At 44.0% G+C, this 72,089-nt stretch overlaps 1 pseudogene across 1 annotated transcript; it reads left to right on the top strand.

The window, feature by feature from the left end:
- Positions 1-39,304: 39,304 nt before the first annotated feature.
- Positions 39,305-69,740, top strand: LOC148147042 (NACHT, LRR and PYD domains-containing protein 3-like; annotated as a pseudogene). Its single transcript, XR_015760085.1, has 11 exons — positions 39,305-39,554; positions 39,876-39,960; positions 41,069-41,237; positions 46,593-46,764; positions 46,864-46,929; positions 50,167-51,907; positions 57,119-57,205; positions 66,829-66,931; positions 68,130-68,294; positions 69,056-69,149; positions 69,643-69,740. The product of XR_015760085.1 is annotated as an NACHT, LRR and PYD domains-containing protein 3-like (transcript).
- Positions 69,741-72,089: the final 2,349 nt, after the last annotated feature.

Raw genomic sequence — 72,089 nt, 5'->3', positions numbered from 1 at the left:
TCATGTTGCTGCTCCTCCTTCTCCTTTCGATCCATTCCTCACGTGGACTCCTCGTTCCGATCTCTGCTGAACCTAATGTTGGCTCTTGGATTGATTCACCAATTGAATTATTGTTCTAACTGGATATGTCATGGCGTACTTTAACTGGTCTCTGAAATGTTTCTGTGTCACCACATAAATAAGGGCATTTGTGCAGCAACTGAAGTTCCTCAGCATATATCCAATCTGAGCAAAGAGACTCAAAGAAACATAATCCAAGGAATAACCGGCATTAAAGAAATATAAAATATGCAACAACCAGAGAAGTATGAAGCTGGCAGATATGGCAAAGAGTAAAATCACAGAATTCTTCCTGCTCTCTACCTCTGGATCATTCTATATTTTTCTCTGACCTCTCAGTTCCTTCCACACCTTAATGGCCTTGAAGATATGTCTGGCAGTCAGAATGTTGATGAAGAGAATAAAAGTTAATGGGAACATTGATGTTAGAAAAGTCTCAAAATATCAAAAACCTATCCACTGCAGGTCATCATAATAACCAGGCCTGATATAACAGTACCATGGAACATTGTTGATCATCTTTCCAGGTTTATATACAAAGGAATTGGGAATGTTCTTTAACCAAAAGAAGATGCAGATTGTTGCTAGAACCCTGGTTGCAGTGTTCTCTGTGCAATACTTAGTTTTCATCTCATGTAAACAAATGGCAACAAATCGATCAAAGGAAAAATCAATGGTGAACCACGCAGAACAATCAATGCTCAAGCAGCTGACAACAAAGATAACAGTACAAACAGGAGTGATGTGCAGGAGACACAGTGGATAACGATAACGTTGAAATCGGTCAAGAATGATATAAAAAACAATGAACAGTAGATCTGACACTGTCATGGCCACCAGATAGCGAGTGTTGCATATAGAAAGGCCACATTTTCCCCGAGCGAGGATTACAATTACCACAAGACTAACTGTAAGAGAACGGAAAAAGAGACTTGAGGTCATTGATCAAACGTTCTCTGTGCCTGAACCCAGACTGTAAGTAATGACACAAAGATAATTGTTGTTCCATGTTATATAAAGTTTAAAGAATCTTAACCACAGCAGCAAACTCTCTCTAAGACAAACATTTGCATTTTTAACATGGGCAGCAGATTACTCACAGAAACACGGACATATACTCAAGGGGTTTTTTGGTTCAGCAGCAGTCGATTTCATCTGTTTTCCAGGTTACTCTGACTGGCTGGCATTTCCTATAAGCCCACAGCATTCAGACAAAGACACCTGGGATCAGTGAAACAAAGAATAGGAGACAGCGAACATGGACATTGATCGCAAAATTACTGTATTTGGTTTAAAAGTGTCCACAGTTCAGTTTGCCAGCAGAATTCTATATCCCCACTGTAAGATCTATAGGATAGGGCATTGAATCACCCCACAGTGTCCCAGAATGGATGGCCTTCACAGTGTTAGGATGAGCAAATGATAGGGCATTGAGTCCCTCCCTCATGCACAGGATTGAACATCCTGATGATCTGAACCATGAAGGTATTCAGCAGTGAATCCAATCACATTGTGGTGAGTATCCAACCTGGTACAATCAGAAAAACTTCAACATTTGTCCTAACTCCCCCTCCCCCCCCCCCCAACCTGTCCACGATGGTACAGCACAGCCTTCAGCAAATAAAACCTGAATCCATGCAACATTGGTCACTGTAATTGTTCTGAAGAAGAGTCCTGCTAATAACCTTGACTCTCTTCCTCCTGAGATGCTACCTGACCTGCTGTGCCTTTTGCAGCACCACGTTCTATCTGCAGCCCCCATTGTCTCCACATTCCTAATGACCTGCTGAACCCACCCATTGCCCTGTTGTATCTGGGCTCTCATTTGGAGCGAACTGCCTGAGCAAGATCCACCAACACAATCCCTTTCCATCAAGGAATGGGAAACACCAGGTGTCACTGCGAGGTGGGTTGTTACAAAACCCATCTGACCGATAGCAGGCTGTGAACTACCACAGAGAGAGGGTGGTCTTCCGAAACACTTTCTAGACCAGCCAGGGCCAGTGCTCAGCCAACCTCCATCAATGTGGCCTCAGTGTAAACCCATTCTGCACAGTATAGGGAAACACACAATGCTGCACATTACTGAGGAGCCTCCGAACTAAGGATCTATTTATTGTAAACTCAGGCAGTGAGGACACTCTTGTCTGACATCGGGATTTGCCTTGCTAAATGGAAATATATTGTTATCAGTTGTTGATAGAAATAAGGATGATTCAATGCAGAGGTTTATGTAAGTTAAGTTGTTACAAGATTTACCAGGAACACCAACGACAGCGAGGATGGTCTCGTACACTCTCTCGATCCTTTCCCTGAGAAGATGCATTTCGCTGTTTGTGACACAACCTTTCCCTTCCTGCTGCTGGCAATCTGTCGGAATCGGAGAATTCTCCATGAGATTGAGCTGACACAGTTTCAGAGACGTTTTTTTATATTGTGTGGTATCCCCACTGGGAAACCGTGATCATATCTTTTTATATCATTTTGAACAAACAATTAATGACAACAGGTTTATTTTAATGAAGTTGTAGCATTGAGATTTAAGTCTGTATTTGAATACCCCAAAGACTGGATTAATCTGATCCTGTTCGGTCTCAAATGTAATTTCCAGTTTGTCTTCAACAATAATACTTGCAATATTTCACTCACTATCAGTCCCATCAGCATCTAAATATGTTTCAGTATTCTTTTCAGTGATGACCTTCATTCTGCTGAGGTTATTCAGACATTCAATATCTCATGTTGTCGAGCTCCTTGAGAGCTATACCACTGCACACTGTTATCCCACTGCTTTCCTTGTTAATTCAGTTACACGACTGATTTGGGAAATTCTCTCTGTGAATGAGCACTCTAACACTGAACCTGAAGTTGATACACCTACAGCTGGAACTTCCACTCGGTCACATTTTCTCAAAACAAAGACATAAATAATCAGAACTTTCAGTCCAAAATCAGAGAATGATGACATCATACAGGATAGAGATGGCCCTTCACTTCATCGAGTTTTTATCCTTAAACTCACACTCAAAGCTACTCAGGGCTGGACAATGGGAAGCCTTCAAACATGAGATAATGAGAGGCCAGAGAGAATGTATTCCTGTTAGGGTGAAAGGCAAGGCTGGTAGGTGCAGGGAATGCTGGATGACGGGAGAAATTGAGGTTTTATTTGAGAAAAAGAAGGAAGCATATGTCAGGTATTGGCAGCAGAGAACAAGTGAATCCTAAGAAGAGTATAAATGCAGTAGAAATATACTTAAGAGGAGAATCAGGAAGGCAAAAACGGAACATGAGATAGCACTTGCAAATCAGGGTAAGGAGAATCCAAACAGATTCAATAAATACATTCAGGATAAAAGATTAACTGGGGAGAGAATAGTGCCCCTCAAAGATCAGCAAGGCAGCCAGTGTGTGGGACCACAGGAGATGGGGAGATACTAAACAAATATTTTGCATCAGTGTTTATTATGGAGAAAGTCATGTAAGATATAGAATGTGGGGAAAGAGATGGCGACATCTTAAAAAATGTTCATGTTACAGCGGATATCTCAAAATGCATAAGGATGGATAAATCCCAGGACCTGATCAGGTGTAACCTAGAAATCAGTGAGAAGCAAGTAAAGTGATTGCTGAGCCTCTTGCTGAGATATTTGTATCATCGATAGTCACAGGTGAGGCGCTGGAAGGCTGAATGTTGGCTAACAGAGTGCCACTATTTAAGAAAGGTGGTAAGGAAAAGCTAGGGATTTATAGACCAGTGAGCCTGATTGATGGTGGAAAAGTCGATGGAGGTAATCCTAAGGGATAGGGTTTACATATATTTAGAAAGGCAAGGACTGTTTAGGGATAGTCGGCATGACTCTGTGCGTGTGAAGAGGATTGATGAGGGCAGAGCAGTGGCTGTGATCTACATGAACTTCAGTAAGGCATTCAACAAGGGTCTTCACAGTGGACTGGTTAGCAAGATTAGAGATGATGGAATGCAGGGAGAACTAGCTATTTGGATGCAGAACTTGCTCAAAGGTAGCAGACAGAGGTTGTTGATGGAGGGTTGCTTTTCAGACTGGAGGCCTGTGATCCATGGTGTGCCACAAGGATCAGTGCTGGGTCCATTGCTTTTCATCATGTTACAGTGGACATCTCAAAATGCATAAAGATAGATAAATCCCAGGACCTGATCAGGTGTACCTTAGAAATCAGTGAGAAGCAAGTAAAGTGAGAAGCAAGTTGGGGTGCCACGGTGGCACAGTGGTTAGCACTGCTGCCTCACAGCACCAGAGACCCGGGTTCAATTCCTTCCTCAGGCAACTGTCTGTGTGGAGTTTGCACATTCTCCCCGTGTCTACGTGGGTTTCCTCCGGGTGCTCCGGTTTCCTCCCACAGTCCAAAGATGTCCAGGTTAGGTGAATTGGCCACGCTAAAATGCCCGTAGTGTTCGGTGAAGGGGTAAATGTCGGGGAATGCGTCTGGGTGGGTTGCTCTTTGGAGGGTCGGTGTGGACTTGTTGGGCTGAAGGGCCTGTTTCCACACTGTAAGGAATCTAATCTAATCATGAATCTAATCATTTCCATAAAAGATTTGGATGTGAAAATAGCAGATACAGTTCGTAAGTTTGCAGATGACACCAAAATTGGAGGTTACCTCAAATACACATGATCTTGATCAGATTAGTCAATAGGCCAAGGAGTGGCAGATGGAGTTTAATTTAGATAAATGTGAGGTGGTATATTTTGAAAAGACAAATCAGAGCAGGAGTTATACACTAATGAGTTTGTTGCTGAACCTCCTTCCAAGGTCCTAAAGGTGCCTTCCACATCCATCAAAGTTTTACCTGCACATCCACCAATATCATTTATTATATCCGTTGCTCCCGATGCGGTCTCCTCTACATTGGGGAGACTGGACACCTCCTAGCAGAGCGCTTTAGGGAACATCTCCGGGATACGCACACCAATCAACCACACCGCCCCGTGGCCCAACATTTCAACTCCCCCTCCCACTCTGCCAAGGACATGGAGGTCCTGGGCCTCCATCACCACCGCTCCCTCACCACCAGACGCCTGGAGGAAGAACGCCTCATCTTCCGCCTCGGAACACTTCAACCACACGGCATCAATTTGGACTTCAACAGTTTCCTCATTTCCCCTTCCCCCACCTCACCCCAGTTCCGAACTTCCAGCTCAGCACTGTCCCCATGACCTGTCCTACCTGCCTATCTTCTTTTCCACCTATCCACTCCACCCTCCCCCCGCCCCGACCTATCACCTTCATCCCCTCCCCCACTCACTTATTGTACTCTATGCTACTTTCTCCCCACCCCTAACCTCCTCTCACTTATCTCTCCACAAAACCCTTGTCAATTGTTGTTAAAACCCATCTGGTTTTCTAATGGCCTTTAGGGATTCTGGCTGTCCTTGTCTTGTCTGGGCTACATGTGATTCCAGACCCACAGCAATTGGTGCAGTTGGTGGAGTTCAGCCATCTAAGCTCCAGGTCCTCACAGCAGGAGGTCCTCAAGATTGTGTCCCAGCCCTAACTATCTTTAGCGACTGTATAACTGACCTTCCCTCAGGCAGATTGTCATGAGTCCGAGGGGTCGCTAATACTCACACAATGTTCAGCAGCATTTTTCCCTGAAGCCCTCCGTGAGGCTCTGCAGCTAGATCCTGGCAACTTCAGCTCCTCAGAAACGGCGTTAGGGACCTGGGGCCAGAGCTGGATGAACTTCGGATAATTCGGGAGGCTGAGGGAGTAATTGAGAGGAGTTACAGGGAGGTCGAGGGAAAAGGTAGATTACAGTCAGGAGACAGAAAGGAACAGGCAGACAGTGCAGGGACTCCCTGTGGCCGTTCCCCTCAATAACAAGCATATTGTTTTGGTTACTGCTGGAGAGGGACAACTTACCAGGGGTAAGCAATGGGGCACAGGTCTCTGGCACAGAATCTGTCCATGTTGCTCAGAAAGGAAGGATTAGAGAAAAGAAGATTGAGGGGGGACCTGATTGAGGGTATGAAGGGTATAGACAGGGTAGATAGAGATAAGCTTTTTCCCAGGGTGAAGGATTCAGTAATGAGAGGTCACGCTTTCAAGGTGAAAGGTGAAAAGTTTAAGGGGGATACACACGGCAAGTACTTTACACGGAAGATGGTAGGTGTCTGGAATGCATTGCCAGCAGAGGTAGTAGAGGCAGGTATGTTAGATTCATTTAAGATGCGACTGGACAGATGCAAGAGTAGGTGGGGAACAGAGGGATACAGATGCTTAGGAATTGGGCGACAGGTTTAGACAGTCGGTTTGAGTTGGCTCAGGCTTGGAGGGCCGAAGGCCCTGTTCTTGGGCTGTAAATTTTCTTGGCTCTTTGTTGTTTGAAGTGAAAGAGGAGCAGAGCATTAGTCATTGGGGACTTCACAGTGAGGGGACAGATAGGAGACTCTGTAGGAGCGAGAGAGAATCAGGGTTGATGTGCTGCCTCCCAGGTGCATGGGTTCATGATGTCTCAGATCGTGTTTTCGGGATCCTTGAGGTGCAGGGGGAACAGCTCGAACTCATGGTCCACATAGGCACCAATGACAGGGGTAGGAAAAAGAATGGGGCTTTAAAGCAGATATTCAGGGAGTTAGGGTGGAAGTTTAGAGCTGAAACAAACAGAGATGTCAACTCTGGTTTATTACCTATGCCACATGCTAGTAAGGAATAGGGAGAGGAAAAAGTTGAACATGTGGCTACATGGATGATGCAGGAGGGAGGGATTTAGATACCTGGATAATTGGGGCTTATTTTGGGGTAGGTGGGTCTTCTACAAACAGAATGGTCTACACCTGAACCAGAGAGGTACACTAACCTGGGGCAGGTTCGGTAATGCTCATTGGGAGGGTTTAAACTAATTCAGCAGGAGATGGGAACCTGAATTGTAGCATCAGTGCACAGGAGGTTGAGAGCAATGAGGTCCTGAATAGGGTTTCAAGGTTGCAGGAATGCAGCGGCAGGCAGCAAGTTGGTTTCAAGTGTGTCTACTTCAACGCCAGGAGCATCCAGAATAAGGTGGGTGACCTTGCAGCATGGGTTGGGACTTCGATGTTGTGGCCATTTCAGAGACCTGGATCGAGCAGGGACAGGAATGGTTATTACAAGTTCCGGGGTTTAGATATTTCAGTAAGAACAGAGAAGGTGGTAAAAGAGGGGGAGGTGGGGCTATGTTAGTCAAGGACAGTATTATGGTGGCAGAAAGGACATTTGATGAGGACTGGTCCACTGAGGTAGAATGGGCTGAGTTTAGAAACAGGAAAGCAGAGGTCACCCTGTTGGGAGTTTTCTGTAGCCTTCCAGAGATATAGAGGAAAGGATTGCAAAGATGATTCTTGATAGGAGAGAAAGTAACAGGGTCGTTGTTCTGGGGACTTTTAACTTTCCAAATATTGACTGGAAACACTGTAGTTCGAGTACTTTAGATGGGTCAGTTTTTGTCCAATGTGTGCAGGAGCATTTCCTGACACAGTATATAGACAGGCCAACAAGGGGCGAGGCCACATTGGATTTGGTACTGGGCCATGAACCCAGGCAGGTGTTTGATTTGGAGGTAGGTGAGCACTTTGGTGATAGTGACCACAATTAGGTTACATTTACTTTAGTGATGGAAAGGGACAGGAATATATCGCAGGTCAAGTGATATAGTTGGGGGACAGGCAATTATGCTGTGATTTGGCAAGATTTAGGATGCATAGGATGGGAAGGAAACTGCAGAGGATGGACATAATTGAAATGTGGAGTTTTTCAAGCATCAGCTACTGCATGTCCTTGATAAGTATGTACCTGTCAGGCAGCGAGGAGGTGGTGGAACAAGGGAACCATGATTTAGTAATGAAGTTGTATCTGTTGTTAAGAGGAAGAAGGAGGCTTATGTAAAGATGAGACATGAAGGTTCAGTTCGGTGCTTGAGAGTTATAAATTAGCCAGGAAGGACCAAAATAGAAAGCAAAGAAAGGCCAGGAGGGGCAGAGGATTTGAGTTCAGAAGTAGGAATGTTTTTACTGCAGTTATTCAAGGCATTGTATCTGCAAATGGCTTTGGTCTCCCTATCGAAGAAAAAATATAGTTGCCATAGAGTGAATGTAGCACAGGGCCACTAGGTTGATCTTGATGATAGTAGAACCATCCCATGAGGAGAGACTGAGCCTGTATTCAATGGAGTTGAAAAGGATGAGAGGGGATCAGATTGAAATGTATCAAATTCTATCAAATCAAATGTATCAAATTGGGTGGCACGGTGGCTCAGTGGTTAGCACTGCTGCCTCACAGCTCCGGTTTCCTCCCACAGTCCAAAGATGCACAGGTTAGGTGAATTGGCCATGCTAAATTGCCCGTAGTGTTAGGTGCATTAGTCAGGGGTAAATGTAGCAGAATGGGTCTGGATGGCTTGCTCTTTAGAGGGTCGGTGTGAACTTGCTGGACCGAAGGGCCTGTTTCCACACTGTAGGGAATCTCATCTCATCTCATCAAGTCTTTGGCAGGTCACACCAAGGAAAACCTTAAAGCTTTCTATCAGTATATCAGGAATAAAAAAATGACTAAAATAAGATTAGGACCAGTCAAGGACAACAATGGGAAGTTGTGTGTGAAGTCTGAGGAGATAGGAGAGGCGCTAAATGAATATTTCTCATTCGTATTCACACTGGAAAAAGACATTGTTGTCGAGGAGAATACTGACATCCAGATTATTAGACAAGACGGGATTGAGGTTCATAAGAGGAAGTGTTAGCAATTCTGGAAAGTGTGAAAATAGATAAGTCCCCTGGGCCGGATGGGATTTATCCTAGGATTCTCTGGGAAGCCAGGGAGGAGATTGCAGAGACTTTGGTTTTGATCTTTATATCGTCATTGTCTATAGGAATAGTGCCAGAAGACTGGAGGACAGTAAATGTTGTCCCCTTGTTCAAGGAGAGTAGAGACAACCCTGGTAATTATAGACCAGTGAGCCTTACTTTGATTGTGGATAAAGTGTTGGAGAAAGTTATAAGAGTTTAGATTTATAATCATCCTTCAATCATCCAGAAAGGATGAAGTTGATTAGGGCTAGTCAACATGGTTTTGTGAAGGGTAGATCGTGCCTCACAAACTTTATTCAGTTCTTTGAGAAGATGACCAAGCAGCAGATTAGGTGGTCAATGTGGTGTATATTGGTTTCAGTCAGGCTTTTGATAAGGGTCTCCATGATAGGCTGTTGCACAAAATACAGAGGCACAGAAACATGGGATTGAGGGTGATTTAGCTTTTTGCTTCAGAAATTGGTGAGCTGTAAGGGTGGTGGTTGATGGGAAATGTTTATCCTGGAGTTCAGTTACTAGTGGTGTACCGCAAGGATCTGTTTTTCGTTCACTGGTGTTTGTCATTTTTATAAATGACTTGGATGAGGATGTAGAAGGATGGGTTCATTAAATTTGCAGATGACACCAGGTCAGTGGAGTTGTGGACAATGCAGAAAGATGCTGCAGGTTACAAAGGGACAAAGATAAGCTGCAGAGCTAGGCTGAGAAGTGGCAAATGGAGTTTAATGCAGAAAAGTGTGAGGTGATTCACTTTGGGAGGAGGAACAGGAATACGGAATACTGGGTTAAAGGCAAGATTCTTGGTGTTGTGGTGAGCATAGAGATCTCGGTGTCCATCGACATAGATCCCTCAAAGTTGCCACCCAGGTTGATAGGGTTGTTGAGAAAGCGCATAGTGTATTAGCTTTTATTAATAGAGGGATTGAGTTCAGAGCCATGAGGTCATGTTGCAGCTGTACAAAACTCTGGTGCGGCTGCACTTGTCGTATTGTGTACAGTTCTGGTCACTGTATTAAAAGTAGGATGTGGAAACATTGGAAAGGATGCAGAGAAGATTTATCAGGATGTTGCCTGGTATGGAGAGATGGTCTTATGAGGGAAGGCTCAGGGACTTGAGGCTGTTTTTGTTAGAGGGAAGAAGGTTGAGAAGTGACTTCAAAGAGACATACAAGATGATCAGAGGATTAGATAGAGTGGACAGTGAGAGCCTTTTTCCTTGGATGGAGATGGCTGGTACGAAGGGACAGAGCTTTACTGTCAGAGGTAGTTTCCTTACTCAGAGAGTAGTCGGGGCATGGAACACACGGCCTGCAACTGTAGCAGACTTGCCAACTTTAAGAATATTTAAATGGTCATTGGATAAACATATGGATGATAATGGAATGGTGCAGGTTAGATGGGTTTGAGATTGGTTTCGCAGGTCGGCACAACATCGAGGGCTGAAGGGCCTGTACTGTGCTGTAATGTTCAATGTTCTATGTTCCAGGCCTGGACTGACAAATGGCAATTAACATGCGTGCCACACAAATACAAAACAATTATCACCTCCAAGAAGAGATCATATCGATAACGCCGTGTGACATTAAAGGCTTTGCTGTTGCTGAATCCGCCACAATCAACAAGCTGGGAGTTCCCATTGAGCTGAAAATGAAATGGGTTTACAATGTAAGTACTGTGGCTACAAGAGCAGCTCAGGGGGCAGGAACACTGCAGTGAGGGATGTACCTCATGGCTCCAAAAGCCTCTCCACCATCTCCAAGGCACAGGTCAGGAGTGTGATGGAATACTCCCCACTTGCCTGGATGGAAATATCTCCAAGATCCCTCAAGAATTGGAATTAGCATGACCAAGCAGCCATATAAAAGCACAATGTTGCAGACACCCAAAATCCGAAATGAAATCAGAAAGTGCTGGAGAAATTCAGCAAATCTGGCAACACCTTTGGAGAGATACATAAAGTTAAACTTTTGAGTCCAATATCACCCTCCTTTACAACAGTGCTGACAGGGTGTCATGTCGGACTAGAAACATTCATTCTCTTTCTCTCTTCATAGTTACACTAGGCCTGCTGAGTTTCTCCAACACTTTCTCTTTTATGATGAAGTAACCAGTTTGATCGGCACCACATCTACAAACCTTCAGTCTGTCCACCACCAGTGTTCAGTAGCAGCACTGAGTATCATTGACAACACACACTGCAGAGACTCACCAATGCTCCGTAGACATCTCCTTCAACATCTATGACCACTACCTTCCTAAAGACAAAGGCAGTAGATGTATGAGAACACCATGACCTGCATGTTCCCTTCCAAGCCACTCACCATTCTGACTTGGGTATATATTCCTTCAGTAAAGTCCCTGAAGTCCCAGTGGACCAGAGGGCTGCTCTCTCATTAGTGAGAAACAGCTGGCCGTGAGTTTATCCTGAGGGTCACCGTGCCTCAGGGGAACGGTGAGGTTGGGAAGGTAGGACCTTCATGATGATCTCAGCCAGTGTGGGGATTGAACCTGTGCTGTTAACATAGAACATACTATAATACAGCATAGTACAGGCCCTTCAGCCCTCGGTGTTGTGCCGACCATTTATCTGACTCTATTGTTCTCTCCTCTATGTGCCTATCCGAGAGTCGCTTAAATTGCACAAAATACGGAGGCATGGGATTGAGGGTGTTTCAGCAGTTTGGATCAGAAGGTGGCTAGTTGAAAGAAGACAGAGGGTGGTGGCTGTTGGGAAATATTCACCCTGGAGTTTGTTACTAGTGGTGTATCACAAGGATTTGTTTTGGGTCCACTGCTGTTTGTCATTTTTATAAATGACCTAGATGAGGGTGTAGAAGGATGAGTTAGTACATTTGTGGATAACAATAAGGTTGGTGGAGTTGTGGATAGTGTTGTAGGATGTTGCAGTCTACAGAGGGACATAGATAAGCTGCAGAGCTGGGCTGAGAGGTGGCAAATGGAACTTAATGTGGAAAAGTGTGAGGTGATTCACTTTGGAAGGAGGAACAAGAATACAGAGTACTGGGCTAATGGTAAGATTCTTGGTAGTGTAGATAAGCAGAGAGATCTCAGCATCCAGGTCCATAGATCCCTGAAAGTTGCCACCCAGTTTGATAAGGTTGAGGCTCTTTTCATTCGAGAGAAGAAGATGACATAATTGTGAGATACAGATAATCACTGAGTTGGATGGGGTGGACAGTGAGAGCTTTTTCCTCAGATGGTGATGGCTAGCATGAGGGGACATAGCTTTAATTTGAGGGATGATAGATATAGGACAGATGTCAGAGGTAGTTTCTTTACACAGAGTGTAGTCGGGGCATGGAACGCACTGCCTGCAACTGTAGTAGACACCGACTTTCAGGGCATTTAAATGGTCATTGGATAATCATATGGATAAAAATGGAATAGTGTAGGATAAATGGGCTTCAGATTAATTACACAGGTCGGCACAACAATAAGGGCCGAAGGCAGTACTGCGCTGTCATGTTTATGTTCTATGTTCTAATTGTTCCTAATCTATCTGACTTTGCTACCACTGCTGGTAGTGAATTCCACACACCCACCACTGTCTGTGTTAAGAACCTACATCTGACATCTCCCCTAAAAGTTCCTCTAATCACTTTAAAATGATACCCCCCCCCCCCATGATGACCATTTCCGCCCAGGGAAAAAGTCTCTGTCTATTCCATCTGTCTGTGTCTCTCATCACCTTGTACAACTCCATCATGTCAGCTCTCATCCTTCTTCACTCCAGTGAGAAATACCCTCGTTCCCTCAACCTTTCTTCATAAGACATGCTCTCCAGTCCAGACAGCACCCTCTCTAAAGCTCCCACATCCTTTCTATAATGAGGCAACTAGAACTGAACACAATATTCCAAGTGTGGTCTAAGCAGGGCTCTACAGAGCTGCAGCATAACCTCGCGGCTCTGAGACTCCATCCCTCTGCTAATGAAAGCAAACACGCTATACATTGCCTCAACAAATTTGGGGGGCGCTGGGTGACTTTGAGGGATCAATAGGCATGGACCCCAAGATCCCTCTGTTCCTCCACAAAGCCAAGAATGCTGCCTTCAACCCTGCATTCTGCATTTCAGTTTGACCTTCCAAAATGAATCACTTCATGCTTTTCGAGGTTGAACTCCATCTGACAATTATCAGCCCAGTTCTGCATCCTGACAATGTTCCGTTACAACCTAGAGCAGTCCTCCACACTATCCACCACTCCACCAACCTTGATGTCATTGGCAAACTTACTAACCCAACCTTTCACTTCCTCATGCAGGTCATTTATAAAAATACACAGAGAGCAGAGGTCCCAGAACCGATCCCTGCAGAACATCACTGGTCAGCAAGCTCCAGGCTGATTACTTCCCATCTACTACCAGCCTCTGTCTTCTATGGATGAGCCTACTCTGTGTCCAGACAGCCAAATTTCCAAGTATCCCATGCCTCCTTACTTTCTGAATGAGCATCCCATGGGGAACCTTATCAAATGCCTTGCTAAAATCCATGTGCACCACATCCACCTGCTCTACCTTCCTCAGTGCATTTTGTCACATCTTCAAAGGATTCAATAAGGTTTGTGAGGCATGACCTGTCCCTCACAAAGCCATGCTGACTAACTCTAACCAAGCTATGGTTTTCCAATTAATCATAAATCCTGTGTCTCAGAATCCTCTCCAATAATTTGCCCAACACAGAAATAAAACTGACTGGTCTGTAATTCCTAAGATGACCCTATTCCCTATCGTGAATAAGGGAATAATATTTGCCACCCTCCAATTATTTGGCACTACTCCAGTGGACAATGAGGACACAAAGATCATCATCAAAGGCTCAGCAATCTCTTCCCTCGCTTCCTGGAGTAACTTTGCGTATATTCCTTCCTGCTGGGGGGAGTTAGCTATCCTTAAAACTTTCAGCGCACCCTCCTTTTTAACACCAACCTGTTTGAGCATGTCAGCCTGTGTCATTCTGTCTTCACAAACATCAAGTTCCCTCTCAGTAGTGAATAATGAAGCAAAGTATTCATTGAGGACCAACACTACCTCCTCCTCCGACTCCAGGCACAAGTTCCCTCCACTGTCCCTGATTGGCCCTACCCTCACTCTGACCATCCTCTTGTTCCTCACATCAGTGTAGAACGCCTTAGGGTTTTCCTTCATCCTGCCTCTTAAAGCCTTTACATGCACCCTCCTAGATCTCCTGAGTCTATTCTTCAGTTCCTTCCTGGCTACCTTGTAACCCTCTAGAGCCCTATCTGATGCTTGCCTCCTCAACCTTAAGTAAGCTTCCTTCTTCTTCTTGACTAGATGTTCCACATCCCTTGTCACCCAAGGTTCTTTCAACCTCCCATCCCTTCCTTACCTCAGTGGGACAAACCTGTCCAGGACTATCAGCAAGTGCTTCCTAAACAAACTCCACATTTCTTTTCAGCATTTCCTTGAGAACATCTGTTCCCAATTTAGATGCCCCAGTTCCTGCCTGATAGCATTGTAATTCCCCCTCCCCAAATTAAATACTTTCCCAGGCCATCTGCTCCTATCCCTCTCCATGAGTACAGTGAAGGTCATGGAGTTATGATCATTATCACCAAAATGCTTTCCCACTGAGAGATCTGACACCTGGCCAGGTTCGTTGCCAAGCACCAAATCCAATATTGGATGTTGGTGTCACTCCAAATCACAAACCAGCCGTCCAGCCCTCACTGCTGCAGGGGCTCAGTTAGCACAGTTGGCTGGATGGCTGGTGTGAGATATAGAGAGGTGAGGTGGTACTTTGGTTAAACTCACCATCAGTTGTCTCTCTCCCTCTCTCCAAGACAGAACAGCCTTTTGAATTTTGCAATTACTTCGGTATCCCTCTGTCACAATCCTAGAGAGAAGGCTGAGAGGTGACTTAATTGAGACATACAAGATAATCAGGGGGTTCAATAGGGTGGACAGTGGGAGCCTTTTTCCTCGGATGGTGATGACATAGCTTTAAATTGAGGGGTGATAGATACAGGACAGATGTCAGAGTAGTTAGGGTATGGAACACCCTGCCTACAACAGTTAAAGACTAGTCAACTTTAAGGGCATTTGAATGGTGATTGGATAAACATATGGATGAAAATGGAATAGTGTCGGATCCATGGGCTTCAGATTGTTCCACAGGTCGGTGCAACATCAAGGGCCGAAGGGCCTGTACTGTGCTGTAATGTGCTATGTTCTATTTTAGTGACCAGTTGATCACTAAAAGGCTGAAGGGTGAGAGCAAAGGAGAGACCCGCAGAGACCCAGAGATGGAGAGCAGAAGGAAGGCTGTGATTCTGCTCTTCACCATCTCTGGGAGCTTCACCCTCCCATGGTTCATCAATGTTGTAGATTTCTGAGATTATGTCATTCGAGACATCAATCCTGATGATTACCCACCGTTTCTGTTAGTGTTCAGTGTTGTTGGTTATATGCTGCAGAGGTTACGTTGTTGTACAAACAGATTTATTTATGCAGCAACATTGTCTACCTTCAGAGGGAAGATCAGTAACACAGTAAAACCTCTGGCTACACAAATTCATTACCTTCTGAATAAATAAATCTCTTCATTGAAGCCAAAGGGATGGTCCCATTGTTCTCAAACTGTGGAATGATATTTTTCATTGACTCGTGGGATATGGGCAGCACTGGCTGGGCCAGTGTTATTTGCCCATCGCTAGTTGCCCCTTGAGAAGGTGATGGTGAGCTGTCTTCTTGAACTCACTGCATGTGATGTAGGTAGACCCACAATGTGCCCCTTAGGGAGGGAGTTCCAGGACTTTGACCCAATGACACCGAAGGAACAGCGATATGTTTCCAAGTCAGGATTGTGAGTGGTTTGGAGGGGAACTTGCAGGGGGTGGTGTTCCCATGTATCTGCTGCCCTTGTCCTTCTAGATGGAAGTGATCCAGTGGAGAGCAGACTGACCCCACTGTATCTGGGTCACTGATGTAGGGGGAGCAGACTAACCCCAGTGTGTCTGTGTCACTGACGTAGGGGAAAGCGGACTGACCCCAGTGTGTCTGTGTCACGGACCCAGGGGAGTGCAGACTGACCCCACTGTCTCTGTCACTGACATAGGGGGGAGCAGACTGACCCCAGTGTATCTGTGTCACTGACCCAGGGGGGAGCAGACTGACCCCAGTGTGTCTGTGTCACTGACCCAGGGGTGTGCAGACTGACCCCACTGTGTCTGTGTCACTGACCCAGGGGAGAGCAGACTGATCCCACTGTGTCTCTGTCACTGACCCAGGGGGGAGCAGACTGACCCCCATTGTATCTGTGTCACTGACCCAGAGGAGAGCAGACTGACCCCATTTTATTTGTGTCACTGATCCAGGGGGGAGCAGACTGACCCCAGTGCGTCTGTATCACTGACCCAGGGGGAGCAGACTGACCCCAATGTGTCTGTGTCACTGACCCAGAGGAGAGCAGACTGACCCCAGTGTGTCTGTGTCACTGAACCAGGGGGAGAGCAGACTGACTCCATTGTATCTGTGTCACTGATCCAGGGGGCAGCAGACTGACCCCAGTGTGTCTGTGTCACTGACCCAGGGGAGAAGAGACTGACCCCATTGTATCTGTGTCACTGATCCAGGGGAGAGCAGACTGACCCCACTGTGTCTGTGTCACTGACCCAGGGGAGAGCAGACTGACCCCACTGTGTCTCTGTCACTGACCCCACTGTGTCTCTGTCACTGACCCCAGAATGGGAAGGCTGACCCCACTGTGTCGGTATCACTGAACCCAGAGAGGGAAGGCTGACCCCACTGTGTCTGTATCACTGACCCCAGGGAGGGAAGGCTGACCCCACTGTGTCTGTATCACTGACCCCAGGGAGGGAAGGCTGACCCCACTGTGTCTGTATCACTGACCCCAGAGAGGGAAGACTGACCCCACTGTGTCTGTGTCACTGAACCCAGGGAGGGAAGGCTGACCCCACTGTGTCTGTGTCACTGACTCCAGGGAGGGAAGGCTGACCACACTGTGTCTGTGTCACTGACCCCAGGGAAGGAAGGCTGACCCCCACTGTGTCGGTATCACTGACCCCAGGGAGGGAAGGCTGACCCCACTGTGTCACTGACCCCAGGGAGGGAAGGCTGACCCCACTGTGTCGGTATCACTGACTCCAAGGAGAGCAGACTGATATGTTGTCCCTTTAAGCACTATGTGTTCTGTTTCTCTTGATGAGGGATGTTATCAACCTGGTGCCAAGGTCTATGTTCCATGGAAAGTAGAGTAAATAACTTTGGGTTTTCTTAAATTACGACCAAAGCAGCATGAGGAAGTGGAGTCCGGCTCTCACCAATCCAGGGGCTCAGTGCTGCTTTCAGTTACTGAAGTTGCGTTATTTGGTGTTGAAGCTGTTAGTCACAGCTGTCACCTCTCTCTGCTGTAGGAAAAAAGCTTGAACTCTCTCTCTGCTGTGAGATTGTTTGTTTTGGTGTTCCCATCTTCTGGATTGGAGGAGATAGTAAGTGAGGGAAATCTGTTTTGCTGAATTTGCCTTTACTAAGGGTCTGTTTATAGGGTGTGGCAGAATTGGAACAGTTGATGGGTAGAATTAAATAATATTATTTTGTTCTGTATTCCGACAGGTTCAAGTTGTGTTTTTTTTTCATTGTTTGCATTTTAATTGTGGTGTAAGAATTAAGTGTGTTTTGTGTAAAGCTCAACATTCTGACCAATCGAGTTCCATCCAGAACAGAACACTCTAGAACTGTCCATGATGCTACCAGCGATGTCTAAGGTTCGACATGACCGTTCTCAAACTCACTTGAAATATTGGCCAACAGAGTTCTGCACAATGTAGAAGGGATGTGAGTGCATTGGAGAGGGAGCAGAGGAGATTGACCAGGACATTCCCTGGGCTGGAGAGTTTTAGTTCTGAAGAGAGTTTGGACAGACTGGGATTGTTTTCATTAAAGCAGAGGTGATGGAGAGGAGACATGACTGAGATGTATAAAACTATGATGGGCATAGGGTATACAGGAAGAGAACATTTCCCATGGATGGGGGGATTAAGGAACGGGACATAGATTTAAGTGAAGGAAATTGAACCCTTTAGTTAAGGGAGGAGTAATGTGTCAACAACTAAATGGCTGGAGGATAAGAGAAAGAGCTGGAAAGCGCAGCCTAAATGAGTGGTAGAGGTGTGAACTCTGAAGACAATTCGGAATTATATGGATGATATTTTGAAATGCCACAGTGGACAAGGCTGCAGACTGATGTAGACAGTGAAGCAAGAGGATATGACAGACAAGGAGAGAAACCCACATCTCTCTGTATAGTGGGCCCAGACCCATACCCTCCCTGGCCTCACCCCTCCATCCCCCTTCAAACTGCTCCATCATCAGTCAGCTGTTTTGGGTTTCTACACTGAGCATGCCCAGTACACTGCAGGGAACAAAATGATTCATCCCCATTTGCTGCCGTACAGATCGTGTGTGTCTCAGAGTCAGCTCTGAGACATCTCCTGGGCAGTCTCAATCTGTATCAGTGTGTCTCTGACTCCGTGTCATTGAGCATCACCCGTCCACCCTAATGTCTATGTCTAGAACTGCTTTGTATATTCTGGAATATGAACACATTGTAACCTGAGAAAGGTGAGGGTTTCGGTCCTCCCCGGCTTACTCCCTGTTTGATCGCAGTGAGGCCACTTGAACTGGACAGGTCAAAGTGTGACCTCACAGAACAAGTGTGACCTCACTGTGTACATCACAGAGAGAGTTCTGACATCACAACTGGTTTGTGAACAGGCTTCAACTGAGACACGAGGCTGTGTCAGGAAACACAGGGAAGGCTAGGTCACTGCACTGACCGTGTCTCTGGCTGATCTGTCTGGGAGTGAATGTGATCAGAGAGATCATCAAAACAGCTGGACTTTACAAAGAGAAAACAAAGCTTTGAAACACCATCAGCAATCTGATCAGGCAGAAGATGGGGAAGTTTGAAAGTTTTTTTTAAGATATTAGATTAGATTCCCTACGGTGTGGAAACAGGCCCTTCGGCCCAATAAGTCCACACCAACCCTCCGGAGAGTAACCCACCCAGTCTCATTTCCCTCTGACTAATGCACCTAACACTACAGGCAATTTAGCGTGGCCAATTCACCTGACCCGCACATCTTTGGACTGTGGGAGGAAACCGCAGCACCTGAAGGAAACCCACACAGACACTGGGAGAATGTGCAAACTCCACACAGACAGTCACCCGAGGCTGGAATCGAACCTGGGACCTGGTGCTGTGAGGCAGCAGTGCTGACCACTGAGTCACCGTGCTGCCCTAAAAAAGGTTAGTGTAAAATTCTTCCTCTTGCACTGACTGACGATTTGGGGGTAACTGGGGAGTAATGCTCTAGAGATTTATTCTGAGAAAGTTTCGGCCTTCTTGAAACCGGTGAGATACACAGAACTGATTCTTAATGAGGGACAGAAACTGTCCCAAATGCCACCCTTCTCCTCGGACCTAGGCCAATCCCTCTGTTCATCGTTTAGAAAAGCATTAAGGGTGGTATAAATTGTTCAGTAGAGAACTGATGTGCCAACAGTTTGAGGAGAGCCCTCAATGCATGTGACTGGGAGGAAGACGGGTCAGAAATTGAGTTGGAGAGAGATTGATTGAAGTGGAGCTCCCTGTGAGAGAGTAGGGTAGTAGAGTCTGATGGTGAGGATTAGAGGGGAAGGCATTGTGGAGAGATGATGCCCTGCTTCACATCATCATTACCCTCAATTCCACCAACATTGCCAAGGGTGCCAATCTCAAGAGCTTGCAGAGATGCGAACAATTCTCAGCATGTGGCCATGGTGCCCAATACTCCTCATTAGCTTTAAAAAAGATGTTTGATCTAATCTTGAGATTTGTGATTTAGTTGGATGGAAGTCGCTGTGGATTTGAAAATCTGCACTCTCTCTTGAATCTCATCCTGCAGACATGATTTGGAGGTGCCAGTGTTGGACTGGGGTGGGTGGACAAAATTAAAAATCGCATAACACCAGTTTATAGTCCAATAGGTTTATTTGGAAGCACGAGCTTTCGAAGCACTGTTCCTGATCAGGTGGTTGTGATAAAGGAGCAGCACTTCAAAAGCTAGTGCTTCCAAACAATTCGGTTGGACTATAACCTGGTGTAGTGTGATCTTTAACTTCTTGCAGACACATTTCAAAGTCAAAGAACAAAGAAAATTTACAGCCCAGGACCAGGCCCTTCAGCCCTCCAAGCCTGAGCTGATACAAATCCACTATCTAAACCTGTCGCCCAATTGATAAGCATCTGTATCCCTCTGCTCCCCACCTACTCATGCATCTGTCCAGATGCATCTTAAATGAATCTATCGTGCCTGTCTCTACCACCTCTGCTGGCAACACATTCCAGACACCCACCACCCTCTGTGCGAAGTACTTGCTGTGTGTATCCCCATTAAACTTTTCACCTCTCACCTTCAAAGCGCGACCTCTTATTATTGAATCCGTCACCCTGGGAAGAAGCTTGTCTCTATCCACCCTGTCTGTACCCTTCATGATTTTGTAAACGTCAATGAGGTCCCCCCCCCCATCTCCTTTTTTCTAATGAAAATAAACCTAACCTACTGAACCTCTCTTCATAGCTCGCACCTTCCATATTAGGCAACATCCTCGTAAACCTTCTCTGCAACCTCTCCAAAGCGTCCACATCCTTTTGGTAATGTGGCGCCCAGAACTGTACACAGTATTCTAAATGTGGCCGAACCAATGTCTTGTACAATTTTAACATGACTTGCCAGTTCTTATACTCAATACCCCGTCTGATGAAGGCAAACATACCATATGCCTTCTTGACCACTCTATCCACCTGTGCAGCAACCTTCAGGGCACAATGGACCTGCACTCCCAGATCTCTCTGCTCATCAACGTTTCCTAAGGCTCTTCCATTCATTGTATAATTCACTCTAGAATTAGACTTGCCTAAATGCATCAACTCACATTTGTCTGGATTGAACTCCATCTGCCACATTTCCGCCCAACTCTCCAGTCTATCCATATTCTCCTGTATTCTTTGACAGTCCCTTATGCTTTCTGCTACTCCACCAATCTTCGTGTCATCTGCAAACTTGCTGATCATACCAACAGTGCCCTCTTCCAGATCATTTATGTATATTACAAACAACAGTGGCCCCAACACTGACCCCTGTGGACCACCACTGGTCACCTTTCTCCATTTCGGGAAACTCCCTTCAACTTCTACTCTCTGTCTCCTGTTGTTCAACCAGTTCTTTATCCACCGAGCTAGAACACCCTGCACACCATGTGACTTCACTTTCTCTATTGGTTTACCATGGGAAATCTTATCAAATGCCTTATTAAACTCCATGTATATGATATCAACAGCCCTTCCTTCATCTAATGATATCCCCTGCAAAAAACCATGTTGCCTATCACTGATAAGCCTATTTTTTTCTAAATATAAATAGATCCTATCCCTCAGCACCTTCTCCAGCAACGTTCCCACCACTGATGTCAGGCTCACTGGTCTGTAGATACCTGGAATATCCCTTCTATCTTTCTTGTACAGGAGGACAACTTGAGCAACCTTCCAGTCCTCTGGCACCTCATCTGTGTTTAAGGATGCTACAAAGATATCTGTCAGGCCCCAGCTATTTCCTGTCTCACCTCCCTCAGCAACGTGGGATAACGTGGTCCTGGGGATTTGTCCACCTTACTAACCTCTAGCCTATCCAGCATATCTTCCCTACTTATGTCAACGTGATCCAGACTAATCAAACTTCTATCTCTAATCTCAACATTCATCATGTCCCTCTCCTCAGTGAACACTGATGTAAAGTAATCATTCAGAATCTCACCCATTCTCTCAGGTTCGACACACAGCCTTCCTTCATTATCTTTTAGTGGATCAATCCTTTCTCCAGTTACCCACTTGCTTTTCATATAAGAATAAAATGCTTTGGGATTCTCTTTAATTCTGCTCGCTAAAGCTCTTTCATGACCCCTTTTAGCCAGCTTGATTCCTCGTTTAAGACTGGTCTTACTCTTCCGATATTCTTCCAGGGCCCGTTCTGTTCTTAGCTGCCTAGACCTTCTGTACACTTCCCTTTTCCTCTTGGCTAGTTGTACAATTTCTCCTGTCATCCATGGTTCACCAATCTTGCCCTTCCTATCCTTTGCCTTCAATAGGACGTGACTACCCTGCACCATCTTTAACCTCTCTTTGAAAGCTTCCCACACCTCAAATGTGGATTTCTCTTCAAATAGCTGTGTCCAATCCACATTTCCCAGCTCCTGTCTAATTTTGATCTACTTGGCCTTGGCCCAGTTTAGTACTCATTCCTTAGGACCACTCTCATCTTTATCTACAAGTATTCTAAAACTTACAGAATTGTGGTCACTGTTCCCAAAGAAATCCCCCACTGCAACTTCTACCATCTGTCCTGGCTTGTTGCCCAGTACCAGGTCCACAATGGCCCCTTCCATCGTCAGACTATTGACAAACTGCTCTAGAAAACTCTCCTGGACGCTTTGTACAAAATTCTACTCCGTCTAGACCTCTGACGCTAAGTGTATCCCAGTCAATGTTGGGGAAATTAAAATCTCCCATCACCACTACCCTATTGCCTCTACATCTTTCTATAATCTGTTTACTTATTTGTTTTCTACCTCACGCTCACTGTTGGGAGGCCTGTAATACAGCCCCAACAATGTAACTGCACCCTTCTTATTTCTCAGCTCCACCCATCTTGCCTCACGACCCAAGCCCTCCATAGTGTCCTCCTTTAGCACAGCCGTGGTATCATCCCTGACCAACAATGCAACTCCACCCCACCCCCACTTTGACTTCCCTTGCTGTCTTGTCTGAAGCATCTATATCCTGGAACATGCCAATCATGCCCTTTCTTCAACCAAGTCTCTGTGATCACAATAATGTCATACTCCCAGGCTCCAATCCAAGCCCTTAAGTTCATCTGCCTTATACACGATACTCCTTGCATTAAAGTAGATGCATTTCAGGCCACCAGTTCTTTTGTATTCATCTGGTCTCTGCCTACTCTTCCCTTTATTAATGTTATCTTCGTTATTCTTACCGTCTCCAGTCTCCACCTCACTGCCTCCTTGTTTTCTCTTCTGGTTCCCAGTCCCCTGCCACATTAGTTTAAAACCTCCCCAACAGCAGTAGCAAAACCTCCCCGAAGGACATTGGTTCCAGTCTGGTTCAGATGTAGACCGTCCATTTTGTAATAGTCCTACCTTCCCCAGAACCGGTCCCAATGTCCAACAAATCTGAACCCCTCCCTCCTACACCATCCCTCTAGCCACGTGTTCATCCTGCCTATTTTTTCATTTCTACGCTGGCAAGCACGTGGCACTGGTAGTAATCCCGAGATCACTACCTTTGAGGTCCTCCTCTTTAACTTCTCTCCTAGCTCCCTGAATTCTGCTTTCAGGACGTCATCTTGTTTTTTACTTATATCATTGGTGCTTGTATGCACCAAGACCACTGGCTGTTCACCCTCCCCTTTTAGAATGCTCTGCAGCCGATCGGTAACTTTCCTGACCCAAGCACCTGGGAGGCAACATACCATCCAGAAGTCCCGTTTCGTCCACAGAACTGCAGATCTACTCCCCTCACAATAGAATCCCCAATGACTATGGCCCTATGAGTCTTTTTCCTCCCATTCTGAACAGCAGTGCCCACCACAGTGCCGTGATCCTGGCAACTGCTGCCTTACCCTGGTCGGCCATCTCCCCCAACAGTATCCAAAATGATATACCTATTTTGGAGGGAGATGCGCTCAGGGGACACCTGCACTGCCTTCCTACTCTTTCTCTGCCTTTTGGTCTCCCTCAGCAATCCTAACCTGCATGTGACCAGTTCACTAAACGTGCTATCCACGACCTCTCCAGCACCGCGGATGCTCCACAGTGAGTCTATCTGCAGCTCCAGAGCCGTTGTACGGTCAAACAAGAGCTGCAGCTGGACATACTTCTTGTAAGTGTAAGGGTCAGGAACGTCAGACACATCCCTGAGCTCCCTCATCAAGCAACAGGCACAGGGCATGGGTCTGAGGTCCCCTGCCACTGTAGGCTTAGCTTTATATCAACTAACTAAATCCAAACAATGCCCTTAAATATATGAAAAAGAAAGATAAAGGAAAAATAAAAGCTTTATCTTACAGAATCTTTTTCATCCAGTTCGAGGTGGGGGGGGGGGGGGTGTGCAGGAGGGAGATACCACACGTGTAGTATCTCGGGTTGAGCCACTGCCCAAATATAAATTAAGCCCTTACTTTCCCGGCAGCCCTCGCTTCACTCCACCTTCTCTCCTCGCTGCTCTGTCAAAATGGAGGCACAGCCAACCCCATTTTCATCTGTCGCCCCATGGTCCTTTCTCCCTGCCTCACAATTATTGGTCCCCTTTATCTGTCTGACTGCTCTTCTGTCTCTTTCTGGGCTCCATCTCCACCTATTGCAGCAGTGAGATGCCTCACCCCCCAACCCCACCATCTGCACCTTTTCCTAGCTCCTATCAGTTACCATGAAGGATTACTGGATCTGAAACGTTAACTCTGCATTAACTCAACAGAATCTGCCAAACCTGCTGAGTTTCTCAAGCGATTTCTCTTTTCATTCACATTCACATCCAGACGACATTCCCAAGGTGGGACCGCACTTCCTATTGGCTATAAGCTCGAGATGGACAGACTTTCTAACCAATCAGAGCGGGATGGAGAACCAAGGCCCGCCCTGAGGACTCTCACGGTGTCAAGATTAGAGTGGTGCTGGAAAAGCACAGCAGGTCAGGCAGCATCCGAGGAGCAGGAAAATCGACCTTTCGCGCAGGAGCCCTTCGTCAGGAATGAGGCTGGGAGCCTTGGGAGTGGAGAGATAAATGGAAGAGGGGTGGGTAGCTGAGAGTGTAATCGGTGGATGGAGGTGAGGATAAAGGTGATAGGTCAGAGAGAAGGGTGGAGCAGGTAGGTGGGAAGGAAGATTGACAGGTGGGAAGGAAGATTGACAGGTGAGACAGATCATGGGGACAGTGCTGACTGAAAGGTTGGAACTGGGGTAAAGTTTGGGGAGGGGAAATAGAAACCAGTTCCACCAGAGAAGACACCAGATGGCCTCCTTCTTTAAAGACTGTAATGTCCCCTCCCGCGTGGTTGAAAATGCCCTCCAATGTTTTTCAGCCATGTCCTGCACCTCTGCCCTCAACATTAGACATCCATGGCTGATGAAGGAACTCAGAAAAAGAGAGAGCCTATAAAGTGGCCGAGAGCACGGGGAAATCAGAAGATTGGGCAGACTACAAAAACAAACAGTATAACAAAGAGAAAAATAAAGAAGGAGAGGATCAAATATGAAGGTAAGCTAGCCAGTAATATTAGAAATGTGAATGAAAGTTTCTTTCAATACATAAGAAACAAATGAGAGGCAAAATTAGAGATCGGGCTGCTCCAAATTGATGCAGGAAGGCGAGTGCTGGGAGATAAGGAAATAGCTGAACAACCTAATAAATACTTTGTGTCAGTCTTCACAGTGGAAGACATGAGTAATATCCCAACAATAGTCAAGGGGCAGAGTTGAGTATTGTAGCCATTACTAAAGAGAAAATACTTGAAAAGCTAAAAGGTCTAAAAACTGATAAATCTCCTGGCCAGGATGGGCTACATCCTAGAGTTCTGAGGGAGGTGGCTGAAGAAATAGTGGAGGCATTGGTTATAATCTTTCAAAAATCACTGGAGTCAGAGAAAGTCCCAGGTGAATGGAAAATCGCTGTTGTAACCCCCTTGTTCAAGAAAGGATCAAGACAAAAGATGGAAAATTATAAATGATTAGCCGAACCATGGTTGTAGGTAAAATTCTAGAATCCATCGTTAAGGATGAGATTTCTAAATTCTTGGAAGTGTAGTATTGATTAGAACAAGTCAGCATGGATTTAGTAAGGGGAGGTCATGCCTGACAAACCTGTTAGAATTCTTTGAAGAGGTAACAAGCAGGTTAGACCAGGGAAACCCAGTGGATGTTATCTGCCTAGACTTCCAAAAGACCTTTAATAAGGTACCTTACAGGATGCTGCTGAGTAAGGTGAGGGCCCATGGTGTTCAAGATGAGCTACTGGCATGGATTGAGGATTGACTGTCTGATAGAAGGCAGAGAGTTGGGATAAAAGGTTCTTTTCCAGAATGGCAATTGGTGACAAGTGGTATCCCGTAGGGTTCAGTGTTGGGGCTGTAGCTGTTCACTTCCTACACAAATGATCCGGACAAAGAGATTGGGGGCATTCTGGTGAAGTTTGCCGATGATATGAAGTTAGGTGGACAGGCAGGTAGTTCTGAGGAGGTGGGGAGGCTACAGAAAGATTTAGACAGTTTAGGTGAATGGTCCAAGAAATGGCTGATGAAATTCAATCTGAGCAAATGTGAGGTCTTGCACTTTGGGAAAAAGAACACAGGCATGGACTATTTTCTAAACAGTGAGAAAATTCATAAAGCCAAAGTACAAAGGGATCTGAGAGTGCTAGTTTAGGATTCCCTAAAGGTTGACTTGCAGGTTGAGTCCGTGGCTAAGAAAGTATGTAATGTTGTCATTTATCTCAAGAGGGTTGGAATGTAAAAGCAGTGATGTGCTACTGAGACTTTATAAAGCTCTGGTTAGGCCTGATTTAGAATACTGTGTCCAGGTTTGGGCCCCACACCTCAGGAAGGACATACTGACACTGCAGCGTGTCCAGTGGGGATTCACACAGATAATCCCTGGAATAGTAGGCCTAATGTACGATGAATGGGTGAGGATTCTGGTATTGTATTCATTAGCATTTAGAAGGTTGAAGGGAGATCTAATGGAAACGTACAAAATAATGCATGGCTTAGAAAGGGTAGATGCTGGGAAATTGTTTCTGTCAGGCAGGGATACTAGGACTCATGGGCACCACCTTAAAATTAGAGGGGGTCAATTTAGAACGGAAATGAGGAGACATTTCTTCAGCCAGAAGAATTCATTGCCACAGAGCACAGTGGAGGCCGGGACATTAAATGTCTTCAAGACAGAGACTGATAAATTGTTAATTTTGCAGGGAATTAGGGATACAGGGACTGTGCGGGTAAGTGGCGTTGAAATGCCCATCAGCCATGATTGAATGGTGGAGTGGCCTCGATGAGCCGAATGGCCTTACTTCCACTCCTACTTCTTATGGTTAGATTAGATTACTGACAGTGTGGAAACAGGCCCTTCGGCCCAACAAGTCCACACTGACCCGCCGAAGCGCAATCCACCCAGACCCATTCCCCTATATTTACCCCTGCCCCTAACACTACAGGCAATTTAGCATGGCCAATTCACCTAACCTGCACATTTTTGGACTGTGGGAGGAAACCGGAGCACCCGGAGGAAACCCACGCAGACACGGGAAGAATGTGAAAACTTCACACATTCAGTCACCTGAGTCGGGAATTGAACCCGGGTCTCTGGCGCTGTGAGGCAGCAGTGCTAACCACTGTGCCACCGTGCTGCCCATAAACATTATAACATTACAGTCTCCCCTGGACTGGGAGGAAGTGTCAGGAGACTGGAGGGTTGCCAGCATTACAGCTTTGTTTTAAAAAGGGTTGAAAACCTAAGGCTAATCCTGGCGATTACAACCTTGTCAGTTTAACTATGGGGAACAATTATTTGGGATAAAGTCATATGGAAAAAATATGGGATAGTTAGGAAAAGTCATGAGGAAATTGTGCACATCTGCCATTCCTAGTTACTGAGTTTTAGATTTTTTAGATTAGATTAGATTACAGTGTGTAAACAGGCCCTTCGGCCCAACAAGTCCACACCGACCCGCCGAAGCAAAACCCACCCATACCCCTACATTTACCCCTTACCTAACACTACGGGCAATTTAGTATGACCAATTCACCTGACCCTGCACATCTTTGGACTGTGGGAGGAAACCGGAGCACCCGGAGGAAACCCACGCAGACACGGGGAGAATGTGCAAACTCCACACAGTCAGTCGCCTGAGGCGGGACTTGAACCCGGGTCTCTGGCGCTGTGAGGCAGCAGTGCTAACCACTGTGCCACCGTGCCGCCCACAGCATAGAAACAGGCCGTTTAGTCCATATCCCTCCAAAGCTATCCCATTCACGTACCTGCCCAAATGTTTCTCAAATAATGAAATTGCCCTCACTTCCACCACGACCTCTGACAGCTCCTTCCTGACACCATCCTCGGTGTGAAAAGAAATTGCCCCGCTGGATCCTTTAGTATCTCTCCCCCTCTCACCTTATACTTATGCTGTCTAGTTTTAGACTCCCCAACCATGAGGAAAAGCAGTTGGCTATCTACCTTATCTGTGCCTCTCATTTTATAGACCTCTATAAGGGGACCCCTCCTTCTCCGACGCCCCAAGGAAAAGTTCGAGCTTATCCAGTCTTTCTGGATAACTCAAACTTTCCAGTCCAGGTCGCATCCTGGTTAATCTTTTCTGCACTCTTTCTAGTTTAATAATATCCTTTCTATTGCAGGGTGACCAGAACTGCATGGAGTACTCCAAATGTGGCCTCACCAATGTCTTGTACAGCTGCAACAAAACGCCCCAATCCCTGTATTCAGTGTTCTGACCAATGAAAGCTAGCATGTCGAAAGCCTTCTTTATCACCCTGTCTACCTGTGACTCCACTTTCAAGGAACTATGAACCTGTATCCCCAGATCTCGTTGTTGTATAATGCTCCCCAGAGGCCCCTGACTGTAACTCCTGCCCCGGTTCGATGTAGTGCACAAAATCCCATGCAAGGACTGCACAAAATACTATATAGGACAAACAGGAAGACAGCTAACGATCTGCATCCATGAACACCAACTAGCCACGAAATGACACAACCAGCTATCCTTAGTAGCCACACACGCAGATGACAAGCAACATGAGTTCGACTGGGACAACACTACTATTATAGGACAAGCCAAACAGAGAACAGCCAGGGAATTCCTAGAGGCATGGCACTCATCCACAGATTCAATCAATAAGCACATCGACCGAACCCAATATACCGACCACTGCAGTGGACAGCTGGAACTGACAACCGGAAGCGGCAGATTCAAACCACTACAAATGCCGGAGGAAAGATCACAGAAGCGCTTCACAGGAGGCTCCCAAGCACTGAGGATGTCACCTAGACATGGGACGAAACGTCTGCAACACAAATTCCCAGCTCGACGAACAGGACCACAACAACGAGCACCTGAGCTACAAATCTTCAGACTTTGAAATCCTTTCACATTATTGTAACGAATAGAAGTAAAGAACATTTATTTTGCACAGAGGCAGTATTGTTGTATTGTAGTTCTTGAACTAATAGGATGAAAGCTCCAGACAGTGTACCAATTCTGCTGTGTTGGCTGATTCAATTTGAAATCTATGAAATCACGTGGAATATAGTGGCAGTGAATGTAACAGCTATTTTCATCAAAGCTGATTATTTTTTCAGCAACTTACATTTGGGAAGAAAATCTGCCATCCCTTTGTTTTTTCGCAGACCCAGGGTGTGATTGACTGGTAAATACTCTCTGCCATGCTTCGCAAGCCTGCTGAGGTCAAGAGGTGGGCAAATTGACAACAGTTTCACTGACAACCTAATAAACACTAAAGTGAAAGGAAACATAGGAACAGGAATAGGCCGATCAACCCCTCAAGACTCTTCTGCCATTCAATGCGATCCTGGCTGATCTGTGGCCTAACCCCATTTACTTGCTTTTGACGCAGATCCCTTAATATCTCTGCTTAACAAAAAGTTATCAACCTCAGATTTTAAATTAGAACTGATACAGCATCCATAGCTATTTGTGGAAGAGGATGTTAAATATATACCTGCCTTATGCATAGATGTGCTTCCTAACACCTTTTGTCCTATACACAGACTATATCACCTAGTTCTCGAATCAGTGAAAAGAGTTGATCCCTACCTACCCTGCCTTTTCCTGTTAATATCCCAAAGAGTTTGATCAGATTAGCACTTAAACTTCTAAATTTATAAAGAGACATCACACGAAATGTCTGTGACCTCTGGGTTGTTAGTTGAGGAACAGAACTCAGCTCAAAATTCTTCTAATCTTGCAGTCATAGAATTATACAGCACAGAAACAGACCTTTGGGTTCAACTTGTCCATGCCGCCCAGCTTTCCCAAACTGAACTAGCAGTGGTGTGATGTTTTCTGGCTCCTGTAATGGAGTTTTAAATTTCCACCAGAGAATGTCGCAGATGATGAGTGACTTTCCATTATTATTATGCAACAAGCATCCACCTGGAGCAGGTCTTGGGATCAGGATCCCATATGTTTCTGCCTTGGAGGCAAAAGCACCATCCTAAAAATGGGCATTTCAAATTCTGAGCAACAGGGCACCAATAAATGATGGTTGAAAACTAACCATTCTGTTCATTTTACTTTCCGCAAAGCAACTTTTCAGAAATATTATTGCGTACCTCTGGAGCAGGCAAGACTCGGACTCTGGCCACCTGACTCAGAGATGGGGACATTACCACTGCACAATATGCCTCTGAAGGCACATTACGCTTAGTAACATTGCACCTCACTCTTTAAGTACTTGTGAAAAATTTAGATTGCTACTCCCAATATTCAACACGGGAGCAAAATTGGGCTCTTGCGATACTTCTACCTCTGGCCCAGGAGCCCTGGGTTTAAGACTCAGCTTCTCTAATGTCGGGTCTGTACAGATTGATTGAAATATTTAGAGACTCTTTTGGCTGGGTTTTTGTATTCATTCACAGGAGAAAGGCTTTGCTGGCTCAGGAAGCATTTAATTCACATCCCTAATTGCCCAGAGGCCAGTTGTGATTGAGTCACATTAGCTAGGTGGTCTGGAGTCACATGTAGGTAAGGATGGCAGTTTCCTTCCCTAAAGAACATCAGTGAACCAGGAGGGCTTTTCCCAAAAGTCAACAATAGATTCACTGTCATTGTGAGACTCTTCATTCCTGATTTTGTACAGAATGCAAACTCCACCAGCTGCCACATTGGAATTTGAACTTGGCGATCAGGCTCATTACCAGCATCCCTGGTTAACAGTTTAGTGACAATACCACTAGGCCATTGCTTCCCCTAGCCCAGAGGCCTCTGTTTAAAACCCATCTACTTCAGAGCTGTGCCACAACGCATCTGAATGCGAGTTTAAGAAGCATCAATAAGTACAAAATTAATTTATCCAACAAGTTAATTTTGGGTGAGTGTTGTGAAGATGTGGGGTGTACTATACCTTTAAGAGAGTTAAAAGCTACAGAACTACCTGACAGAAAAAAGAAAAGATAATGTAACGTGCCCCAGCTACTGGTGTAGCTAGGGTAGCTGGTTGCCAGGAAACGACAAAACAGAATCGAATTAGGCCAATCAGTTTAAATTATACCCCAAAAAATACCAAACTCCAATCCAGTTTGAATTTGGTATATTGACAATCTTAAAATGATACAATCCAGTGCTTTAGGGGTATAAGACCAGGGAAATTTGAACAGTTGGGAGGAGCATCTTCTCAACTGCAACAGCATCTGCACACTGCCCAGCAAAATAGCTCTCTTCAAAGGTCCCTTTATCGATCAGTAACCTGTGACGCAATATCCCCAAGGAGACTGAAAGAAGACTGAAATACAGAGAAGAACAAAAGCTGTCTGATTTTGAGATAAGAAGTTTTTTTTTTTTTTTGTAAATCTTAATCAGGGGTGTTTTAATCGGACTAGTATTGTATGTGCAAGGTTTGTGAAGGTTTGTAGCTCAGGTTGAGGTTTAGGGTGTAAGTTTGCTCCTGAGCTGTAGGGTTGATATCCAGACGTTGCATTACCTGGCTCGGTAATGTGACCTCCAAGTGAAGCGAAGCTGTTGTCTCCTGCTTTCTATTTATATGTTTGTCCTGGATGGGGTTCCTGACATTTGTGGTGATGTCATTTCCTGTTCTTTTTCTGAGGGGTTGATAGATGGGATCTAGATCTATGTGTTTGTTTATGACGTTGTGGTTGGAGTGCCAGGCTTCTAGGAATTCTCTGGCATGTCTTTGCTTAGCCTGTCCCAGGATAGATGTGTTGTCCCAGTCGAATTGGTGGTTTTTTTCATCCGTGTGTAGGGCTACGAGGGAGAGAGGGTCGTGTCTTTTTGTGACTAGCTGGTGTTTGTGTATCCTGGTGGCTAACTTTCTTCCTGTTTGTCCTACGTAGTGTTTGTGGCAGTCCTTGCATGGAATTTTGTAGATGACGTCCATGGGTTGTACTGGGTCTTTTAAGTTTGTTAGCTTTTGTTTGAGAGTGTTGGTGGGTTTATGTGCTACTAGGATTCCGAAGGGTCTTAGTAGTCTGGCTGTCATTTCTGAAACTTCTTTGATGTATGGCAAGGTGGTTAGGGTTTCTGGCTGTGTTTGGTCTGCTTGTCGTGGTTTGTTCTTGAGGAATCTGCGGACTGTACTTTTTGAGTATCTGTTCTTCTTGAATACGTTATATAGGTGGCTCTCCTCTGTTTTCCGAAGTTCGTCTGTGCTGCAGTGTGTGGCGGCTCGTTGGAATAGTGTTCTGATGCAGTTTCGTTTGTGTGTGTTGGGATGGTTGCTGGTGTAGTTAAGTATTTGGTCAGTGTTTGTCGGTTTTCTGTATACGCAGGTTTGTAGTTCTCTGTTGTCCTTTCTTTCGACTGTGACGTCTAGGAATGCAAGTTTGTTGTTGGTTTCTTCCTCCTTGGTGAACTTTATTCCTGTGAGGGTGTTGTTGATGATGTTAAATGTCTCTTCTATCTTGTTTCGTTTTGTGATGACAAAGGTGTCATCTGTGTAGCGGACCCAGATTTTTGGTTTGATGGTTGGTAGGGCTGTTTGTTGTAGTCTTTGCATTACCGCTTCCGCTATGAATCCTGATAGCAGAGATCCCATGGGTGTGCCGTTGGTTTGTTTGTAGATTTTGTTGTTGAAGGTGAAGTGGGTGGTGAGGCACACGTCCACTAGCTTCATGATGTTTTCGTTGGTAATGTGATTGGATGGTGGTTGGGGTGTGTGAGATGGTCTCTTCTAAAATTGTGGTAAGTGTTTCCTTTGCCAGGTCGATGTTGATGGAGGTGAACAGTATTGTATATTGTATTGTCTGTATCCTTTTATTTCCTGCCAATCATGTCTGTCAAAATGCCAATAGACATTGCTATAATGTCTGCTTCGACCACTTCCTCTGAAAGCACATTCCAGGCACATTGAGTCAGTCATATTGTCATACAGCACAGAAACAGACCCTTCAGTCCAAGCCGTCCATGCCGAGCATAATCCCAAACTAAACTAGTCCCACCTGCCTGCTCCTGGCCTACAATTCTCCAAACCTTTCCTATTCATGCACTTCTCTCATCTCTTTCTAAACATTGTAATTATACCCACATCCACCACTTCCTCAGGAAGTTCCCTCTGTGGAAAAAGAAATTGCCCCTCCCACCTCCTTTAATCATTCCCCCTTTACCCTTAAATCTATGTCCCCTAGTAATTGAGATTTCTATCCTGGGGAAAAAAAACTGCATTCTATCCATGCCTTTCATAATTTTGTAAATCTCTATCAGGCCGCCTTTCAGCCTCTGGTGTTCAAGTAAAAACCAATCTTGTCCAATCTTCTTCACAGATAATACCTCCCAAACCAGACAAAATCCTGGAGAACATTTTCTGTACCCTCTCCAATGCTCTCACATGATGCAATGACCAGAACTGTACACAATATTCCAAATGCGACCTTGCTAACGCTCTGCAACATGGCTTGCCAATTTTTATACTCTGTGTCCTAAACAATGAAGGCAAGCATGCCATATGCCTTCTAGACTACCTCATCCACTGACATTGTCCCTTTCTGGGAAGTGTGGACCTGTATGCTTCAAGCCCCTGTACTTTAATGCTTCTAAGGGTTCTGCCAATTACTGTGTAACTTCCCTTATGCATTGGACCTTCCAAATGTATCAGCTCATATTTTTCCAGATTAAAGTTCATCTGCCATTTCTTCACCCAAATCTCCAGATAATCTATAATCCTGCTGTATCCTCTGGCAATCCTCCACATTATCCATAGCTCCCTCAATGTTTGTGTTATCGGCAAACTTACTGATCAGACGATGGACATTCTCCTCCAAATTATTTATAAACAAATGAGGGGTCTCAACACTGATCCCTGTGCAACAATATTGGTCATATGGCCATATGATTTCACCCCCAGTATCTGCTTACCATGACAGACCTTGACAAAGGCCTTGCTAAAATCCAGTGAGACAATATTTGCCACTCTGCTCTCTTCAGGGATCTTTGCCACTTCCTCAAAAATCTCAATCAAGTTTGTGAGCCTTGCTGCCTGTCACTAACTAGTCCTTTTTTTTCCAAATGTGAGTAAATCCTGGCCCTAAGAATCTTCTCCAAGACCTCTTGGCTTGGCGGTATAAAATCATGGAGTTGTACAGCAAGGAAACAGGCCCTTCAGTCCAACCCATCCATACTGACCAGGTATGTTAAATTACCACTGACATAAGGTTCACTGCATTTCCCCTATTATCTGTGTTGCCCTTCTGAAACAAGGGAAACAAGGCTATTCTCCAGTCCTCTTGGATCTCTCCTGTAATTAAAGAGGATTTAAAGATTTTGTACAAGGACCCAGAAATTTCCTCCCTAGTATAGCCACCATCAGCTCCTGGGAACTTGTAACCTCATGGATTTTTGAAAAGCCCAACACTTCCTTCTTTTTTTTATATAGACATGCCCTAGAATTATCAACATACCCTTGTCTAGATTCACCATGTCCATTTCTTTTGAATACACATGCAAATTATTCACTAAGGTCCTCACCCACATCCTCTGGCTTCATGCAGAAATTTCCTTCTTTGTCCTCAACTGGACCTGCATTTCCCTCACCCGCACCAACCAACCAACCCAACCGCCCCGTGGCTGAACACCTTAACTCCCTCTCCCACTCCGCCAAGGACATGCAGGTCCTTGGCCTCCTCCATCGCCAGACCACGGCAACACGATGCCTGGAGGAAGAGCACCTCATCTTTCGCTTAGGAACCCTCCAAGCAGAAGGGATGAATGCAGATTTCGCCAGCTTTCTCATTTCCTCTCCCCCACCTTATCTCAGTCCCAACCCTCGGACTCAGCACCGCCTTCTTGACCTGCAATCGTCTTCCCGACCTCTCCGCCCCCACCCCCTCTCCGGCCTATCACCCTCACCTTAACCTCCTTCCACCTATCGCATTCCCTCCTCCCTCCCCCAAGTCCCTCCTCCCTACCTTTTATCTTAGCCTGCTTGGCACACCCTCCTCATTCCTGAAGAAGGGCTTATGCCTGAAACGTCGATTCTCCTGCTCCTTGGATGCTGCCTGACTTGCTGCACTTTTCCAGCAACACATTTTTCAGCTTTGGGCAATATCTCTCTAAACCCTTCCTATACACGTACCTATCCAGATGCCTTTTAAATGTTGTAATTGTCCCAGCTTCCATCCCTTCCAATGGCAGTTCATTCCAGACATGCACCACCCTCTGTGTGAAAGCGTTGCTCCTTAGGTCCCTTTTATACCTTTCCTCTCTCATCTTAAACCTATGCCTTCTGACATTGGACTCTCATACCCTGGGAAAAAGACATTGACTATACATGTACCTTATGATTTCATAAAACTCTATAAAGTCACCCTTCAGCCTCCAGTGCTAGAGGGAAAATAGCTTCCGTTTATTCAGCTTCTCCCTGTAGCTCAAAGCCTCCAACCCTAACAACATCCTTGTAAATCTTTACTGCACCCTTTGAAGTTTCACAACATATTGAGAGAGACCAGAATTGCACACAGTATTCCAAAAGTAGCTTAACCAATTGTCATCCAAAGCACTTGAATCTAGCCATCATTATCCTTCACTTTCACACGAAACGCTGGTCTGGAATTCACTAGCCTTTAAAAGAGTCTCATATTATCCGCAAACAACTCCTCCCATCTATATGCTCCAGTTTGTGACTAATATCGCCATCACTAGCTTCTCCCAATTTTGCCAGGAACCACTTTCATCCTCATCATAAGTAATGTATAACTTGCAGAATTATGGTCAGTGTTCCCAAAATGTTCGTCCACTGAAACTTTGATCACGTGACTGGGCTCATTCCTTAATACCGGATCAAGTATTTCCCTTCCAAAATTGGACTAGAGACATATTGCTTCAAGAAATCCTCTTGGACTCAACTGACACATTCTACCCCCACCCACACAAAAGCCCCTTTCCTTAAGAGAGTCCTTGTCAATTTCTAGAATGTTAAAATCACACATCACCACAAACCTGGTGTTTTCACATTTTCCCATTGACTCTCCATGGATATGTTCCTCTGTCTCCCACTGGCTGTTGGGAAGCCTGTAATACAAACCCATTGAAAGGTTTGCAGCCCTCTTATTCCTGAGCTCTACCCATATGACCTCACTGGATAAGCCCTCCAAGATGTCCTCCCTCAGTAAACCTGTGATATTCTCCCTAATCAATAATCCTCAACATCTTTTACATCCCTCTCTATTTTGCATGATAAAATATAGAACATTAAGCTACCATTCTTTTCCTTCTTTGAACCAAGTAATAGCTACAATGTCATAGTTATATGCATGAATCCAAGCCCTAAGTTCATCTGTTTAATGTGTCATAATCCTTGCATTAGAACAAATTCACTTCAGATCGCCAGTCCTGCAGTGTTCAGTAACCTCTTCCTGTTTGTTCTTCTACTTCATTGAGAGTGCGCTGCTGGAAAAGAACAGCAGGTCAGGCAGCATCCGAAGAGCAGGAGACTCGATGTTTCAGGCAAAAGCCCTCCATCAAGAATCAGGCTTGTAGTTCAGGGGGGCTGAGAGATAAATGGGAGAGGTGTGGGGCTGGGGGGAGTGGGGGAATATGATAAGTAGGTGAACGTGGGGGGGGTGGGGGAAGGTGATAGTCGGAGAGGAGGAGGTGAAAAGGAAGATGGACAGATCAGGAGGGTGGTACCGAGTTGGAGGGTTGAGACTGTGATAATGTGCAGGGGAGGGGAAATGAGGAAACTGGTGAAGTCCACATTGATCCCATGTACACCTCCCCCCCACCTCTATCCTAGGCCCCAAAGGATCCTTCCACATCTGACAGAGATTTACCTGTACTTCCACACACGTTATCGACTGTATCCGTTGCACCCGATGTAGTCTCCTTGACATTGGGGAGACAGGACGCCAACTTGCTGATTGTTTCAGAGAATATCTCTGGGACACCAGCGCCAACCAACCCCATCCCCCCGAACACTTTAACTCCCCCTCTCACTCCACCAAGGACAAGCAGGTCCTGGGCCTCCTCCATCACCAAACCCAAACCACCCGACACCTGGAGAAAGAACACCTCATCTTCCACTTTGGGACCCTGCAACCACACAGGAGCAATATGGATTTCACCAGTTTCCTCATTTCCTCTCCCTCCACCTTATCCCAGTCCCATGCCTCCAACTCAGCACCACCCTCTTGACCTGTCCATTTTCCTTCCCACCTATCCACTCCACCCTATCACCTTTCCCTGCCACTTTCACCCACCTAACACATTTCCAGTTACATTTTCCCCCAGCCCCAGCCTTCTCCCATTGATCTCTCAGACCCCTGACCCACAAGCCCCATTCCTGATAAAGAGCTTATGACTGAAACGTTGACTCTCTTACTCCTCAGATGCTACCTGACCTGCTGTGCTTTTCCAGCCCCACAGTCGACTCTGATCTCCAGCATCTGCAGTCCTCCCTTTCTCCCACCTGCTTTAAACACCTACCGAGTGACACCAGCAAACCTCCCTGCCAGGATATTGGTGCTTCTCCAATTTGCGTTAAATCCTTCCTTCTTGTTGAGGTCCCAATCGCCCTGGAGGACATTCCAATGATCCACATATTGGAAGCCATCCATCCGACAGCCTTTTAGCAATGTTTTTCACTGCACTGTCTTCCTATTCCTCGCCTCACTGGCACGTGGAGTAATCCCGAGATGTGAACCCCAGAGGGGTTGCCTATGTTATTCATACCAACCTGTACCACACTCTTTGGCTACTCAGAGTCATAGAGATGTACAGCATGGAAACAGATCCTTTGGTCCAACTCATCTATGCCAACCAGATATCCTAACCTAATCTAGTCCCACTTGCCAGCACCTTGGTCCATATCCCTCTGAACCCTTCTTATTCATGTACCCATTCGAGGTGCATTTTAAATGCTGTAGTTGTACCAGTCTCCACCACTTCCTCTGGTAGCTCATTCCATACAAGCACCACCCTCTGTGTGAAAACGCTGCCCCTTAGGTCCCTTTTTTTATCTTTCCCCTCTCACCTAAACCTATGCCCTCTAATTCCAGACTCCCCCACCCCAGGGAAAATACTTTTTCGATTGATCCCATCCATGCCCCTTCATGATTTTATAAACTTTCTGAAATGTTTCAAGTTTCACAAATCCTTCCTACAGGTGGGAGACCAGAATTACACACAATATTCCAAAAGTGGCCTAACCAATGTCCTGTACAGCTTCAACTCATTGTTTCTTTTGACAATGTTCTAAGCCCACTCACAGACATCCTTGACCCTGGATCAAGGGAGGCCATGCATCATCCTGGTCCCTTTTGCAGCCACAGAAATGCCTATGGAGACCGCTATTAGTACTGGTTTTCTGCACTTTGATCCTGCCTGTTGAACAACAGTGCCAGCTGTGGTAGCACTGTTCTGGCAGCTACTGTTGTTATCCCCTGATCGGGCCCTACCCACCACTCCACTCCTCTCCTCTCAAAATCCAAAACGGTATACTTGTTGGAGATGGTTTATCCAGTCTCCAACTGCCTGTCCCTTCCAGCTACCTGCCTGAACCTTGGTAGTGTCCACGACTCTAAAAATCCTGCCTATGGCGCTTTCCACCCACTTTCCTGAATGCCCCAAAGTGTGTCCCCACTCTGACCCATGTAATCTGACAGAAGCTACAATTGGACAGGTCCCACAGGTTTGGTTGGCATGACTGTTCGAATTGTCTCTTATTTCCCACATTCGATATGATAAGCAAACTACCCAGTGTACTGCCATTTTAATCTTCTCACAACTACTTCATTGAAAATTAATGTCTACTAAAATTAACTTACAGCAAACTAGATGGCCCTAGAGTTAGAATCTCATTAAAGAACATTAAATATGCAATTAATTCTATAAATAGCAGTCTAGATCCCACTCTAAATCCCAGGACTGTACTGCTCCCCCACCAGCCTGACTCCCATTGCCCTTAAACCTGATGGGGAGGGAAAGGTGAATGGAGGTTTCAGGTCAGAACAGAGTGAGTCATCTGACCGTTACTGACCAATCAGCAGCCCTTCTGTCCAAAACGTTACTCTGGCATTGTGACGTCACTCCCCTCCAGGTCTGGCCCCGGAAGCTCCTTCCGCTGCCTCAGCCCCTCAAGGTGTGTCCTCAAACCCGAGTCCGCTCCTTCGGGATTGATGTGGAAGCTCCCACTGAGTGAGACCGTTTCATGCCGGGTCACAGGAAGCCTTGACTGTGCTGGGTGTTGATAGTGTCGGTTAAATATTAACCTGCTCAACCTGTCACTGAGAGAGGTGTGAAAAAGGGGATAAATCAGAATCACCTTCTTCTGTGCTGTCGATCTCTACGACAATCATATAACCAGAAGGTAACACACTGAGATCTTAATCAAGGTGCGGGAACAAATGACTGCAGATGCTGGAATCGGAACTGAAAAGAACAAATGCTGGAGATCACAGCCGGTCAGATAGCATTCACAGAGGGAGAACAAGCTAACGTTTCGAGTCTAAATGACTCTTCATCTTAATCAATAAAGTTAAATATTTTTAGTGTCATTGCAGTTTGATATCAACACGATCATTTTGCTGTTATTAGAATGTAGTTTGCTTACATTTGTTGAATAGCAGCAGCAACAAAATTCCGCCAGCATTTTGATCAGTCTAACAATGGTACATATTCTTTTGTTTAGCTTGTGAACAAATGCAAAATTATGACGGACGGAGTAAATGCGGGACAAATACAATGTACTTCAATGAAAGGAAGAAATGGAAAAGGTAAAGTTCAAAGATCAGCTGTGTTACTGGCAATATTCCCTGATGAGTATCAGACACTCCAGGATAGAATGTTACAATTTCAGGAAAGGCTGAGAAGTAACTGTGGCTATCAGAATGGTAAACAGCATGGCAGGCATCTCAGGAGACTGCATAGCCTGAGCACAACTTGCAGATGAATGGTATTTGGTGCTTGGCCACTGGGCAGACCACCTATGAACAAAAACAGTTGTTTTATCCCCTCATACTTGATCTGTGGCAGCAGGAGAGATCATCTCGGCTCACGATCCTGCTACATGGAAACACAAAATTCAGTTTACTGAACCAGCTCGTAACATCAATTGGATGGTCACGCTGATTGAAAACAGGTCCTGGCAGTGTGGCTGTGGAGGGAGGTAACTATCTGTCCTTCTGTGGTTCCATTCAAGCCCAGGTGTCCTTGGGGATGGGGCGCAGAATGTCCATCTCAATGCCTTTAGAGGGATGGAACACCACAGAGGCATACAGTGCTTTATTTCCCGTCCAACTCCATTTCAATTTTATCCCTTCCCTCTCTTCCCACTACGTCCCCTGCCATGTTTATATTTGGTATTGCATTGCCCAAAAAAGGCTGCGCTTGTAAATCATCAATTGGATACACATGAGTTTTTACTGGTGGTGGCTGCTCGTTATACAAAAAAAACAACAAAAGAAGTTGCAGTGGGAAAGAACTCATTTTTATGTGATAACACTTTTGGGTAGAAACATATACTAATAAAACACAGCAATGAAGGGCTCCTATGGTGCAGGGTTAGAATTCTTAAGTGTGTTCAAGTTCAGCCTGCTACCCTAAATGTGTAATATCTATGGACAGAGTGATTAGAAATAACTAATGAGAACTGAAACAATTTAGGTTTATGACTCTGTCATGTAGGAGGAGAAAGAGACCATTAATCCTTGTGAAATTGCTACACAGAGACAGGAAGAGTCTGCGAGTAAAATCGCACAATTATTTATTGCAAATTAATATTTTGTATCAATGGTTGAAAATAGAAGGTTTTTGGTGTGATATTTCTTTAACTTTTTACATTAGATTTTTTAATTGCATGTTTTGTTCACTTTCTTCGGACAGACGATGATGGAAAAGGAATTAGTCAATTGCTGAATAGTGACAGCGACAGGGAGTTAAACCTGATTACCCGATTCTACTGTGAGAGATTGGAGGATGCAATATAGACTTGGTGGAGAGCATTGCCCTGACATTAACAGCAACTGATTCATTGAGCAATGGAAATTACGCTGTAAGTTATATGATAGAATTTTTCCATTATTCTATTATTAATCAGTAAAATGATTGAAGTGGGCATGTAATTGAAGGAACCTTTGGAAATTTAAGAAAAAGTAACAAGGTTGTGCATCTCATTAATGATATGAAAAACAATAAAAGTAAGGGTCAGGGGTACGAAAATAAAAATGCACCAGAAAATAGAAAATACTGAAACAATATTTTTTTCAAAGAAAAAACAATAATGAAAAGTTGTTTACTTGAAGGACCGATAACGAACTGAGAGCAAAATAGAAATTAGTGAGGTGGGACCCCATGGCTTAGTGGTTAGTGGATGAACTCATGTGATGATGAAAACCACATATCAGAGAATGTCAGGATACCCCAGATCAGTTTTAGCGAGATGGAAGAAATGCCATGATGAATATTTCACTGGGAAGAATAGCTTGTGTGTGCTCTGCAAGCAACAAGATCCTAGCAGAGAGCACAAATAAAAATACCATGGTGGGGAGGGATTGGTGTCAGCAGTTTTAAGGGAGACGCTGGAATACCCAGTGAGTTCCAAATCAATTATGATGGAATTCTTCAGTTTATGTTGTATGCAGCTTTTGGTTTAAGCCCTAACACTATGGTCATTGTGTAATTCAGAACTGAAAGAGCTAAGTTTGGCTCGACCTAGAAATAAGTGAAACATTGTCACGGGATGGCACGATGGTTCAGTGGTTAGCATTGCTGCCTCACAGCACCAAGATCCCAGGTTCGATTCCAGCCTCCGGCAACTGTCTGTGTGGAGTTTGCACATTTCTCCCCGTGTCTGCGTTGGTTTCCTCCGGGTGCTCCGGTTTCCTCCCACAGTCCAAAGATGTGCAGGTCAGGTGAGTTGGCCATGTTAAATTGCCCATAGGTTAGGTGCGTTAGTCAGAGGGACATGGGTCAGGGTAGGTTACTCTTCGAAGGGCCTGTTTCCACACTGTAGGGAATCTAAAAAAAATAAGAAATATGTTGTCAAGTTTTAAACAGGTCACCTTATGAAGTTCAAGTTCAAGTACCAGGAAGGTGCCACTCATGTCACTGAGGCAGGTAATGTTGAGGGACTCTTGAAGAAGTGTCCTGTCCAGATCATTGAAAGTGAGGAATTACAACCCCTTGTGAAGTTTTCTTGACTTGGTAGTGTTCCATGTTATTCATGTTCGGTGAGTTTAGCTGAGAAATCTCTGGACACTGTTCTAATTACTTTTGCTAATCAATATGCTCCGTAGTGTGCTCTATCAAAGTCTGTTCCCATATTTGCCTCTTGTTAATTCTGGATGTTGAATATAAACGGTGCATACATTTTGGCCCACTGTCATAAATATAATTAAGTAAAATCTGTTGCTGTTTGTTGCTGGAGAATTATTCAGCTTTTTTCACTGACTAAGTTCCTTGAACTCACTGTGTCTACTTTTTAGGTGAAGTAATTGGTCTCTAGTCAAATCATAATATAGATTTTCCACGTGCTCATGTGTCACATTGTAAAAAATACAAAACAAACTGGTAAATGTGACTTGAAATTAACACGCAGAGTTCATTCAAAATGATTTCTTACAACTACAAAATATTTTTAAACAAAACAAAAACAAGTTACATGTAATGAATACAGTTTTGCCATAGTGAATATGCCTGTCACCAAGAATTGAAAATCTATCAATTCATATTAAAGGGAAGAGCCTTTCATGCTTGGGCAGATGACATACATTTATAAAAGTATATCATGCCAGCTATTCCACAGTAAAAAAAAACCTTCGGGAAAATGTTTACAAATTAAGACCAGAGCTGTGAAGGAAACATCCAAAAACAAATTATTCCTTGGTGGAAGAAACATGAACCATCAAGCTAAGTCAGATAATGATTATGACATCAAAGTGAAATATAATAACATGCAAATTTATCATTTCATTAAGTTTCCTCCCCAGTGGCTCGGTCATTAATTGTTCTTGCCAAGTTGGGAATGACATGCTTTCATGAAGCATTGCACTCGATTTGATGTAATCTAGCTGAATTCTCGATAGGATTGGGATCCAGGATTATTAAACAGCTGCAGTGAATGAAAGGTAGAATATTTCCAAGTCCAGATTGTTTGTAGATTGAATATCAGGGTTGTGGGTTTGGTACGATAGGAATATAAAGATACAGAATAAAGCAATTCAGTGCAGCATGTCTGCACTAACCAGAAAGAAATTGAAAAAGAAAAATCGCCCAATTTAATTTTAAATATGAGAAAGTGAGACTGCAGATGCTGGAGATCAGAATCTCTGGTGCTGGAAAGGTACACCAGGTCAGGCAGCATCCGAGGAGCAGGAGAGTCGACGTTTCGGGCACAAGCTCTTCATCAGGAATGGGGGGGGGTGGCCCAAGGGGACTGAGAGATAGGGTTGGGTTGGGGGTGGGGGGGGGGGGGGGGGGGGGGAAGGTAGCTGGGAATGCAATAGGTAGATAAAGGTGAAGGTGATAACTTGGAGAGGAGGGTGGAGCAGATTGGTAGGAGGTAAATGGACAGGTAGGACAGTTCAAGAGGGCAGTGCTGAGTTGGAAGGTTGGATCTAGGAGAAGGTGGGGGAAGGGGAAATGAGGAAAATGGTGAAACCCATATTGATTCTGGGTGGTTGGAGGGTCCCAAGGCAGAAGATGAGACATTCTTCCTCCAGATATTAGGTGGTTAGGATTTAGTGGTGGAGGAGGCCCAGGACTTGCATATCCTTGGTGGAGTGGATCACTCTGACACAAATAGGGAGGACGTGTTGGGTAGGCTAGAGGTTATTAAGGTGGACAAATCCCCAGGACCAGATGGGATCTATCCCAGGTTGCTGAGGGAGGCGAGAGAGGAAATAGCTGGGGCCTGACAGATATCTTTGTAGCATCCTTAAATACAGGTGAGGTGCCGGAGGACTGGAAGGTTGCTCATGTTATCCCCTTTTACAAGAAGAGTAGTAGGGATATTGCGGGGAACTACAGACCAGTGAGCCTGGCGTCGGTGGTGAGAAAGTTGCTGGAGAAGGTACTGAGGGATAGGATCTATTTATATTTGGAAAATAATGGGCTTATCAGTGATAGACAACATGGTTTTGTGCGGGGGAGATCGTGCCTTACCAACTTAATAGAGTTCTTCGAGGAAGTGACCAAGTTGATAGATGAAGGAAGGGCTGTTGATGTCGTATGCATGGACTTTAGTAAGGCAGTTGATAAGGTTCCCCATTGTAGACTTATGGAGAAAGTGAAGTCACATGGTGTGCAGGGTGTTCTAGCTAGGTGGATAAAGAACTGGTTGAGCAACAGGAGACAGAGAGTAGTAGTTGAAGGGAGTTTCTCGAAATGGAGAAAGGTGACCGGTGGTGGTCCACAGGGGTCAGTGTTGGGGCCACTGTTGTTTGTAATATACATAAATGATCTGGAAGAGGGCACTGTTGGTATGATCAGCAAGTTTGCAGATGACACGAAGATTGGTGGAGTAGCAGAAAGCATAAGGGACTGTCAGAGAATACAGGAGGGTATAGATAGACTGGAGAGTTGGGCGGAAAAGTGGCAGATGGTTTTCAATCCAGACAAATGTGAGGTGATGCATTTAGGCGAGACTAATTCAAGAGTGAATTATACAATGAATGGAAGAGCCTTGGGAAAAGTTGATGAGCAGAGAGATCTGGGAGTGCAGGTCCTTTGTATCCTGAAGGTTGCTGTACAGGTGGATAGACTGGTCAAGAAGCCATACAGTATGCTTGCCTTCATTGGACGGGTATTGAATATAAGAGCTGGCAAGTCACGTTAAAATTGTACAAGACATTGGTTCGGCCACATTTAGAATACTGTGTACAGTTCTGGGCGCCACATTACCAAAAGGATGTGGACACTTTGGAGAGGTTGCAGAGAAGGTTTCCGAGGGTGTTGTCTGGTCCGAAAGGTGCTAGCTATGAAGGGAGGTTGAGTAGGTTAGGTTTATTTTCATAAGAAAAAAGGAGATTGAGGCGGGGGACCTGATTGAGGTTTACAAAATCATAAAGGATATAGACAGGGTGGATAGAGATAAGCTTTTACCCAGGGTGAAGGATTCAATAACAAGAGGTCACGCTTTCAAGGTGAGATGGAAGGGTTAAGGGGGAAACATGTGGCAAGTACTTCACACAGAGGGTGGTGGGTGTCTGGAGTGCATTGCCAGCAGAGGTGGTAGAGGCAGGCACAGTAGATTTATTTAAGATGCATCTGGACAGATGCATGAGTAGGTGGGGAGCAGAGGGTTACAGATGCTTAGAAATTGGGCGACAGGTTTAGACAGTACATTTGGATCGGCTTAGGCTTGGAGGGCCAAAGGGCCTATTCCTGGACTGTAAATTCTCTTTGTTCTTTGTAAGCACACACGTTGAAAAGGCAACACTTCATGCAGTTGCAGTGATGTTAATATTGTGTCTGTTGGTGAGCTGAAGGATATTTATGACTTCAATTATTGGAGTTTCATGATGTTATCAGAACTAGTTACCCAAATTGCTCCAAATACCATAATGACCGTTGATATCCTTTCAATTCTTACTGCAATAAAATCCTGGCAATTACAAACTTTTCAATGTTTCCTACAAAATTTCTAATCTATTGTTTTGAATTTCCTTTTTGTTTCTTTGGATATAGCAGTGAAACTAGTCCACTTTTAATGTAGGAATTCATTGAAGGTGTTGTGGTTCTAGCATCAAAGGCAATGCACAACAAGCTATTAAAGTGACAACATGGATCTCATGTTCGCATCATAGTTCAAGTGTTATGGATTCATACCCAAAGCCCAAAACTTCCACTTCCAATATTGTAGAGTCCGGTTTTGCTTATCACATAACTTGTTAACTGCAAGTTTCATGTCATATCCAATAGATTCCTCTATTCCTGATGAAGGGCTTTTGCCCAAAACATCGATTTTCCTGCTTCTCGGATGCTGCCTGAACTGCTGTGCTTTTCCAGCACCACTCTAATCTAGAATCTGGTTTCCAGCATCTGCAGCCCTTGTTTTTTCCTACAACTAATGTCTCCCTCATAGTTCTTCTTCACAAGTGGAGGCAAGGTCTCATCAGTGTGCTGAGATGAATATTCTTCACCAATCGAACATCATTAAGGTAACAGCTTTTCACAATTACGACACTGCTGTTTATCATTTTCTCTCTTTCATTGTTTTCCCTTCTATTTCTTCTTTTTCTTGTTTCTTTCTGGTTTATTTCATTGTTCTTCCTTTGTTTGTTTCTTTCCCATCTTTCTTTTTCCCTCATTTCCTCCATCAATTCATTCTTCCATTCCGTTCCTTCATCTATTGTTTCCCTTTTCCCGTTTCCCTTTCTATTTTACCTGTTCTTCTCTTTTATTCCAGTATATCCGTAATCTGTCAGAGCATCAACAGAGAAAGGAAGCAACAAAACATCTTCTGAACACAGTGACCAAAACCAATGGCTGCAGAGAACGAATATTTTGGGTAACATTGGTGAAAATACAAGAATCAAAGCCAAAACTGAAACTCATTCTGAAAGAAATGCAGAGCAGAGGTATTGTACAGTCCAAGTATTTCTAGCAATCAAACATGGTTGCCTCTTTAATGGGTGAGGCTGCCACACACTACTAATGAAATGAAACATCTTTCCCAGGTTTTGACTTGCTTTATAATGCACGCATCGGAGAGATGGAAGGAGAGCTATCAGATCACCTCAAAGGTAAGTCAAAATAAAAGTAATCGTTAATCATAAAAACGTACCACATTAATTAAGTTCTAACATTTTATTTGTACCTCACATTTCATCACTGAAAGGAAACAAAACCCTCCAAATTATTACCATGAACTGTTTCTATAAAATGCAATCCAAGTTACAACACGAAGCAAATGAACTGGAGCTTGGGCATGGACAGTGTTCCATCTGCCACAAATTATATGCCACATATGTGATATTGAGCTTTGGTGGAAATTGCTGAATGCTCATTTTGATTTTCCCAGCTGCTCTGGAGCAGACTGAGCCCAACCTTCCAGTTTTAGATGCTGAACCACAAAGTCACATTCAGTTTTGCAAGTCAGTTGGTTTCAAAATCTTCCCTGGTACTTTGTCAGGCCATTATTTCTTTTCCCTTCAGTCACATCAGGGTCTGAAAAGAAGTCTTGCTTTTACTGTCAATACAAGGCCTTCGGGTGCCTTTATGCAAATGTAAACCTCAATATCGCCAGAGTCTCGGAGTCTACAAAGTCTGTATTGGGCTGGAGTCACAGAGCTCCAGACCCAGTTAAAGCTTAAATCAAATACATGACAGACTGAGTAAAGATGATGTCATTTATAGGATCACAATTGGTTCTAGACTAGTTACTGATGAAGTCAGATCTGATGAATACAGAAGTTAGAGTGTGGTCCCATAGTGAGGACAGACTGAACTGATATGTATGTACTGGTTGAAGAAGGTCTTGATTCATATGTCGGCTCCACCCTGGGCAATGACTTGAAACGCACAGTGACCTAAAGAAAGTGTGGATATGGGTCACGTATAGAAACAGAATCTTTAAACATCCAAGTGTCATATTTCTACCAACTGCATATGTACTAGAGTTCAACATGTATCAGATTGCACACATGTTGTTTGGGCATTGAATGAAGGCACAAATAGGGCTACAATGATATTAGCTTGACCTAATTGATCAACCAGGACTAGATAAGGAATTGTTTTTCAATAAGTCACATATCCCAGAAACACATTTCTACACACAGTGCTGAAACATTGGATTTGTGAAGAGCCCATATTTGCTGAAATCTTACTGACGTAGAGTGGCTGTGTCAAAGACTATACTCAATTGTCTGGCCAGGCAATTAGTTGACTTGGAAACATATTTAGGCTCATATCGAGATAAGATTTGCTTCGTCTATATCTCGGACTTGTTAAAACATGAAATCAAATATGGGGTCAAGCTGGGTATAGGTAGATTCACATGAATTTTTGTGAAGGTTTTGTGTAGGGCAGGTCGTGCCTCACAAACCTTATTGAATTCGTTGAGAAGGTGACTAAGGAGGTGGACGAGGGGAAAGCGGTAGATGTGGTGTATATGGATTTTAGTAACGCATTTGATAAGGTTCCCCATGGTAGACTACTGCAAAAAATACGGAGGTATGGCATTGAGGGTGAGTTGGAGGTTTGGATTAGGAGTTGGCTGGCTGGAAGAAGACAGAGGGTAGTAGTTGATGGCAAAGGTTCATCTTGGAGTGCCGTCACTAGCGGTGTTCCGCAAGGATCTGTTTTGGGACCATTGCTGTTTGTCATTTTTATAAATAACCTGGAGGAGGGGTTAGAAGGTTGAGTGAGCAAGTTTGCGGATGATACGAAAGTCGGAGGAGTTGTAGACAGTGAGGAAAGATATGGCAGGTTACAGCGGGATATAGATAAGCTGCAGAACTGGGCAGAAAGGTGGCAAATGGAGTTCAATGTAGCTAAGTGTGAGGTGATTCACTTTGGTAAGAGTAATAAAAAGATCGGGTACTGGGCTAATGGTCGGATACTTGGTAGTGTGGATGAGCAGAGGGATCTTGGTGTCCATGTACACAGATCTTTGAAAGTTGCCACCCAGGTAAATAGTGCGGTGAAGAAGGCATATGGCGTACTGGCTTTTATTGGTAGAGGAATTGAGTTCCGGAGTACTGAGGTCATGTTGCAGTTGTATAAGACTCTGGTGCGGCCGCATCTCGAGTATTGAGTGCAGTTTTGGTCGCCATATTATAGGAAGGATGTGGAGGCACTGGAACGGGTGCAGAGGAGGTTTACCAGGATGTTGCCTGGTATGGTAGAAAGATCGTATGAGGAAAGGCTGAGGCACTTGGGGTTGCTTTCATTGGAAAAAAGAAGGTTTAGGGGTGACTTGATAGAGGTGTACAAGATGATTAGGGGTTTAGATAGGGTCGACAGTGAGAATCTTTTTCCACGTATGGAGTCAGCTATTACAAGGGGGCATAGCTTTAAATTAAGGGAGGGTAGGTATAGGACAGATGTTAGGGGTAGGTTCTTTACTCAGCGAGTCGGGAGTTCATGGAATGCCCTGCCAGTAGCAGTGGTGGACTCTCCCTCATTATGGGCATTTAAGCGGGCATTGGATAGGCATATGGAGGATAGTGGGCTAGTGTAGGTTAGGTGGGCTTGGATCGGCGCAACATCGAGGGCCGAAGGGCCTGTACTGCGCTGTATTCTTCTATGTTCTATGTTCTATGAAGATTCAGAATAGACAGGGAGTCCATTCACATACAATCTTAGACTGTACAATGAGAGGCTTCAGCTTTCGCACTGAAATGGACAATGAGTTGATAAAATTGGTGGAAGATCCCCATGTGATCCTTATACATCGACAGTGTTATTTTATAATTATGGTTCACATAGCACATTTAATTGTATCACTGGTTTGTCATTCTGTTCCCAACATTAAGCATTGAAAAAGTGAGTATTATGCACAGTCCCTATTCAGCCAGTGGGCCATATGTTTACATTCGGTATAAATTGTCTGAGATTGAAGCAGACATCAATCTTATAAACACTCTGATACTATCTCCACTGGGGACAACAGACAAAACAAAAATGAATACAGTAAGTAATAATAAGTGAACAATGTGATAATATTTGGCTTCTCACATGTTCCAATGTTAAATTCTCTTCAAATGGAGATGAAGATGACGATAGAGTGGAGGGGCTTGTCTGTTATAATGTAAAATCTACTATAATCCATCTGATTCTCCCTGATTTATATTTAATTTAATTCAATATTTATTCGGCAAGATTAATTTCTAGCACAGTGTAGTAAAATTTGGATTCGACTCACATATTTTGTATTGCTACCCAACTCAAACTCCTCCTTGCTTCTCGTTAATTGTTTTAATGTAGTTAATTAACAAATAAGAACAATGCCAACATAATTTTGATCATTGTCATGAAAGGTATACAAGATCAACACAAGCAACACCTCCTCCACCAAACCGAGCATGTGGTCAAACACACCATCAAAGGAGACAGCAAACTAACGACCATTTCCCTCACTGATCGATATACAGAGCTTATCATTATTTCCACTCTGCGTGAACGGAGACTAGTGGAACATGAGCTCCTTTCCAGAGGCAGGGAACATGAAGAATGGCAGCGGAAGTACGTCACCAGCGAACTTGAAAAAATCTGGATTGATCAATTATTCAGGAGCAGTTTTGGCCACTCCAGCCTGTCTGGCACCACGGTGGTTAGCGGAGTGGCTAGCATTGGTAAGACAACAATGGTGCAGAGGATGGTCCATGAATGGGCAGCAGGAAACATCTATCCTCAGTTCCAATTTGTTCTACATTTCACATTTCGAAATCTTAATGCCATCAACAGAGCCGTTTCTCTGACTGAAATCGTATTGGATCAGTAGCCTTATTTAGAAAAGATAATTGAAGATATCTGGATGAAACCTGAATATCTTCTCTTGGTTTTTGATGGATTAAATGAGTACAAACACCACATTGATTTCACTGGCCGCGTGGCTGGTGATGTCTCTGCGAATCACTGTGTTGCGCCTGACTGCAGATGTGAAGTTTTTGAAATGGTGCACTCCCTGGTACAGCAACAGCTGCTCAGAGGTTGTTCTGAGCTGGTTACCAGCCGGCCGACTGCCCTTGACTCATTGGAAAAGGCCAATGTCAACCTTTGGGCTGAGATCCTGGGCTTTCTTGCTGATGAAAGAAAATAATTTTTCAGAAAGTTTTTGGGCAGTGAGCAACTCGCTCCCAATGTCTTCAAACGCATTGAGGAGAATGAGATCCTGTACACCATGTGCTACAACCCTTCATATTGCTGGATCATTTGCTCAACCTTAGGCCCACTCTTTACACAGCTGAAGTGCAAGTAACCTCTTCCCAAAACCATCACTCAACTTTTCTCCATCCACCTTTCCAATCTCTTGGACAACCACAAGCGAGATGTTGAGGACCAGCGGATGGTTTTACAGCGACTCGGGGAGTTGGCTTACCAGGGAGTTTCGAAAAGGAGAATTGTTTCTAATGAGAATTACTTCATTCAGCATCAGCTGGAGTCCAGCAAATTCATTTCAGGATTCATGATGGAGATCTTGGAAAGGGATGACACAGCTAAAAACATTGTGTACACATTTCTCCACCTTACCATCCAGGAATTCTTGGCCGCCCTGGCTCAGTATTTGAGTCCAAAGCATCAGAATGTGGTGGAAATGCTTCACTGTGCTTTTTCGAAGGATGATGGTCGGTTTGAGATTTTTATTCGATTTTTAGTTGGTCTTTCAACACCCACTTCATCCCGAAATCTGGAATCTGGTCCGCTGTCTCATCACACGACCTGTCAGGTGATAGACTGGCTGCAGGCCAATGTTCAGGCAGAAATTAAAAACATTGACAGAGTCAATGGAAAGAGGAAACTGCTGAACACATTCCATTATTTGTCAGAGTCTCAGAATAGAGCTTTAGTTCAGAAGACCATTGGATCTGTGGAACATTTGAACTTTGGGGACTCCAATCCAAAGAATGCACTGAGATTAAACCCAATGGACTGTTTTGTAATGTCTCATGTTGTACAACTTAGTGAGTCAGTGATGCAGTTGAATTTGGAGAAATGTTATATTCATGAGCAAGGAATCAAACGATTGGCTCCTGCAATCCACAAGTGTAAAGTTCTAAGGTATGTATTGATCCGGGTAAAATTAGATAACATGTCTGCAATGACCCATTGATTTTCTCTTATAAATTCCACCTGATATGAATTTCATAGAATCTCTACAGAGGAGAAAATGGTCATTTGGACCATCTAGTCTGCAACAACCCTCTGAAGTGCATCCCATCCAGACCCCTCCCCTATCCCTGCATTTCCTAAGGGACATGAAAGGCTACAGAAAAGATATAGAAGGATGTTGCCAGGGTTGGAGCGTTTGACCCAAAGGGAGAGGCTGAATGGACTGGGACTGTTTTCCCTGGAGCATTGAAGGCTGAGGGTGACCTTATATATCGAGTTTATAAAGTCATGAGGAACATGTTTAGGGTAAATCGGCAAGGTCTTTTCCTTGGGATCTGGGATTGAGAGGGGAAAGATTTAAAAGGTACTTAAGGGGCAACTTCTTCACACAAAGGATGTGTGGGTATGGAATGAGCTGCAGAGGAAGTGGTGGAGGCTGGTGCAATTACAACATTTAAAAGGCATCTGGATGGGTACATGAATAGGAATCATTTAGAGGGAAATGGGCCAAATGCTGGCAAATGTCATTAGATTAATTAAGGATATCTGGTCGGCATGGACGAGTTGGACCAAAGGGTCTGTTTCCTTGTTGTACATCTCTATGACTCTATAACCCATCTAGTCTGCACATCCCTGGAAACTATGGGCAATTTAGCATGATCAGTCCATCTAACCTGCACATATTTGACTATGGGAGGAAACCGGAGTACCCAGAGGCAACCCCCGCAGACACTGGGCAAATGTGCAAACTCCACACAGTCACCCAGGGGTGGAATCAAACCCAGATCCCTGGTACTGTGAGGAAACAGTGCTAACTGTTGAGCCACTTATCACTATAGTAGCTGAATCACAATTACTATTCGTTTTTTTTCTGAGAGTCAAGGAGTTTTCCATGCTTTTTATTTATTTTTAACGCTACTACCGCATTGACCTCGATACTGAGTGCTCTAACTATAACAAAAAAAAGCACCAGGCGAACTTAGTTGGTCTTACACTGTGAGACTTCAAAGCCACAAGGAGTCTGGCAGAGTCTTTAACTCGTGCTATGACAAGGAAACAAAGAACCGAGCCAAATCATCGTACCTCTGTGTTCACAACAGAGTAAAATTAAAACCTTCAAAGATTTTAACCTCAGCAATTCCTAACTAGACTTTATAACCAATCGCAGACTCTGTTGAGAATGAAACCTCGACAGTAGGTGAATAACTGAAACAACAACAAAAAAGCAATTTATTACCAATATAGGAACTTTAGCAGAGCAAACTTAAACAACAAAGTTTGAAACCAATAACCTTGTTTTCAGGGCAATTCACACAAAAGACAGACAGACAGACAAGTAAACACAGTGAAGGGATAATTAAAATAAAGTAACAAAACTGGCCAGATTAAGTGGTTTTCATATCTTACTCTCAATGTATATTTGATGGTTTCTTTGTTAATTTTCTGAAGATATCGATCTGTGCCACCTTTGAATTCACTCTGAGAACTGAAATTCTGAAATAAAGTGGAAGGTTAGGCAGGGAGCATTTAAATCTTCATGCTGTAACGTCAATAGCTAAGTTCATTCTCTCAAAAGCACAGTCCCAAAAACCAACTTAAACTGTGATCTATGCCTATGTTTGACCATCTCGTTCTCTCCCAGAAACAAATGGAAATTGCTGTTCTGAGGAAAGCTCATTGGACCGAAATATATCTATCCACAGATGTTGCCAGACCTGCTGCGCTTTTCCTTCAATTTTTGTTTTTGTTTCTTATGTCCAGTATCCACAGTTCTTTTGATTTTATGTTGTATCCCAGGCTTGTTCACAACAATTCCCAGGTACTGGCCTGATCAATTCCCAAACATTTCTTATCTGGTTCAATGTGTTGCTCTCCCACTGTGCTGAAACATCTACAGGATCCTATTGATCAAGAGCTAACCTGCCATTACCTGTGAGGCACCACCTCGCGAACAAACAGCAGCTTGTTTGTTTGTTTTGTTGAAACACAAGTTGCTGTTCACAATCCAAAGACATTTCCAACTCATTGCAGTTCACAGCTACAAATCAAAATTGATAAAATAATAAATTAAACGAAAAGTTGGCGAAGGTTTGAACGCTAATCCTAAGAGGCCCTCAATTAAATGAACAGACCTGGTGTGTGACTGAACACAGTTCACTGACAGAGAATAGCAATGGAGATCAGGTGGCAAATCAAACTGTTGAACCCAACCTCTGTCACCAATTGTGTGCCATTGCAGAGATGAATATCATCCTTTGTAGTTTACATTTACAAACCAAAGCTAATCTGATATTGTATTTGACCCAACCCTTCACTAGATAAATAGTAAGTGAATGCTGTACCTAGTCCAATGCAGAATACGTTGCTAACACAGCAAGGCTGCCATTCATGTATCTGAAACTGTTACGGGTGAGGGTCAGGGTGGGTTTGAAATAGAGGTTCAACAGTCTGTGATTTACAGGAGGCATGATCTGCCCTTTGTGGTAGCACAAAATTCACCATTCACCTCAGCAGCAGGGAGATTGGGCAGCTCATCACCACATATTTTACATGACTGTTGGGATGAACGATTATCCATTCTGCTTGGAACTGAAAACATGGCTTGTGTATTGTTAAATGCATCAGAGAAGCAGGAATTTATTGATTGATTGATGTCTATAAGTCTTTTTCTTTGTTGTGTTATCCAAACAGGGCAATAATGCCTCACAATTAACCATTACTTTTACTCTTTGCTGGATTACATATGGATGAGTTCAATGCAATATAAGTGCACAAGTGTTTTTAAAAATTGGATATAAGACAATCTCATTGATCAAGAGGGTGATACGCTCTTGATCTTGCGTTCAACTTGTCATAGAGTCAAATAACATGCAAACAGACCCTTTGGTCCAACCAGTCCATGCTGAACGTAATCCCAAACTAAACTAGTCCCACCTGCCTGCTCCAGGCCCATATCCCTCTGAACCTTTCCTTCTCATGTATTTATCGAAATATCTTTTAGAGCCATAGAGTCGTAGAGATGTACAGCATGGAAACAGACCCTTCGGTCCAACCTGTCCACGCCGACCAGATATCCCAACCCAACCTGGTCCCACCTGCCAGCACCCAGCCCATATCCCTCCAAACCCTTCCTATTCATATACCCATCCAAATGCCTCTTAAATGTTGCAATTGTACCAGCGTCCACCACATCCTCTGGCAGCTCATTCCATACACGTACCACACTCTGCGTGAAAAAGTTGCCCCTTAGGTCTCTTTTATATCTTTCCCCTCTCACCCTAAACCTATGCCCTCTAGTTCTGGACTTCCCGACCCCAGGGAAAAGACTTTGTCTATTTAGCCTATCCATGCCCCTCATAATTTTGTAAACCTCTATAAGGTCACCCCACAGCCTCCAATGCTCCAGGGAAAACAGCCCCAGCCTGTTCAGCCTCTCCCTATAGCTCAAATCCTCCAGCCCTGGCAACATCTTTGTAAATCTTTTCTGAACTCTTTCAAGTTTCACAACATCTTTCCAATAGGAAGGAGACCAGAATTGCACACAGTATTCCAACAGTGGCCTAACCAATGTCTGGTACAGCTGCAACATGACCTCCCAACTCCTGTACTCAATACTCTGACCAATAAAGGAAAGCATACCAAATGCCTTCTTCACTATCCTTTCTACCTGCGACTTCACTTTCAAGGAGCTATGACCTGCACTCCAAGGTCTCTTTGTTCAGCAACACTCCCTAGGACCTTACCATTAAGTGTATAAGTCCTGCTAAGATTTGCTTTCCCAAAATGCAGCAACTCGCATTTATCTGAATTAAACTCCATCTGCCACTAATTGCACCCATATCCACCACTTCCTCAGGAACTACCCTCTGAGTTTAAAAAAATTTCTTCTTGTGACTTTTTTAACTCTTCCTCCTCTCACCTTAAAAATGTGCCCCTAGTCTTGAAATCCCCCATCCTCGGGAAAAAGACACCTGACATTAAGCCTTTTTATGCCGCTGATGATTTTATAACCCTCTGAGGTCACCTCTCAACCTCTTATGCTCCAGTGGGAAAAAATCCCAGTCTATCCAGCCTCTTCTTCTAACTCAAACCTTCCATATCAAAGCTTCCTGGTAAACCTTTTCTGAACCTTCTCCTCCTTAACAATATTCTTCTTTTACCTAAGTGATTATAACTGGACACAGTATTCCAGAAGAGGCCTCACCAATGCAAACTTCAAAGAATTATGTACCTGAATCCTCAGCTCCTTCTGTTGTACAACACTGTCCAAAGCCCTCCCATTAACTGATTAACCTCTCCCCAAGTTTGTTGTATCAAAATGCATTTATCTAGATTGAACTCCATCTGCCATTTCTCAACCCATTGACCCATTTTGTCAAAATCCCTTAGAAAATCATCTTCTTTACTATGCCAACAATTTTGATATCATTTGCAAACTTACCAACCATGCCTTCTGTATTTTCATCCAAATCGTTTCTATAAGTGACAAACAAAAGACAAGCCAGAACCGATCGCCGTGGAACATCGGTGGTGACAGGCCTCCAAGTCTGAAAAACAACCCTCCACTTTGTCTCCTGCTGTTCAGCCAATTTTGTATCCAATTGGCAAGCTCTCCCTGAATCCCATGTGTCCAGTTTTGGGTTAAAATATATATTCTATTTCCAGGTCATAAAATGGGTAGTACATAATAAGGCCATCTGGCCAATTATGTCTGCACTGGCTCCTTAAATGGCCTACACACTTCATCCTATTCCCCTCCTCTTCCCTCAAAGCTATCACATGTTTTCTCCTTCAGGTATATATCAAATTCCTCTTTTCAGAGTTGTACTGGGTTGTACTATCAATAGTCTTTCAGTCGGTGAACGAGTAACAGCAATTTACTGAATAAAATATATGATAAGAACTATACACCTCTCATTTTTCACCATTCAAGCAATTAATCTACTGTTTGAAATATGTGTTCACTGGTCACCAACTAATTCAGTGAGAATAGTTATGCAAGATTTCAATCTGTTTTCTAATACTGCACAACACTGTTCTATCTGCCCATGCCTCAGTGTGTCAATGAGAAACAATTGGATGGAGTTTCTGTAAGGTGAAGTTTGTTATGTTAATTGGAGAGATTTCCCACTCCTTGATTTTTTTTTCCTTGGTTGTTAGGCTGAATGACAATAACATTGGAGATACAGGAGTCAACATTTTGTCTGCATCATTGGCGCATTCGGAATGCAAAACAAAGCGTTTGGAGTAGGTAATCTTCCCAACATTAACCCCAAATTTTATGTGCAATGATTTGTGGCAAGTTGGGAATTTGCTGTATCTTTGGCATGACCACTGTTGAAAATATAGGGAAGGTGAAGACTGCAGATGCTGGAGATCAGAGTCAAGAGTGTGGTGCTGGAAAAGCACAGCCAGTCAGGCAGCATCCGAAGAGCAGGAGAATCGATGCTTTGAACATAAACCCTTCATTAGGACTCCTGATGAAGGGTTTATGTTCGAAATGTCGATTTTCCTGCTTCTCGGATACTGCCTGACCGGCTATGCTTTTCCAGCACCACATTCTTCGATCTTGCTAGACTGCATCTGGAGTATTCTGTTCTGTTCTGCACAACAAGTATATATTAGACTGCAATCAAATTTCAACAGGAAGATATTAGGGAGAAATTGAATCAGAATCTTTTTGTGGAAATTATGGTCACATGGTAACCAATGGAGATGTTTAAAATGCTGAATGATGGGACAGGGTCGTTAGCTAAAAGATCAAGGAAAGAGCATTATTTTAAAGTTACAGTTAAGCCATTCATTCAGGAGCCAGTTCAAACCACACTTCTTCCAACTAGAGAAGCACAATTTTCAGATTCTCAACAAAAAGTATTGTTAAGATTCAGAGACGAAAGTAAAAAAAAGTTAATTTTTTTGTTCAATTAATACAATTTGGCCTAAGCTGATGTGTTTACATCCCACGTTGTTACAATGCTTGAGGAGAGATGCAGGGCATCAGAGAAAGGAAGAAATGACTCATGAAAAGGATTTCATGGATCATGAACATAAGGTCTGAAGATAGATTGAAAACATTGGATCCGTCTCCATTAAGGAAAGGAAGCTGTGATGTAATTTGAATGAAGTATTAAAAATGATAATGACAGTGGAAAGAGTCGGTAGCAATAAACTGTTCACTGCCATGAAATGATCAAGTATATCAGCACAAAAATTCAAGAAATTGCCAAAAGAAGCAAGAACAATGTGAGATAATCTTTTCTGCACAGTGACTGGTTAAGGTTGGAATGTTGTGCCTGACTGACAATGAGAAACTTCATCATCGACTGCAAGAATTTGGAGCTGATTCAGTGAGTGCATATGTCAAAACATTAAACATTTCCATTGTATTGTAAACAATAATTTCCTTAAGTCATGTCCACAGCAAGTTCTTCAGGGGTGCTTAACATATTAATTCACCGGAACATAGAAAATCAGAGCAGCAGCAGGCCATTCAGCCCATAGACCCTGATCTATCATTATATATACCATGGATGATTATCCAACTTTGAACCCTGTTCCTGTTTTCTCCCCGATATCCTTGACCCCTTTAACCCTTAAGAACTTTATCTGCCTGGCGTTATAGAGATGTTTAGCACGGAAACAAGCTCTTTTGTCTAACTGTCCATGTCGAACAGACCCCAAATTAATCTAGTTCAGATGGAGTTTAATTTAGATAAATGTGAGGTGCTACATTTTGGAAAGGCAAATCAGGGCATGACTTATACACTTAATGGGAAGGTCCTGGGGACTGTGCTGACCAAAGAGACCTTGAAGTGCAGGTTCATAGTTCCTTGCAAGTGGAGTCACAGGTAGATAGGATAGTGAAGAAGGCATTTGGTATGTTTCCTTTATTGGTCAGAGGACTGAGTCTAGGAGTTGGGAGGTCATGTTGAAGCTGTACATGACATTGGTTAGACCACTTTTGTAATATTCTGTGCAAGTCTGCTCTCTCTCCTCGAGAAAGGATGTTGTGAAACTTGGAAGGGTTCAGAAAAGATTTTCAAAGTTATTGTCAGTGTTGGAGGCTTTGACCTGTACGGAGAGGCTGAATAAACTCTGTTTTCTCTGGAGCATCGGGAGGTTGAGGGGTGACCTTATAGAGGTTTATAAAATAATGAGTCCCATGGTTAGGGTAAATAGACAAGTTCTTTCTCTGGGATGGGGGAGTCCAGAACGAGAGCGCATAGTTTTAGGGTGAGAGGGGAAACATTGAAAAGGGACCGCAGGGGCAACCTCTTCATGCAGAGGGTGGTGCGTGTATGGAATGAACTGCCAGAGAAATGGTGGAGGCTGGTACAATTATGATGTTTAAAAGGCATCTGAGTGGGCACAAGAATAGGAAGGAAATGGGACAAGCGCTGGCAAATGGAATTAGATTAGGTTAGGATGTGGAGCTGCCAGTGTTGGACTGGGGTATACAAAGTTAAAAATCACTCAACACCAGGTTGTAGTCCAACAGGTTTAATTGGAAGCACTAGCTTTCGGAGCACTGTTCCAGACAACCACCTGATGAAGGAGCAGTGCTCCGAAAGCTAGTGCTTCCAATTAAACCTGTTGGACTATAACCTGGTGTTGAATGATTTTTGGATTAGGTTCGGATATCTGTTTTAAGAAGGTGAAAAGTGGATATTCCAGGAGAGGTGCCATTGGTCAAACCACTTCATTTTAAACAAAACCAAATTTATTTACAAGATTACCCAATGCAATAGAAGCAAAAGAGAACCGAATGCAGAATTAGATTAGATTACATTACAATGTGGAAACAGGCCCTTCGGGCAAACAAGTCCACACCGACCCGACAAAGCGCAACCCACCCATACCCCTACCCCTACATTTACCACTTACGTAACACTACGGGCAATTTAGCATGGCCAATTCACATTGTGGGAGGAAACCGGAGCACCCGGAGGAAACCGGAGCACACCCACGCAGACACGGGGAGAATGTGCAAACTCCACACAGTCAGTCGCCTGAGGCCGGAATTGAACCCGGGTCTCAGGCGCTGTGAGGCAGCAGTGCTAACCACTGTGCCACCGTGCTGCCCACTAAGTAACCTCACCTATCCAAAAACCAAACAGACTTTACCTGTTGTTCCCTATACTTGCAACAATCCCCATAAACACCTCGTGGCACAAAAGGTAGCATCAACACAGGGTCTTACAGGAGAGAGAGATGTCAGACAGAGAGGATCAGCACGAACCTGCTTCTTTCACGTAACTGTTTCTTGGATCAGCAGCCTCAAAACACTACCTGCCTGCTTTCAGTGAATAGCCAGACGTCCAAAAACCAAATCAAACCAGAGAAAAGCTGAGCTGGGGGAAGTGACTATTCCCCTTTCATTGCACAAATTCTGTTAAAAATAAAACTTTTTTCTGGAGGCAGTATCTGTAGCTATAATCAAACTGGCCCTAAAACCCTTCGAAACCCAAACCTTTTGGAACCTGTGTCTTTTACGATCTCTCTGGGGGGGGGGGGGGGGGGGGGGAAGAAGAAAACCAAGTACAACAGAACCTTGTTAAAGGAGCAACATCATCACAGACTCTATTTGACAGCATTAGGCCCTCATCCCCCTCAACCCTTTGCATTCATAAACCCATCCAGATGCCTTTTATATGCTGTAATTGAACCAGCTTCCACCACTTCCTCTGGCAGCTCACTCCAATCTCATACCATCCCTCTGTGTAAAAAAGTTGCCCCTTAGGACCCTTTTAAATCTTGCCCCCTAGTTTTGGTCTCCCCCAACCCTGGGGAAAACATCTTGTCTATTTGACCTACCCATGCCCCTCATTGTTTTATAAACCTCAATAAGGTCACCCCTCAGCCTTATTCAGCCTCTCCCTCTAGATCAAACCCTCCAACTCCAGCAACATCCTTGTAAATCCTTTCTGAACCATTTCAACTTCCACTACATCCTTCCTATAGCAAGAAGCCCAGAGCTGCATGCAGCATTTCAAAAGTGGCCAAAGCAATGGCCTGCACAGCCACAACATGACGTACGAAAGCAAAGAAATACAGATAGTAGAAACCTGAAACAAAAGCCAAAATTGCTGAAGAAACTCAACAGGCCTGACAGCATCTGTGGAGAGAAAGTAAGGTTAATGTTTCGAGTCCAGTGATCCTTCTTCACAGCTGACTCTGTTTCTCTCTCTGTAAACCTGCTGAGTTTCACCAGAAATTTCTGTTCTTTTTGAGAACAATATGTAACTTTTTCTTTCCAACCATTCAGTGTTTTAGCCAACAAACACTCTCTCTGACAGGGAATTTCACAGACTCACCTCAACCTGAGTGAAGAAATTTACCCTCATCTCAGCTCGAAATAGCCTACCCCAGATCCTTAGACATTGACCCTTGGTTCTGGACCTTGGGAACATCCTTCCTGTGTTTACCCTGACCTTTCCTGTTAGAATTTTGTAGGTTTCTAAAAGGTGCCCCATATTATTCTAACCTACAGTGAAAATAGTCCTAACTGATCCAGTCTCTCTTCATTCATCAGTCCTGCTATCCCACGAGTCAGTCTGGAAAACCTTTGTCGTATTCCTTCTATGCATGAATGTCCTTCCTGAGATAAGGGACAAAAACTATACATATGACTTCAGGTGCAGTCTCACCAAGGCACTGCATGTAGGCAACTAGACAGCCCTGCTCCTGTCGTTGAATCCTCTTCTCTCTTTTATTTCTCTTTTTCTGTCTCTCTCTGTCTGTCTGTCTGTCTCTCTCTCTCTTTGCCTCTCTCACACCCGGACTCTCTTCGCCTCAGCATGCTACTCTCTAAGGGGTTGTGGGAGGGAGAAAGACTGTCACACATCTTCTTCTGGAATTTGTCTTTGCAAAGGAAGTCTGGAGAAAGATGCAGTGGCCTTTGTCAAGGTTCATCCTGAGCATTTCCATGACGCAAGACTCTGTGCTATACAGTCTGTTCCCCGGGAAGCACAACGAGACAAACATCAACTGCTCCTGGAGGACCGTCACCTTGCTGAAAGACACTCTTTGCTCTGCTTTAAAGTTGTTGATGGTTAGCTCCCACCTGAACACACACACTGCTGTTCACCCTCCCTTTCCAGGAGTTAATCCAGCTGTTCTTTGACACTGAATACTCAGCAATCTCCTTCCCTGTTCTAGTGATTCAACTCCCAGAATTTTCCTCAGTCACTTCTCACTACCACCATCTGGTGGATGCTCTTTCTCCTGCTGTGTCCCATGGCCTCCGCGATTCCCATCTCATTAAGTTGAAACAAGTTGTTATCTCTTATTGGTTCCCTTTGCGCTAGTTTCAGGTCTAGTCTGGTTGACAATGTCCTCACGAATTAACGAATTTGGTCCCTTGTGTTGCTACTGAGAATCTGATGCTCCCCAGTCGGAATCTATTCTCCGTCCTTGACATTTGAAGCACGTCTTTGAGGTGGTGTTCAAAGTACAATCAACATTTGTGTGAAGTGATGAAAAATCAGCAAAATCAAAATCCTTGCCCATATCTGTCTTAATACCAGTCGTTAGGAAGGAATCATTACCGTGTTAATTACATGTGTTGTAAACTTTAGTGCCAAAGTTGAAACCAGATATCCATCCCATTTTCATTCCATATTAATATCTGAAACATACATCTTTAACCACACATTGTATATCAGTCAGAACTATTTAATGTCTTCTGAAAATCCTCTGGGCCAGACCAGGTAAGACTCCCAGATTCCCTTTGGTGATGGACATGAGTGAAGCAGATGTGTATTTACAGCAATCACTGATTAGGTTATGCAATGGTGACTATGAAACTAACTTTCAATTCCAGATGGATTAATTATTTGAGATAAAATTCAGCCAGTTGCTGGTATTTGTACTCTATGTCACTGCATTACAAGTCCAATGCGATTTCCCCCAGTCCAACTACATCCTCAATTTACATCATTCCCCAAATATCAACACCTTAGTTTCTTACAGCACTGTCTGTGTGTGCAGCAGCTCATTAGATTCTCTCTCCCCCACCACTTACACCCATTTGTTACTGTTTAGCTGCTCACAGTTTGATTTCAAAATATGTGTTTCAATTGGAAAATTATGAATGATTCTGTCATTTTAACTTTATTAATTGGTTGGTTATTAATCATTAATTTCTTTCTTAGATTATGGAGGAATCAGTTCAGTTCAGATGGAAAGAAGCAGCTCCGATCACTGAGAGAATGCAGGGCTGGTGTCCGAGTATTTGTGTGATCAAAGGATCAAGACATTACCAACTATTTGGACTTAATATTACTGAGAGGTGTATTTCTCTCACCTCCATCAAGTGAAACACATGAGATATTACATTGGCTCAAGAAAAACAATTCCTGGAATTCTGAAATAGAATGGGAACGATGTCGAGTATTCAGTAGAAACTTTCAGTAGCAGCTGGTGTGTGTTGGTATGTGGGTGATATTCACCGTCGAGCACAGGGAGATGGAGCTGTGACTGTGAAGCTTTTATAAAAGAGTCCGAGAGATCGCCGTCATAGAAACAGGCCTTTCGGCCAGCGTGCCCACACTGTCCAGTTTTCACCGTTAAACTAGTCCCTTTTGCCTGTGTTTGGTCCATGTATCCCCGTATCTAACCCATCCATACACCTGTCTAAATGTTTCTTAAATGATGAAATTGCACTCACTTCCACCACCACTGGCAGCCCATTCCAGACACTCACCATCCTCAATGTGAAGAAAACTGCCTCTCTATACCCTTTTGTGTCTCTCCCCTCTCACCTTAAACATATACCCTCGAGTTTTAGACTCCCTTGGGGAAAAGCTGCTGGCTACCTACCTTATCTACGCCTCTCATGATTTTATAGTTCTGAAGAAGGTCACCCCTGAATCTCCTACGCTCAAGGGAAAAATGTCCCATCCTATCTCATCTCTTCTTGTAGCTCAAACCTTCCAGTCCAGGTAACATCCTAGTAAATCCTTTCTGCCCTCTTTCTAGTTTAACAGTTACTTTCTATAGTAGAGCGACTAGAACTGCGTGCAGTATTCCAAATGTGACCTCACTCATGTCATAGAGTCAGAGATGTACAGCATGGAAACAGACCCTTCAGTCCAACCCGTCCATGCCGAGCAAATATCCCAACCCAATCTAGTCCCACCTGCCAGCACCCGGCCCATATCCCTCCAAACCCTTCCTATTCATATACCCATCCAAATGCCTCTTAAACGTTGCAATTGTACTATCCTCCACCACTTCCTCTGGCAGCTCATTCCATACACGTACCACCCTCTGCGTGAAATAGTTGCCCCTTAGGTCTCTTTTATATCTTTCCTCTCTCATCCTAAACCTATGCCCTCTAGTTCTGGACTTCCCGACCCCAGGGAAAAGACTTTGCCTATTTACCCTATCCATGCCCCTCATAATTTTGTAAACCTCTATAAGGTCACCCCTCAGCCTCCGACGCTCCAAGGAAAACAGCCCGAGCCAATTCAGTCTCTCCCTATAGCTCAAATCCTCCAACCCAGGCAACATCCTTGTAAATCTTTTCTTAACCCTTTCAAGTTTCACAACATCTTTCCAATAGGAAGGAGACTAGAATTGCATGCAGTATTCCAACAGTGGCCTAATCCTGCACAGCTGCAACATGACCTCCCAACTCCTATACTCAATACTCTGACCAATATAGGAAAGCATACCAAACGCCTTCTTCACTGTCCTATCTACCTGCGACTCCACTTTCAAGGAGCTATGAACCTGCACTCCAAGGTCTCCTTGTTCAGCAACACTCCCTGGGACCTTACCATTAAGTATATAAGTCCTGCTAAGATTTGCTTTCCCAAAATGTAGCACCTCGCATTTGTCTGAATTAAATTCCATCTGCCACTTCTCAGCCCATTAGCCCATCTGGTCCAGATCCTGTTGTAATCTGAGGTAACCCTCTTCGCTGTCCACTGCACCTTCAATTTTGGTGTCATTTGCAAGCTTACTAACTGTACCTCTTATGCTCACATCCAAATCATTTATGTAAATGACAAAAAGCAGAGGATCCTTGTGGCACTCCAGTGGTCACAGGCCTCCAGTCTGAAAAACAACTCTCCTCCACCACTCTCTATCTTCTACCTTTGAGCCAGTTCTGTATCCAAATGGCTAGTTCTTCCTGTATTCCATGAGATCTAACCTTGCTAATCAGTCTCCCATGGGGAACCTTGTCAAAGCCTTACTGAAGACCATATAGATCACATCTACTGCTCTGTCCTCATCAATCCTCTTTGTTACTTCTTCAAAGAGCTCTTGTACACCTGCAACAAGGCATTCCAACTCCTGTACTCCATACTCTGCAATTTGTTCAATTTTACAATAAACCTGTTTGTTATTAATTATTTCTTTTTACTACCTGTCTTCAGTTGTACATAAAGCTATACTCAATTTGTCATAAACATATGGTTGTTTGTGTAATAAACATATGTTTAAGTGTGTAAGTATTCCCAGCGTTAGACTTTAGTGACAGTCTGTGTTAGATACTGGGTCAGAGATTGGTCAGTGCTGTAGCTGTTCCCCTGTGGGAATGATAGGGTCTGCATCAACAGTGTGTGTAAATACTGGGTTTTTGATTGATCAGCGCTGTAACTGTTCCCCTGTGGGAATGACAAGGTCTGCATCAACAGTGTGTGTAAAATCAGTCAGTATCAGGTCGTAGTTTGGAACCAGTGACCATCTGCACAACGTGTGCCTGTCCCACTCTCATCAAATACACTGGAGACCCCGACACTTGCAGAGATCCCGCTAACAAAACTCTGAAAGAAATCACATTTGTAAGGGAAGATTAATTAAGTAATCTCCCTCCCAGTCCCTAAAAAGCCATTTTTTGATGCTCCCACTGCATTCACTGTGATTTCACTTTGACCATCTCTGGTCCCTATCTCATGTCGGGTTGCAGGGTCGGGTCAACTTGTCAATGTCCAACGGCAATTTTGTCGATTTTGTCTGTTAAATATTTGCCTCTAACACAGATCTCCACAAGGTTCCATTCAGTCTTAGAGTTCAACAAATGGTGCATCGTCCAATGGTAAAGACTGGAAAGGACCCAGCATCTCATTGTGCACCCATGCATTCAGTTCAGGCTGCACTCAGCTAAATATTCAAATATCAGTCTCCCACACTGTTGACTATGTATTACTGTAGACAATACAAATGTGCACTCTGCTAACTGTCTACATGTCATTGTCACACACTGTAGACAGCAATCACTGTTGGAAGTTCACTTTGCACACTACAGAGTGTCCGTATATTAGTTATCAAATATTATAGATGTTGCATTACTATAGATATGGTATTACTGTAGACAGTATATACGTTGCACACTGTGGACTGTCCATACATCAGTTATCTCATACTGTAGACATTGTATTCCACGCCAGCACTGTAGCTCTACTGGCACACCTTTATTAGGCATGTGACAGTATTTAGAGACTGATGTTGTCAGGATGCACAACCTTTGCAGTATACAGTGCGACCAGTCAGGTGATGGCAGCTTAGTGGAACAGGGAGGGTTGAACCTAGACTAAGTGTGGGATATCCAGTGACCAGGACCCAGCCCGTGCCATCCCCACATCCACACACAAACCTCTCTCTCTCTGTCAGACTGACTTGTTAGAACCAGCCGAAATTGCTGCAGATCTGTTCCAGTCCCAGAGTCAAAGCTTCTTGATGCTGTTCAGACTGAGCTGGAGGGAAAGGAATTGCTGGATCCTTCCCTATTCCAGCAATTATTTCACACCAATCCCACGGTATCAACACAAGGTATGAATGAGACTGACATGAACCTGTAAAGTCAGCAAGTTTTACTTTTTGATTGAGTTTCTGAGGGTAAACATCAATCCTTTTCACAGACGGCCATCCAGTGATTACACAGATCTGTTATACAAGTCTGTTAATTGTACAAATGACCATGAGATTCAGCTCTTCCTTGACAACAAGCTAAGGGACACTGAGGTAATGCCAATGGTTCTGCAACATTATACAATATTGGGGTGAAGATATAGCCACAACTACTCCTCTGTTTTCATTGATTTGGTTCCAGTTTCTTCCATCTGTGGGAAAGTTGGCATGGTGGCTCAGTGATTAGCGTCACTGCTTCACAGTGTCAGGGACCTGGGTTCAATTCCACCCCCTGTCTGTGTAGAGTTTGCATGTTCTCCTTGTGTCCATATGGGTTTCCTCCTTCAGTCCAAAGGTGTAGAGGTTAGGTGGATTCACTATGCAGTAGTGTCCAGGGGTGTACAATGCTAGGTGCATTGCCCATGGTAAATTGGGGTTACAGTGTTAAGGTGATGCACTGAGTTTAGGTGGGATGCTGTTTGAAGGGTGAGGGCAGACCCAATGGTCCAAATCACCACCTTCTGCATTGCAGGGATTCTATGATTTAGACAGATTGGGCAAAGAGAATGAATGAGCAATTGACTTCCAAAACAGGCTGCATAAGGATAATAACAGAGCACAATTTCACACAGAATTACCACCATCTGAAATAGTTTAAAAGAAAAGAAAAAAAAATAGGAAATTCAGTCTCCTCACTTCAGGGGCTGATTCTGAGCTGGCTACCCACAGCCAGTGTACTGTGCACGTACTGTAGATAAAAGGTGACCTGATAATGGGATACCAGCTCTGTGCAGTTTTTTCAGAATCACAATTATTTTACCATCTACAATTATTTTACCTACACACTGTTCCCAGCAGCATCTCATTCATCCACCCACAAAATCAGCCACTAGAGATATGCAAATGTCAAGTTAAGATTTTAATAAACTTTCCATGCTTTGGAAACACTAGGATCTGTATTTGAACACTCTATGCTGTTCTATTTGTTCATTACAATGCTGATTTATGTAAAAGAACATTTCACTGCTTTCTTGATCTGGTGCCTGAATTTGGACTATGTTGCCCCACAAATAAATGCATTTGTGCAACCACTTCAATTCACTAAAATAACTCCGACTTGTTCATATACGTGTAAAGAATGATTTCTATCGATGGGATCAGTTCGCGGAATAGTATTGTAAATGAAATTTATCACATATGTGGATCACAAAATAACAAAGCTGCCAGAAATGGTAGAGAGTAAAATTATAGACCTCCTTCTGCTCTCCATCTCTGGATCACTGTGATTCTCTTCTTTGTTCTGACCCCTCAGTCCCTTACGGACTCAACTGGCTACTATAATGTGTCTGACTGTCAGAGCGTTGAGCAGCAGAATTGGATCAAATGGCAACAATGGATTAAGAACTGTAAGGAACCATTTAAATCCCACCCAGCTGGGATTCACTATAATAGCTCGGCTTTGAAATACAAAACCACGGTAGGTTGTTGTTAGAACTACAACAGCATTTCTCTTTGTGCAATATTTAGTTTTTCATTTTCTGGAAGCAGATAGTGACAAAACGATCAAAGCTGAAAGTGGCAATGAACCAAACAGAGCAAGAAGTGGCTGTTATTGACAGGACATAGTTTATGCTTCACACAGGAGTTTTATCTAAGAAAGATAAAGGGAAATAATAAACATTGATCTGCCTCAGTATGACCTCAGTGATAACAACCATCAGATCTGATGCTGCCATAGCCACCAGGTAGCAAGAGGTGCAGGAAGACAGGCCACACTTTCCAGAGACAAAATATTAAGTGCCACTAAATTAACTGTTGCGAGGGAGAGAAAAGAAAATAGACTAAAATAGTTTGAAGCAAACATACTGTCCGAGTCCAGGCTATCATATCTGTATTTTGATACAAAAAGACATGGACTTTGAATTAAGCAAATGGTTAAACATCACAACTGCGATCTCATTTAATCTCAGACATACCTATTCCAAGGTTTAATACACAGAGAGTTTATGGGATAAACTTTAGTCCACTTCCTGAAAGCTGATTGACATCTTTGTAAGTTTCAATGAGATTTTTGAACCTTGATTTAACTGACTTTGCAGTTTGAGCATTTCCCAGCCTGGTGTGGGAAATCAGGAAGCTGAAAGGAGGTAAACCCAGAATCAGTGAAAATGTAAGCATGCTTCTTATCAGGCTGGAAATATGGGAATGGTTTTCTTTGACTTAGCTCACCTATTTTAGAGTCACGAGAAGCTAAAGCTGCACAATGTTGAAGATCGGATCCCATTCCGGTTGTATCTTCAGATCGTACTGGGATTTGGTCAATCTAAGTTTGGTCAGACATTCCTAATTTTAGACATTACCTGGACCAGAATTCCACTCCAGATTCCACCATGTTACCCCATTTCCCATCACACCTCTGGATGATGAGTTGAGTGGCCTCTTGCAGATGAGTAACAGAAGGTCCAAATACGAGGATGAAGCCCTGTATGGAAGAGTTGTCTTCTGACCAAAGTTTAAACACGTTGCCAAAGAACCATATCATGAGCAGTGACCTCAGTCACCAAAGTGGACCAAATGCAGCTGGACCTCAGTTTGCTCTGGATTCCCCATTTGGGTAGGGGTGGGAGCAGGAGAGCAAGATGAGCTGGGACAATAAAAAGCAAATAGAAACAAAACCAAAGCTTTTGGAACCGATTTAATTCTGTAGAAGGATCACCAGGCTCAAAACGTTGACTTTGTTTTCTCTCCACAGATGCTGCCAGACCTGCAGAGTTTCTCCAGCAATTTCTGTTTCTGATTTGATAATATCAATTTTTCTTTTGCAGGCATCGCTGGTTTAGATATCACTGTACTAAACAGTCATGCCAACTTCAATCAGAACCTCACTTGTATCCGAGGCAGTAAATCAAAACTCCAGAGTTAATTGAGACCAACCAACCAGTTTGAAAATATATGATAAAAAGTGACCTGGTATCTGCAGAAAGACGGTCAGCAGTATCAGTCCCACAGTAAAACCAGCATATTTACACAGTTTCTGTACAAACCCACTTACCCGGAATACCAATGATGGCCAGGATCATGTCATATATTTTGCTGACATTGCGAATAATTCTGTGCATTTTCTGACTGCATTACTCTGCCTCGAACAACCCGACTGAATTAAACTTGGAGTCAATGAAGCCAATTATCTACATTCTCTGGAAATCTCCACAGGGACATTCAGATTGCAGCATTTTCAAAGATTTTGTGTACAGTTTGGGTTAACAAATTCTGGCAGCTATCCACATCAGAACACTGATGAGGTAGAATATGATGATACTGAATTGTTAAGTAATACAATTGGATAATTTATGTGAATCAATGATTTTTTTTGTTGCAAAAGTATGCAGCATTTTATGAAATAATATGTGCAATACACTCCATTAAAATCCATTTCAAATCATACAGAACAGAAAAGGCAAAGTGACCATAGTCCTGATCTCTCATTAGACAGAGGTCACTGGTGGTGGTTTAACCTGAAGATCACGACATCTCAGACAAAGGGAAAGGTTGAGAAGGAGAGTCCTTCTTGGTAACCTCAACCAGGGTGCCATTTGAACTTCTGCTATTAGTACTACAAGCCAGCTGCCCTGCCAACTGAGCTAAACCAATGGCTCATAGTGTTCAGGGCTGTGCAAGTTAGGTGCATTAGACTGGGGTAAATGTAGAGTAGTAGGGTAGGGGAATGGGTCTGGATGGGTTATTCTTCAGAGGCTCAGTGTGCACTTGTTGGGCCGAAGGGTCTGTTTCCACATTGTAGGGATTCTGAAAAAAAAAGGCAATTGTGATTGTTGGCCCTTATTTCAAGGAGGTTGGAGTATAGGAGTAGGGAAGTCTTCCTGTAACTGTACAAGGTGCTGGTGAGACTACATCTGGAGTACTGTGAACAGTTTCAGTCCTTTTATTTAAGGAAAGGCATCATTCCATTGCAGGCAGTTCAGTGAAGATTCACTCGGATGGTCCCGAGAATGGATGGATTGTCTTATGAACAAACATTAAACTGTTTGGGACTGTACTCACAGGGATTCAGAAGAATGAGCCGTGATCTCATTGAAACATAGGCTTTGACAGGGAAAATGCAGGGAGGATGTTTCCTCTCATGGGAGGCTTGGCCAGTTCACCGAACCTGCACATCTTTGGAATGTGGGAGGAAACTGGAGCATCCTGAAGAAACCCACACAGACACAAGGAGAACGTGCAAACTCCACACAAACAGTTACTAGAACAGTTTGTTGATGGTGTTTGGAGGTGGCAGAAATGGGGCTTATGCAGTGTAGAGATACCTAACTCAATTCTGGTTTTCTTCCATTGACCAGGCCCTTCCCACTTACATCTATAATTTCTCTGATACTTTACGTCAATTTCAGTATTTTCAGTTTGCAGGCTCTAGCCACCTCCCCTTTACCGTGGACAAGCAATCCTTTCCCAATCCATCCCCTTCATGGTGGTCTCAGGGCTCTCTGCTTCTTCCTGGAAAAATGGCTTGATGGGCCCTACCCACCACGACCCTCCTCCACCTGGCTGAGCTTATCCTCACCTGAACAGCTTCTCTTAATGGCACTCACCTTCTTCAGGTCAGAGAGGTGGCCATGGATACCCACATAGAGCCCAGTTATGTTGTCTCTTTGTGGGGAATTTGGACAAGGGAAGAAAAGAAGAACTGAGTTAGGTCTCTCTACACTCCATAAGCCCCATTTCTGCCACCTCCAAATGTCATCAACAAATATGTCCTCCCATCTCCTCTCCTCCCGTGTCAGCCTTCTGCAAGGACCATTCTCTCTGGGAGACTCTGGTGCACTCCTCCTTCATTCTGCAACCCCAGAAGGTGGAATATCTGCCCATTTACTTCCTCCATCATCAATATCTCAGGGGCTAAACACACCTTCTAGATGAAGTCATGCTTAATCTATACTTCACTCGATTTAGTTTACTGCAATCCCTGCTCAAAATGTGGTCTCTACTCCACTGGGGAAACAAAGCATAGACTGGGTGACTGCTTTGCAGAACATCCATGTTCTGTGTGCAAAAAAATGTCCCTGAGCTTCCAGTTGCTTGAAATTTCAGCATCCCATCTTGCTCTCTGGACTACATCACCGTGTCAGGCTTGCTGCATTGTTCCAGAACAGTGCCTCATTTTCTATTTGAGAGCTCTAGAGCCTTCTAGACTCTGAGTTCAACAGTTTTAGAACTTGAAACACCTTCTCCCATTCCTTGCCCCAACCCCTTGCATGGT

This window comes from Chiloscyllium plagiosum, unplaced genomic scaffold, assembly GCF_037043375.1.
Source record: "Chiloscyllium plagiosum isolate Xiang-an unplaced genomic scaffold, Cpla_swu_hap1 HiC_scaffold_18, whole genome shotgun sequence".
Taxonomy (NCBI): domain Eukaryota; kingdom Metazoa; phylum Chordata; class Chondrichthyes; order Orectolobiformes; family Hemiscylliidae; genus Chiloscyllium; species Chiloscyllium plagiosum.
This window is presented reverse-complemented; position numbering and strand designations above follow the sequence as displayed.